Below are 72,089 nucleotides of genomic sequence, written 5' to 3' on the forward strand. Positions count from 1 at the left end.
TGAGTTTCTTCTCCAAAAGACCTCAAGAATTGATGGGGAAATGCCAAACCGACTTTGGAAACACCCTGTTTTCCTTTCCCTTTTCTTTCCTTTCTTTTTCTTTCTTTTCTTTCCTTCATAATTTACAGCCCTTTCTACACTTCCCACTATGGCATAAAACCTAAGTTATACCTATCCTTTATAAGCTAAATGACCACAATACCCTCCCCTTTAATTCTAAATCTTTTAATCCACCTAGGGGTATTTTGGTCATTTCACCCAATTCCCGCTAATTCCTCGAGTGTCTCTATTATTTTCCGCTTACTTCCCGATACCTAATTAATCACCAATTATATTCCTCAATATCAAAATAGACCCCTATATATTCTCTAAATTCCCATTTATACCCCCAGGCTCGCCCCGAGTCGGGTATAAATCCCCGCCGTGACTTTTTCGCTAACCCGCTCACTAGGATCGTCTCGAATCACAGATCATAAATATATAAACAAACATTTTGAACAAGGAATCCCCAAAAGAACAACATTTGAAAGTTAGTTTACAAAATTTCAAGGTATAAACAACCACTAGGCACTCTAAGGGCAAAACCAACATTTACAGTCCTCCTGTTCCTGTCTCCTCCTCAACCGTGGCGGCCGAGCAGCCAGTCATGTACATTTTGCCTTCAGAGCTCTCTGAATCAGGGCTGATCAAGCTTACCCTTGCCCTTACCTGCACCACGCAGCACCCGTGAGCCAAGGCCCAACAAGAAAACATAACATCATAGCACAGACATTGATAATAACCATACAACTCTTAAAGCATGTTCATACACGTAGCAGTCCATATTAATCACATAACTCATAGACACAACCATGAATCCACAAGCAAATACTCAGCTATTTAGCACGTCATATTCAACAGTTAACAATGATAATCAGATCACACAATAGTCAGGGTCGACACCCTTAGGTCGCACCCTCTGTTTACCCCACTGACTCTGGTCCGCTTAAACCGAGCTCAATGCATATTAAGTTGTCCTCAGCTACCAGTGGTTGAGCCTTGCCCTGTGTGCTAATGTAAACTTCGGCACTCTTAGACCGTTGGTTCAATATTCTCATGGTGTAATACCAACTTTCATAATGCATACAAGAATAGGGGAACTCTTAGTCCCATTATAAACTCACAACCGAGTGTAGTTCTCTTACCTTTAAATTTCTAAGTATTCTGATTACACGAGATGCCACTTAAGCACGATCTGTTTCCCGAGCCCTAGCTTATACCAAGTCACAACCAAGATAAGGGATTTCATTAATAATTGTAAGATTTCTGGATAAGGTTCTAACCTCGAATTCCACTAAACACGGTAGTGGGATCGATCCCGAGCACCCTAGGTTAGGTTCCCGTGCTTAAAAACTCCAAAGGGCCAAATATCCCCTTAAGGGTTGCGGCCCTATTGACCCATGCCGCAGCCCGCCTCAAAATCAAAGGCTCGGCCTCCCTGGAAAACCAAACACGCACCGCAGCACTTTCCTGAGGCGCCGCGACCCGCCTCTGCCTCTAAGCCCACTTGGCTCCTCTTTGCTCCATAGGGCTGCGGCACACCAAGAACTGGGTTGCGGCCCAGCCCTTCGAACCCAGAAAAACCACCATTTTTAACACTCAAATCCACCCTAAACCATCCCAATAACACAGTTCAATTATCACAAACTTTCTAACCTGCTTCCAGCAGCAAAACCCAGCAGAAACCTAACTTAAAAGCTCACTAAAATTATACTTTAATTTCTGAAACCCATAAGCTCAAGAACACCAAAACCAGCCCAGAAAACACAGAATTCAAACACTAAACTATCATTGCAAGCTTACCTTTACTGAAGAACCAATCCTCCAAGAAATTTCTGAGCTAATCCCCCAAGTCCTCTGTCTTATTTCAACCTTAAATTCAACACCCAAGAACTCTTAGAATCCAGCCACAACGACATAATTAAATAGTCAAAGATGTAACTCATAACTTACCTCAATCCTTGATTAGATCCTCTTGCTAACCCTGAACTAATCCGCAAAGTCCCAGCTCAAATTTCCTGGGTTCCAGCCAAGCTTTTCCTTTGGTTCCACTAGCTTCTTTGAGAGAATAATAGAAATGATGGGAATAAGCTGAGAGAAAGATAAAGGGTTGTTTTGGGCCTTATTCTACTGTTTTCTTAATTTTACTTAGTCTATCCTTAGTTGACTAAATCAATCCCGAGGCTCGGGGTACCAAAAACGTCCCCGATGGCAAATTGGTAAAATTCCCCAGTATTCCCACCTAGGCTTCCTAACCTTAAATATATCTCCAATTATTTATTTCTATAACCCGATAACCCAGACAATCATCCAATACCCAAAATACCCCTTGACTCGCCCCGAGCCAAGTACTGGGTCCCGCTATGACTTTCCCGCTAACTAGCTCCCTAGGATCGCCTCAAGTCACATGCTGCAAATATACCCACATAATAATGTGGTCCTCACAATTATAACATATAATCACATTTACGCCCTCAACAGGCTAAAATTACAAATATACCCCTTTAAGCTAAACGAGACCTACATGCATACTAATACTCGTAGACATGCTTTTCATATATATTCATACATTCATACAAGCATGCTTATCACAGATTCATGCATTAAACTATTTAATTCACACATAAACCAATCGTGCCCTCCCGACACACTAATCAAGGACATTAAGCCTTATTAGTGATTTTGGGTCGTTACAGGTAATCCATTCCTCGCTTTGGAACCAAACTCCTCTTGCTTAATTGCTCATGTCTCTCTTGAGCTTCTTTACTTAAAAACCTTGACCTATCAAAAGAAGTCTCCCCCCTTGAAGATGACGCACCACTAGATCTCTTAGGTCCCATTGTATTACTAAACACTCAAATTTGACAAAAATTTGGGTAGCACCTCCCCTTGTTTTTTTCTACTTCCCAAAACAGTAAACACACCACAGATTTCTCAAAATCCCCAAGGTAATACACAAAAATCTTTCTTCCAGCTCAAAATCAACAATCAATATCCAAAAATTCAAAATATCCCTTTTTTCTCACAATAAATAGCATCAATCACTACAAACACCAAAATAACAAAAAAATAAAGAGGAATATTGTGTACCCAAATAAATAATCGATGAATGGAACGTCAATCTCTTCAATTCTTCCAATGAGTGTTATGATTCCTCCAAATTTTGAAACTAGGGCATGAAGATGGAGAAAATGGGGTTTAAAGGTAATGTAGGCTAAATTGATGGTGAAAAAGTGTTGAAATATGATATATATAGGAAGATTAATGAGGATTTTTTGGAAGATAAGAAGATTTCGACTAAAAAATGGAGTTTTTAGGTGAAGAGTTTTGGAGAGGGTGAGAGCTTTTACGAGAAAATGAAAAAAAATCTAAGAAAAAGGCTTTTTAGGATGAAATTAGAAGTAGCATCGCGATGCAAAGGGTTTAGCTCCGTGGTCCTTCTCGATTTTTGGGTTCAATCTTGGGGATGCGCGCTTGTAACGTCCCAAAATTCCTAATAAGGCTTAGTGCCTTGATTAGGGGCCCGGGAGGGCAATATCAAAATTGATTGGATATTGATACGATTATGTGAATTGCATGTGTTATATTATTATATAGCCAATTATGCATGTTTAGGTGTATTAAATGTGCAAAATAGGCTCGCTTTTATTTAAAGAGGTGTATTTGTAATTTTGACTCGTTGAGGGTCTAATTGTAATTATATGATAATATATTAAATGTGCGAAACAAGCTCGATTTTATTTAAAGAGGCATATTTGTAATAATTTGACCTGTTGAGGGTCTAATGGTAATTATATGATAACATGTGAGTGAGACCACATTATTATGTGTATATATTTGAGATATTTGGCAGGAGTCGGTTCTTTGGAGCAAGATAGCGATTTAGTCACAACAGGGAATTTATACCCAGTTCGGGGTGAGCCAAGGGGTATTTCGGTGATTCGATGAGTTACCGGAACTCACGACAGTATGAGTCATATTTTGGGAGAGTTAGTAATATTCTGGATGTAGCGAAATTAACTGGGAATTTCAAGTATTATGTGAGACGGGAGTGTAATTGACGTTTTTGCCCTCGAGGGGCATTGAGAGGAGAGAGTTGCCTTGAGGGCATTTTGGTCTTTAGAAAATTAGTTATTTTGAGTTGGTTGAGTGGTATTACTCAGGAAGCAGGGGAAAAACCAGAGTAAAACAAGGCAGAGCATTCTCTCTCTCGTTTCTCACTCTCTCTCTCTCTCTCTAAGCTTGGAGGTTTTGAAGGAGGACTGAGTTTTTAAGAAGGTTAAGGGCAAGTAGGAAGTTGTTTAAGCTTAAGGGAATCATGGCTGGGTCGAATTCAATCAGAGGTAACTCAGTTATTTGAGTTTTGGTTTGGTTTTGTTTTACAGTTTTGAAGTTTATTGAATTTTTGATGTTCACTTGAGTTTTAGAGTTGTTTACTATGTTTCTGAATTGCTGTTATGGTCGAAAAAGGTGAAAACCATGTGTTTGGGGTTTTTTTGGAGGATTAATGATTCTTACAATTGCTAGTTTTATGTGTTCACCATGTCGCGTCGCGACTCTGTTCTTGGGCGCCACGACCCTTGTGAACTCAGAGGGACAAGCAGATATCCCGAACCGCCTTGGAGCCGCGGCGTATCCCCTGTGGTTTTGGGCTCGGGGACTCTCTGGCTTGTTGTGTCGCGGCCCTTAGTGGGGGGTGTCGCGGCTTTAATAGGGGAAATGAGAAAAAATGGGTTTTGGGAGCCGGGAACCCAAACCTAAGGGCTTAGGAATGATTCTACTACCTAGGTTAGTAGAATGCAAGGTCTCGGAGATAAACTTGGTTCGGAAGCCTTTATTAGTTCATTTCTTGATAGTTATTCATTGTTATGGTTGTGAATAGGGTGAACCGTTAGGCTTGGTAGGAAAGGACAGTACTCGAGGGTCGTCAAATACTATTTACTCAGGACCTGAGGTAAGAAAACTGCACCTGATCTGTGTTTAAGGCTTGGCCCAGTTATAGTTCATGATTTTTACTATATTGAGAATGTTTTATTAAACATGTTAATTTCCCTATGTGTACCCTGTGTTAAACAATAGCTACTTATCTGGTTATCTAGTTGGGAAGCTCGGCTTATAAGTTGTGGATTCATCTGTGTAATCTGATGAAAAGCTTGGCTTAATAGTCAAGGAAATACATGTTATAAAAGACTTGACTTATCAGTCAAATTCTAAAAGACTCGACTTATCAGTCAAAGGTTAAAAGACTCGACCTATCAGTCGAAGGCTAAAAGACTCGACTTATTTGTCGAAGGCTAGAAGACTCGAATTATCAGTCGAGAGTGGCGATAACATTCCAGGCACCGACCAATGTGGTTGAATTAACCAGGAAGCAAGATTTACGCTTGAAAAACCCTAAGGTCATCTGGAATGCTAAGCATCAGACCCGCTTTAGTCGACTTTAAGGCTGGTTATGTAAGGAATTGGGCAATAGGCCCTGGTGTGACTCTATAGTCACTTATCTGGATTGATTGCATGCATGAGTAGGGTTATTACTGCTAGGCATGATAATTATGAATCTGTGATATGATAATGTACTGCTTATTTGCATGATTATGTTTTCTTGCTGAGCCTTGGCTCACGGGTACTAAATGGTGCAGGTAAAGGAAAGGAAAAGTTCGACCAGCCATGAGTTGGAGAGCATAAGGGGCAGATTGTACATGTGCGGCATGCTTGTCCGCCATGCCCGAGGTTATTAGTTGGAACTAGGGTTGGACCCTGATTTGGCTGCCTAGGTCAGCTTTTGTGTACATTTTTTTGTTTGTAACTGTTTTAAACTATGTTGGGATCCCATGTATTGAAGTGAAACTCTTTTAATGAAATGGTTGACTTTTGACCAAAATTTTTAGTACCTAGACCTTTGTTTAGTTTTTATTATACGGTTTAAGTCCAAATGACTCATTTAGCGAGTTAAGTACTATTTAAATTACGCAGTGTAACGGTCCTGGATTAGGAGGACAATACAACTTGGTATCATAGCAGTTTAGGTTTAAAGGTTCCTGAAGATTGGTTGGGCATGTACATTCGCTGCTAAAGACAAGCTCGACTCAGGGTTCGGTACCTATTTATGTTAATTTGTGTTTACCTGCCTATTTGATATATGAATGTCTTATTTGCATGCTTGATTAAGAAGCATGAGTTTTACTGATAGGGCCTAGCCCTTGACTATTATTTGTATGATAAGGTATGTGCTTATTAGCACTATTACTGCTATGAATGTTGAAGAATGTGCTTATTAACACCCTGATTGGGATGAATATGAATTGACTTGCTTATTAGCATGCATGTTGTATGTGAAAGTTATTGAACTGCTTATCAGCATTGTTATTGCATGTGTATGCTTAATAGTTTGGTCTTGGACCGTGGGATGGTGCTGGGCACTGTTATCGTCGCTTAATGTGCCAATTGCTGATAGACTTGGAAGTATGATTCCAGGGAAATCAAATGAATATGTCAGCCCTGGAAGTCAGGTCAAAGACAACGACCAGGGTCAGAACCCTTCGCCAGCTCCTAAGAACTGGCAACAGGTGCTTACAGATATGCGAGCTAGGATACAAAGGCAGGAAGAAGTAATCTGCCTATTGAGATAGCAGCAAGTTCCAGCAGAGAATGCTACACAAGTTGTGCCACCTATTGTGGAACCAGTATTACAGCAACAGCCAGGGGCTGAAAATAGGTGGGAGCCTTTCTACGAGCGCTTCAAGAAACAATACCCTCCCACCTTTGAGGGAGGGCTAGATCTGCTGCGATTTAAGTAGTGGATGGGTATGACCACCTTCATCCTGGACTTTATGGAGGTGGCAGGTAATGACAGAGTGGCATGTGCCACCTTTATGTTTCGGGAGGACTCCCGAATCTGGTGGGAAGTGGTATCCCAGACTAGAGATGTAAAAACCCTGAGTTTGGAGGAATTCAAAGAATTATTTAATGAGAAATACTATAACGATGCAGTCAGAGTCGTAAAGGTCGATGAGTTCAATAATCTGGTGCAGGGCACCATGACTGTTACAGAGTACGCCCTAAAATTTGATAGGTTTGCCAAGTTCGTTGTAGACTTGGTACCAGCTGATGTGATAAGAAAAGAGATATTTGTTCGAAGGCTATACGTTATGATAGCCCGGGATGTTAAAATTACTTCAATACCTGGAGTGACGACTTATGCTCATGTAGTGGAGAAGGTCCTTACTGCTGAGGGCACTGAAAACAAGATCTGGCGCGAGAACACGGCCAGAAGGGACACTAGGAGGGTGGTGTTGGGGTTTTATGCTCTAATTAAAACCCAAATTCTTTGTAATCTCATTTTATTATCAATAAAAGAATAGAAATCATTTTTTGACTTGGTTAATCACTTTGCTCACATGTTTTATTTTCATGATTATTTGTTTAATATAAATTTCTATTAAATCCCGAGCATATAACTAATCTTATTTATAGTGACATAATTACAGTGGAATATAAATATGATTATATGTTAAAAATAAGTTAGTCCTAAGATTAGTCAGTGCACAGGATTTACACTGACTTGCCAATCTACGATATCATCTATTTACACATTGTGGTGTTATGTTCTTTCCAGAACATTAGCAAAGTAGATAAGATCAGATTTATTTGTTACATCGGACAAGACCGATATTGACAGTTGATAAGATAAGTAAACATACCGTTATTATCTATTCTATTCATGTCATATAGTTGACCATAGGTCAATTCAATCTCAATTCTGAGTGGTTAGTATTCTAACTGATTGTATTATTTGAGTTCTTGGACTTGTTCGTTACCAGGTTACCCTACGGACTAGCCCATACTTACATCTTGGGAACTCGGTAGTATAATTGAGTGGGAGTGTTAATCATAGATATGAACATCTATAGCTTCTGATGAAGAAGTGAAACGATGGTTTCCTTTTAGTTTGGTTCAACGTGTTAAATGATAGAGATCTCATTTCAGTAATTAAATTAGTTTACTGAAATATCATTTACAAGGACTAAGTGTTTTAAGAATAAAATACAATGTGGAGTAAAACGATATTTTAGTCATATTTCATTGTAGACCGTCTATAGAGGATTTAGTGACAATTATGGTTGTAACAATGGATAATTAATAGCGTATCTATATTTGTTATAGAGCGTTCTTGCCCATCCCAAAAAAAAAATTTAATTAAAGAAAATTAAAATTATGGAAATAAATTATTTATAATCAAAACCAAAAATATCTTTTTTGTTTTATCATTAAAAAAAAAATTTAAATAAGATATTTTTGTTAGTTGAGATTTAAATAATTAGATATTTTCTATAAAGATTCAAATTCAAATTCAAATTTAAAAATAGACTAACAACTTAATTTTAAATCTTTTAATATATTAAAATATTATAATTATGATATAAGATATTTAAGATATTTTCATTTAAATTCTTGATTTTTTTTATGAAATATTTATTTGAAAATATAAATATCTTTTTATTCTATAGTTTTTAATATTTAAATTATTTGAAATTTGAATATTATTAGTTATATATTTTTATGCATATTTGAATTTGATTAACTATTTTAAGATATTTTAGGGTTGTTATAACTATTTATATTTTATTTTTTTTAATGGTTAAAATATTAGCTAATAGTTATAACAACACAAGATATTTTGGAAAATAGTTAAGATATTGATTTTAAAATTTAATATTGGTTAAATTTTGAAAAATATCATTTTTTTTCAGCCAATTAATAAAATATTTTTTAAAAAATGGGATTTAAATTAACTTTGGTTAATTGTTGATAAATCATATTTAAATTAAATTAATATTTTTTTTTCAAATTAACCTAAAACCAAGTTGATTGTTGATAAATGAAATTTAAATTAACTATTGTTAATTGTTGATAAATTTCATTTAAATTGACTTATTTTTTGTAAAAATTTAATTATTTTGAATTTTTTGATAAATTCTAGAAAATTAATTGTGGTATTTTTGCATAAATTCATAGAATTGCTCATATAGTAACATGATTAGGCCCATCCAATTATAACATGTATGTTTGCACTATATGTTGTATTTTTGCAATTGGGCTTAGATGCATATAGTGGCCCATATGTTTGTTAGATATATGGATTTTGCCAAATACAATATTCATAAAATGATAGGTTTTATTTGGGCCCATTAGAAAATGTAAAGTTTAACTTCCTCTTGTTGACCCTCGTTTTGGTCAACTGACACGGAGTCAAATGTTTGGTGTGACAGAAAGTATTGAAATAGATCTAATGGAAGAAAAGTAAACGACACAACAAATTATAGTGGTTCGGCCCCACAAATTGGTAATGACCTACGTCCACTTAAGCTATTATTGATATTGATTCTCAAACGAGTGATCAAAGAACTAGGGTTCTTCGAGTTTCACAAGCCTTAGAGGGATAAGTAATACAATCGAAAGGTAATAGCTCAAATTCTCTTCTAAAGCATAAAACAAAATCAGCCAAAAGTTCCTCCCTTGAGCTATTTCTTCTCTATTTATAGGCTCAAGGAGGATTACATGAATTAGTTACAGATATTCTTTCCTAAATAATCGGATCATCAGGTATCATGGGAGACAATCTCGGATATGATTACAATTGTACAAGATTATCTCAAAATATACGGAGTACACGACCAAGCTGGTCGTATATAAAACCCAAATGCTGTGTCAGGGGAATCTTCTTGGTCAATGGTCGAACAGAACCTCTGCCAGGTGTCAACCACATGTTAAAAATGTTTGCCACGTCATCCACACCTGCTTTTTGGATAACATTTGCCCCCCAAGTTTATTTATTACGACCAGCAATAAATAAACTTTAAGGAAAATGACTCTTCGATTACCCCACCAAATCTGTCAGAGTAGTTCGTGCCTCCTCGGAAAAAGTGACCTACTCACGTCCAATCATACCTTTTTGGTTCCCAAGCAAACCTATGACGGCTATCACTCTTCCCCATGCTTTTAAAAAGGGGAACTTATGATTACCTCTTTTTTCATATCTTAGGCAATATATATAGCTTCCAGAATTTCCTTTTCACTTTTTACAAGCTATTTCTCTGTCAAGAACTCTTCCAAGAACCCCCAAGTCAGAACCCAGAATCTCTTTGAAGACCATCCTTCGTCATTCCAGGAATCGGCTGTTCGCACACCTACACTCGGAATTTCTCCATAACTTCACAATCTTCGTATAGGTAAGCTTCAGAACTTTTGCACCCTTCATTTTGCTATGCATGCCGATTTAAGCTACCTTTTTAGGTTCTGATACTGCTCTGTGTTCTTGGGTAGAGATGCATGAAAATAGGGCATATGTCGAGTGATGCTAGATATGGTAGTGTATATTTTCCTTTTAGGGGTTATGAATCAGTTTGATAGTCGAGATCATAAATTTAGGACATAAAATCGAAGTAAAAATTCGATTTTTAGGCTAGTTGAAAAACTGGGTTTTTCCCGCCCTTACTGAAGTCGAAAAAGCTTTTTCAGAAAAAACTTTTTACTTTCATTTTTTGATCTGTTTTTCAAACTGTTCGTATGAAAATTTTAGTTTTCGTTAGAATGCTGCTGTATAAAAGTTAGACTTTTATACACGAGCAGCGTTATTCTAACCAACTTTTTAGGCTCTCCATCCTCACCTCCCCCTTTTTATGTTCGCAGCTTTTAATGCCAGATTTGTGGGGAGGTGAGAGGCCAATAGACGATGATCTGCTTGCGCAGCTGCTCGAGGGCGAAGAACAGCTAGCTCAGTGCATCCACGAGATTCATTTCTCCAAAATTTCTCCTCCCAGACCTCAACCAACTCCAGTTAGAATGGGTCGTGTTAAGTCCACCGCCCAGAAGAAGAAAAAGCAAGAAAACCCTTCCAATCCTCCAGCCCGGCCTGACTCGCAGGCTGGGGTTCCCTCGACCAGTGGTTGAGAAAACATTATTCCTGACCCTCACATCCAAGTTAGGGCCCGTCCTCGATACTCAGTTCTTCCCGACGTCAAGTGGTATCTTTCCCCACTCAGCCAAGTAACCCCTAGGATGCTAGCCAACTACCTCAGAAAGTACGGCCTTACTGGGGTAACCCTCAAAATCCCTACTGCGGATCAGAGGGCGAATTTGCCCGGAGGCGTTTACAGCGCCTGGTCAAGATATCACATAGAGGTTGGGGCTACCCTTCATCTCCATCCATTCTTCCAGGGGGTGGCGAATTATTTTGGAGTCGCCCCCTTCCAAATTACACCAAATGGATATAGAATGCTTGCTGCACTCTATATCCTTTATAACCACAAAAAATGGCCAGAGCCTACCCCCCATGAGGTCAATTACCTTTTTGACCTTAAGTCCAACCCCCAACAATCTGGTACGGGGTTTTTTTACCTTTGTCACCAGGAGACCAACCGAACCTTCTTGAGTGACATAACCCACATTTCCAACGTGGGGAAATACAGTCAGGAGTATTTCCTCACGCCTGACATGGTCGCAAATAACCTGGCCTTCACTCGAGGAGGTAAAAGTCTTTTTTCACTGGTCGATGTTTTTACTTAGCAATTTTCCTTGCATTTTTCTGAAACTTCTTGTATTTTTCAGGCCCATGGTTACGACCAGACCCAACACCAGACATGGTGTTGAGGTCTGCCATGTTGGCCAGTATGACGGACGTTGAGAAGAGCGTCAAGTCCCTGGTCACCGAGGCCAACTTGAGGCTAGGTGGCCTCCTGGCCCCTCACCAGGATGTGAGGGAACCCATGGCAGGAAGTACCACTGCCGAGGAAAATCCCGAGCAGCAACCACCAGCGTCTCCTCCTCGACAGAGACTGACTGTGGTTACAATCAGGGAACCTGTTGGCACTCCCCCAGCAGAAAGGTCTTCTGCCCCCCAAGGAAAGGGAAAACAAAAGGCATCTGAGCCTGTCATAGACTTAGACGAGTCCTCTGATGAAAACGGTATTGTTATTTCACTCTTAGATAACTTGCCAATTCCCTGTCATTTATTCGATGGGGACGACAATTTCACATATGCTCCAAACCTAGGGCCAGACTTCTTCATGCCAGAGAGTGAGTGTATGACTAGTAGAGTCAATAGTATAGCGACCAGTAGTAATAGCTCGGGTATTTGACTTTGTAATTTTCTTTATTTCTTTTCTGATGCAACATAACTTGTCATCTATTTTTGGCTTGTTGTTCGCATGTTTGCTTCTTTTGCAGAAATGGCTTCTGCAAATGTTTTCGATCTCTACAGCACTCAGGAGGAAGAAGAAGTTCCTTTGGTCCGAAAGAAGAGATTGACCAGAAAACATGATAGGGAGCCCAGTCATATGCCTTCGGCCAAGAAGAACTGAGCCAGTGATCCTTCGAAGGATGGGCCCTCTGGTCAAACATCTGCCCAGCCTCCTGCTCCCCTCGAGAAGGAAATTCCGCCTCCACCTGCTCCTGCTGCCACGACTCCTTCACCTCCGGCCCCAACTGAACAGACTCAACAAGCTGAGGGTGTTCCCCCTGGGGCTAAACTATCGGGCCGCTCCCTAAGGTCAGCCAAGGATCGCCTTACTCACATCCTTAAGCATGACCGCTGCAAAGAGGCCATGGCTGAAGCAGAAACAATGGGGGTCGACCAGATCCTCAATAGAGCACTCAATGAAGTGGCCAGTGTAAGTAATCTTCCTTCTCTTTTGTACTCATGGTCTTGATTTTCCTTTTTGAAGTTACCCTAACTCTTATTCTTTGATTGCAGGCAATGCTGACCATGATGGCTGCTCGCACCCGCGCGGGCGCAAGCGTCGAGCAGTCCCGTGCTAGGGAGGCGAAGCTAATGGAGGAGCTTCAAGCCGCGAAGGAAAGGCATGCGGGAGAGCTTGAAGTGGTGACCCAGCAGAAGGATTCTTTGGCTGCGGACCTGGTGGAGAAACAGGCCTCTTTGGAAAATGCCAAAAAACAGAGAGATGAGTACTAGGAGGCCAGCCGAATCCACTGGCGCGAAGTCAAGAAGCTCCAGGAGGAAAATCTTGCGAAGGACAGAAGCATCGCCATCCTTAAGAGCCAAGTGGAGCAACTCAAGCTCACGAACACCAAGGACCTGAAGAGGTACAAGAATGCAACACTTCAATGTTTCTACGACTTTTGGAAACATAATCAAAGTGCCAATTTCGGCTACCTTCCAGAGGATGCCAGGAAAGCCGAGTTGGCTCGCTATGCTGCTCGATTGGATGCCGAAGAAAGGGCCAGAGTTCCTGCCTCCCCCGAGATTTCACTGGCCACAGGGATGGATGGAGGGGAAGCCGCAGAAGATGCAGTTAACCAAGATGCTCCCCAAGATCCTCCCGCTGCTCCTTAGCTTGTTTTCTTTTTACTTGTTTTATTTTCTTTTTCTTACATGACCCACCGGTCATGATGTTAAGACAATATTTTCTTATTGCTGCATGGGCAGCTTTTCCTTTTAACTTAACATTTACATCCGAGTAGTACTGCTCACGGTGTAAAAGGATTCCTTTGATATTATAATATTTTTGCTTTATTATAACATTTATTCGCATGACCGAACTTAGCATAGTACTTTGGCTTGATTTAACAAAATATAAATTTTGAAAAATACTCTAAGTACCATAGCATGCTTTCACTTATTTTTCTCATGTGTTTACATACCTCTTGGTATGCTTTGCTTTCTATGTACCTTATATGCCCCCCAAGTGATCGAGGAGCTTTAGGTCCTTGGTCACTTGCCTTGACCATAACCTGTACGAACATTACTGCTCGATATAAAATGTAAAACTTATAATACAGCAAAACAACACACGTAATGAACAAATACTTGTAATAAATTACAAAGTTTGGCAAGAATGACTGGCTACGCATAGTCCCTTATAATTCTCGTATTTAAATTGACTAAACATGTCTTTACGAGTGATCTTTGAAAGATCTTACACTTATAAGCGATTAGCCATATAACATGACTAACCCTTTTTCAAAACTTGTAAAAAGTAAAAATTAATACAAGCCCGTCCTTTAAGAAGGACTGTTTACTGATAATACTTGCGTAGGTGTTCTCCATTCCAATAACGCGGAAATTGATCTCCATTTAAACGTGCAAGTTTGTAAGTGCCTGGATGAAGGACTTCTTCAATCTGGTAAGGTCCTTCCCAGTTTGGTCCGAGTACTCCAGCAGCTTGGTCGCGGGTGTTTAAGAAAACTCTTCGAAGTATACGTTGAACTTTCTTTCTTTTACTTTGGAGTTAAAATATCGAGCGACTTTTTGCTGGTACGCAGCTACTCGGAGTTGGGCTTTCTCTCGTTTCTCCTCGATCAGGTCTAGGGACTCCATCATCAGTTGGCTATTTCGGTCTTGGTCATATGTGATTCTGCGATGCGAGGGCGGATCTAACTCGACATGCAACATAGCTTCATACCCATATGCTAAGGAAAATGGGGTATGACCTGTTGCTATTCGGTGAGAGGACTTCAGGCAGCTTCTCTGGCCATGCTCCTTTAGCTTCCTCGAGCCTTTTCTTCAGGGTATCTTTCAATGTCTTATTTATTGCTTCGACTTTCCCATTTGCTTGCGGATGAGCAACTGAAGAAAAGCTCTTGATGATGCCATGCCTTTCGCAGAAGTATATGAACATGTCACTATCAAACTGGGTCCCATTGTCCGAGACAATCTTTCTTGGCAATCCATATCGACAAACAATGTTCTTGATGACAAAATCAAGTACTTTCTTTGGCATTATGGTTGCGAGTGGCTCAGCCTCGACCCATTTGGTGAAGTAGTCGACCGCCACCACTGCGTATTTCACCCCACCTTTTCCTGTCGGCAAGGACCCGATTAAATCTATACCCCATACTGCGAAGGGCCATGGACTTTGCATTTGCTTTAACTCATTAGGAGCTGCCCGTGGGATCTTGGAAAACCTCTGACACTTATCACATTTTCGCACAAACTCCATCGAGTCTTCGTTCATGGTCGGCCAGAAATAATCCTTCCTTAGAATCTTCTTTGATAATCTCTGCCCCCCAGCATGGTCTCCACAGAAGCCTTCATGTACTTCCTTCATCAGCTCTTTAGCCTTTTCTGGTGTAACACACCTGAGCAGTGGCATTGAGTATCCTCTTCGGTATAGAACACCATTGACCAGGATATACCTAACATCTTGTCTCTGAAGGGTCCTGGCTTTGTTTCTATCTGCTGGTAGTATACCGCTCGCAAGATACTCCAAGTATGGTGCCATCCATGTATCTACTAGCCGGACCTCCATATTGGTTTCGTCTGCTTGTATGCTTGGCGCGTGTAGCCGCTCGACTGGCACTATATTCAAAGTGTCAGCATCCTTTGCACTCGCGAGTTTGGCTAAGGCATCTGCGTTTGAATTCTGATCTCGAGGTATTTGCTGGAGGGTATATTTTTCAAATTGTGCCTATAGATCTTTTGTTTTGTTCAGATAAGCCACCATTTTAGGCCTCGTGCTTGATACTCCGCTAAGACCTGATTCACTACCAACTGTGAATCATTGTAAATATCCAGCACTTTTATGTTCATATCTTTGGCTAACCTTAATCCAGCGAGTAGGGCTTCATACTCAGCTTCGTTGTTCGAAGCGGTGAAATCAAACCTAATTGCGCAGTGAAATCGATGCCCTTCTGGCGTTATCAATATCACTCTTGCTCCTGCGTGAGATTCGTTGGATGATCCGTCTATGAATAGTTTCCACGAAGGAGCTTCAACTTGAGGCTCAGGCGCACTAGGCTTTTCACCCTACTCGCTGTCTGGGAGTTTAGTGAATTCAGCAATGAAATCAGCCAAGACTTGTCCTTTTATTACTGCTCGCGGTGAGTATGTTATATCGAACTGCCCATTTCAACAAACGACCAGCAGCCTCTGGCTTTTGCAAAACTTGCAGAAGAGGCTGGTCAGTCAAGACCGTGATTGGATGGGCTTGGAAGTAAGGATGTAACTTCCTTGAGGCCAAAATTAGGCAATAGGCTAATCTTTCCATAGGAGGATATCTTAGTTAGGCTCTGATTAACCTCTTGCTCACATAATACACTGCCTTTTGTACGCCTTCTTCTTCTCTTACTAACACCACACTAGCAGCATATTCGGTGATCGCCAGGTATATGAACAAAGTTTCCCCATCTACAGGCTTTGATAAGACGGGAGGCTGCACCATGTGGGATTTTAAGGCTTGGAAAGCCTGTTCGCAGTCTTCAGTCCACTCAAACTTCTTGTTGCCCCTAAGTAGATTAAAGAAAGGAACGCACTTATCTGTTGATTTTGAAATGAATCTACTGAGTGCGGCAATCCTTCTAGTCAAACTTTGCACATCTTTGATCTTTACTGGCGATTTCAAATCGATCAGGGCCTTGATCTTTTCGAGATTAGCCTCGATTCCTCTCGAATTAACGATGAACCCCAAGAACTTCCCTGATCCTACTCCGAAGGAACATTTGAGAGGATTTAGCTTCATTTGATATTTGTTCAGAATGTTGAAACATTCTTGGAAATCCTTCACATGTCCTTCTGCCTTTTTTGACTTTACCATCATGTCATCAATGTACACCTCCATGTTTACCCCGATCAACTCCTTAAACATGTGGTTAACTAGTCGCTAGTAAGTCGCACCAGCGTTTTTCAATCCGAAGGGCATTACTTTGTAACAGTATAGCCCTGTATCGGTCCGAAAGCTAGTGTGATCCTCGTCAGGGGGATGCATACTAATCTGATTGTACCCTGAGTATGCATCCATGAAGGAGAGGATCTCATGGCCTGCAGTTGCATCGACCAGCTAGTCGATCCTTGGGAGTGGGAAGCAATCTTTAGGGCAGGCTTTATTAAGGTCTGTGAAATCCACACAGGTCTGCCATTTGCCATTCATCTTGGGAACCAGTACTGGATTAGAGACCCATGATGGATAAAACGCCACCCTGATGAACCCATTCTCCTTCAATCTTTCAACTTCTTCCTTTAAGGCTTTTGATCTGTCTTTATCGAGCAGGCGCCTTTTCTGTTGCACGGGTGGAAAGCTTTTGTCAATGTTCAGGACATGGCTGATGACTGCAGGATCTATCCCAACCATGTCCTTATGTGACCAGGCGAAAACTTCCTGGTTCTTCTTCAAGAATTCCACCAGTGCATGTTTAGTTGTTGTTTCTAAATTTTTGCCGACCTTTACAACTCTGGTCGGATGTTCTTCGTCGAGTTGGACCTCCTCAAGGTCCTCGACAGGTCCTATATCTTCTTCAAAATCCCCAAAGCGAGGATCTAAGTCTCTATCCTCACTTTGGGCAACACCCTATTTGGTGACTTCATCACCTAATTGGGCTTGTACATCAATGGCCATCTGCAACTTTTCTGGGGGAGCACTCCTCGACATACCCTTCTTGGCCTTAGTGATTGAGGCATTGTAGCACTCCCTTGCTTCCCTCTGGTGATGAGGACACCAAGACTAAAGATCCAAGTCAAGTTCCAGTTGGTCCGGTGACGAGGGCGCGAGCCAAGAGATTCAAAGAAGAACTTAACAACCTAGTCCACAGAGTCCTAAAACAGGAGGAGACTGTGGTCAACACTGAAGGAGAACAAAGACTTGTACTGCTCATCAAAGTAGACTCAGTTTAGGAGCTTGATCAATATTTAGCTTCTTGTAATGAGTCTTATTGGATTTTGGCATCTTGTATTTTTATTTTAATCAGTCACTTAATCACGTTTTTATTTAGTCTTTGTTTTTGTGAAAGTCAAACATTTGACTTGTGAGAGTCCAAGAGTCTTTCTATTTGTGCTTGTTAGGGTTTTCATTAGGAAGACAAAGGGGCTTGTCTTTGATGTAATTTTCGGCTATATTAGGCCTTGTAAACGTTTGGCATGGAGATTTTTTATGAAATGAAAATTGAGCTTTTTTTTCTTGAGTTCTTGAAGAGATTATTCGAACTTATCAAGGGTATTCCTTGTGGCATTCAATCTGACTTATCAAACGGATTCCCATCACCGTTTGTGGCGTCTTCCTCATACCAAGGTTCGTGCCTGGCTAAGCGCATTGGGTCACGGTTCATCATTCCAGATTCGTGTGTTCTTGGTGGCTGCCATATTTGGTGTCGGGTTTCACCACAATCGTTGGTGTGGTTCGTATCATCTGGTTTCCCAATACGCGTCCTACCCCTACGTCTGTTGGGAATTTCATGGCTAAGTGCCATATAGAGGTGACGGCCCGAAGGTCGACCAGTATGGGCCTTCCAATTACAGCATTGTAGGCCAAAGGACAATCAACTACTATGAAAGTAGTGAGTAATGTCCTGGTGGCGAGCGCAGTACCTGCTGTTACTGGAAGCCTGATTGACCCTGTTGGAGCGAGTCCCTCACCAGAGAAACCATAAATTGTTTGGTTGCAGGGCTCCAAGTCCTTGACGGACAACTTCATCCGTTCCAGCAAAGATTTATACAGGATGTTAACTGAACTTCCTGTATCGACCAGTACTCTTTTCACCATCATGTTGGCAATCTGAACATCCACGACCAGCGGATCGGAATGTGGGAACCGGACATGCTGGGCATCACAATCAGAGAAGGTTATTGCGCCGTCCTCTGTCCGAGCCTTCTTTGATGCCCGATCCTCCACAGTCATCATCTCGATGTCCTGGTCGTGACGTAGGGTCCAAGCGTATCGTTCCCTTGCCTTTCCGCTGTTTCCCGCAAGGTGCGGGCCTCCGCAGATGGTGAGTAAGGTGCCAGCCACGGGGTCAGGCTGTAAAGGTGGCGAGCGTTGGCGTGTAGGCGCTTACTCGTTGCCACCTGGAGCCTCTCGTTGGGAAGCTTCCGCGGCCCGCACGTATCTCCTCAAGTGTCCTTGTCTAATAAGGAACTCGATTTCATCTTTCAGCGAGTTACACTCGTTCGTATCGTGTCCGTAATCATTGTGAAAATGACAGAACTTGGTCGTATCTCTTTTTGAAATATCCTTTCGGATGGCAGCGGGTCTTTTGTAAGGCACACTAGAACTTGTGGCCTGATACACCTCTGCTCGAGACTCGACAAGGGCAGTGTAGTTGGTGAACCTTGGCTCATAACGATTGCCCTTAGCGCGCTTACTCTCGGAGGTAGAGGGTTCGTTATGGGGCCTCTTCCCCCCATTCTTGCCATTGCCATTCCCATTGCCTTTGCCGTTGCCGTTGGGTTTTGACCCATTGGCGGCTTTGGCGGGGTCTTCAGTCCCCTTATCTTTATTTGGGGTCTTTCCTTCGCTGGCAATTGCATCCTCGAGCTTGATGTATCGACCAGCTTGATCAAAAAATTCTTGGGTAGTTTTAACCCCATGCTTCCTGAGGCTACTCTAAAGAGGCGTACGGTGCCTAACTCCCGCAGTTAGGGCCATCATTTTTCCTTCGTCTCCCATTGTTTTGGCCCCAGTCGCTGCTCGCATGAAACGCTAGACATAATCTTTCAGTGGTTCTCCTTCTTGCTGGCGTATCTCGACCAGCTGGTTTTCCTCAGTTGGGTGCACACGACCCGCATAGAATTTTCTGTAAAACTTCTTTACGAACATCTCCCAAGATACAATACTTGCAGGAGGGAACTTAAAGAACCACTTCTGTGCATCATCAGAAAGTGTTGTAGGAAAGATCCTGCACCGAGCGTCTTCGGACACCTTCTGAATGTCCATTTGTATCTCAAATTTGTTGACATGAGATACCGGGTCACCATACCCGTCAAAGTTTGGAAGTGTGGGCATCTTAAACTTACTGGGGGTTTCAGCCATTGCGATCCTTTGTATGAAAGGAGTGCCCCTTCTCCTGTCATACTCGATATGAGACGTTCTTCCCTCGACCAGCTGTTGCACTGCTTGGTTCAGGGCATCTATTTGGGCCTGAACGGCCTCAGGAATTGCCGGGGCTTCCGGTGCCGGGGGAATGTACTCGTCGTGCCGCTCTCGGCGGTTGTTGAGTACATCCCTTATATCGTCATCTCTCTGCCGCTGCTCGCTGGCTCTAAGCCAGCTAAAGTCGTTGTTTTGTCTGGGTTGCCCCCCAGCATTATGTCCTTCATGACGATTTTCTTTAGGTGGGGGGCTTCTGCCTCCACTTCTCTCCTCGTTCCTCCGACCAGCGTTCCCTCTGCCTGAGTCGGCCTCATTGTAGCCGTGGCCATCTCTGAACCTCGATTGGCTATGGTGGGACCGACTGTCTCCTCGGTTGCCTCCTTGGGCTGGTACTTCCCAAGCGTTAGGGGGAGGCCTACGCTAGTCGGTAGGTCCCCGTGCATTATCATGCCGTGGGGGCCCCCTGACCGCAGAGCCAGTCTCTAAGTTCCTTCTGTTGCCATAAGGACGCTGCCCCCTGCTCGGTGGGTGCGGCTCTTCACCCCTCGGGCGTCTAGGGCTGCGGGGCTGCTGCCCAGCCCTATTCTGCCTTGGATGTGGGTGATTGCCTCGACCAGCCTGGGATGGAGGTTGCGTCTCAGGGTCCCTAGGTGGGACATCATCCTGAGGCATTGGTGGCTGCTCCGGCCTTTGAGGGCTTGTTGGCTGGAGCGGAGGGCTAGGATTGGGACCTCTTTGAGGTGGCCCATTTGGGGGTTGGTCAGACTTCGAGGCAGGTGCAGCTTGACTCCTAGCCAATTGGAGGGCTGCATTGAGGGCTGCCATGGCCTCCCTCTGACGACGGTCCATCTCCGCTTGTCTTTCACTCAGCTCTTGTCGCTAACGCTATATTTCTTGCTGCTGTCGCGCCATGGTCTCCGCAACACTTTCTTGACTGGCCGTCAGATTGGCCAATTCATCTTGCAATACTCCCAGAGTAGTTCTCAGCGTTTCGGAGTCCAGTTCCTCCTCATCAAACTCCAAGTGTGGCTCATTCTCAGCCATGTTTGGAGGAGGAGGTTGAGATGGTGCAGTGTCAACAGCCTGCCCAGTCTTCCTGGTTGTCTTTGCCATTAGTACTTCAACCACCTTGTCTCAAGCTCTCAATGAAAGCACCAGAATGTTGACCCTCGTTTTGGTCAACTGACACGGAGTCAAATTCTTGGTGTGACAGAAAGTATTGAAATAGATCTAATGGAAAGAAAAGTAAACGACACAACAAATTATAGTGGTTCGGCCCCACGAATTGGTAATGACCTACGTCCACATAAGCTATTATTGATATTGATTCTCAAACGAGTGATCAAAGAACTAGGGTTCTTCTAGTTTCACAAGCCTTAGAGGGATAAGTAATACAATTGAAAGGTAATAGCTCAAATTCTCTTCTAAAGCATAAAACAAAATCAGCCAAAAGTCCCTCCCTTGAGCTATTTCTTCTCTATTTATAGGCTCAAGGAGGATTACATGAATTAGTTACAGATATTCTTTCCTAAATAATCGGATCATCAGGTATCATGGGAGACAATCTCGGATATGATTACAATTGTACAAGATTATCTCAAAATATACGGAGTACACGACCAAGCTGGTCGTATATAAAACCCAAATGCTGTGTCAGGAGAATCTTCCTGGTCGATGGTCGAACAGAACCTCTGTCAGGTGTCAGCCACGTGTTAAAAATGTTTGCCACGTCATCCACACCTGCTTTTTGGATAACACCTCTCTTGTGGGTGATTCCACTTGTGAAGGCCCATTTGCTTTGCATGACTATAGTGGGCCTTAATAGCGATTTTGGGTCGTTACACATATGGTAAACAAAAAATCAAGAAATAAAAAACATATAAGAAAAGACAATAATCAACATATAAGAAACAGTTTAAGAGAAGACAAAATAAAAAAACAAACAAAAATGAGAAATTATCAAAATTATGTAATTTTATATGACTGTTTAATGAGTTTTTCAAAATCTAGAAATATAATGAGAAATAAGAGCTAGAAAGAAAGGATCAAAGATAAACAAACATAATTTTTACGTGGTTGGGGCGTTAATGAGCCTTAGCCCACGAGTCTCTTGTATTAGATTTTAGAGAGCTTTTGACATTGAAGTTTTCTGCAAGTTTGAGCAAAGTAATTGCTTACTAGCAAAAATCTGGGATCCCCGCTATAGTGCACAACTAGCCCTATTTAAGTGCAGTGGGCTTGGGCCGGACTAATCCATGCCCAATAGGGATGTAATCACGGTTTACTAACTAATGGAGTCATAATACAAAGAATGTTATATAACAAAATGTAGTAATCTGGGCCCATTGGGCCGACTTGGGCATGGCCAAGCCTTACAATTGCCAATAGTACGTAATTTCAGACTGGTCCGCGTGGGCTTCTAAGGGAATCTTAGGGACAAGATTTGTTAGAGTAGTGGTCGTATTGTTTCCTAGGAACAGCGTACGTTCCGTGCATAACCTCTTCTACATGTTAGTTGAGGAGACCAACTTCTGTGTTTCTTGGGGACATGTCAGCGTCAAGGAAGATCAAACTTGCCCTATCCGGACGTCTAGGCCGGGTTCCTTTGCTAATGTCCCGGTTCACTTATTGGAGTCCTAGTTCGTTCACTAGGACTCGGGTTCATTCCTGACAAGGTCTATTCCCAGACTAGTGAGCCTGCCACCTCTATTGGCATCCCAGAGGATACAGGTAGGTTGGGATCGGGAAGATGAGTTGGGCTTGCATCTTGGTCCCCGTTCCCCTGTTATGGTTGTGCCCACCAAATATTGTTGGGCTCTTTGATGATTGAGCTATCAGGACTTTCTTCTTCCCTATTCATTGGGCTTAGGATGGGCCCGGATCTCTTTAAGAGGGCTCCCGAACCCACTGAGTCATGCCATGTGTTACGGGTGGAAAACAGGATTAACAATGACTAATACAAGTACATGATGAAACCAAATTAATTTTTTTTATGCAGTTAAAAGGTGTCAAAGGGTTAAATAGGACCTATGTAATATTAGGTTAAGAGTAATGGTACATACACACTAAAATTGTACATACCTTTAACACACTATGATGTGTATTTAATTTTAGCCATAGATATTTTTAAGTGAGGACTACATCACTTTTAATTGTCTGGTTGAGATTAAATACACATTAAAAATTGTGTGCAATTTGAGTCTGTTCCAATCATTACTCTTATGGTGCGTTTACTTGCACGTAATCGAAATGATGTACAATTGTAATCACTAGTAATCAGATTGACCTTCAATTGGATTACTGAATCGGAGTCAGAATAAGTTGTTTACTTAATTTACAGGATTCAGAATCGGAATCATCAGTATTCTCATTGATGCGTTTACTTTATTTTGGAACCGGAATAAATTATTTGTAAGTTACAAAATGTCATTGATTAAAGTAGGACTTTTATAGACTATTTTTATATAAATATTATAATTAAATATATTTTTAACTTATGATATTAATTTATTTTACTATTAATTTTTAAATATAAATATAATAAAAAATATATTATAAATAAAGTAAATTAGTAATTTTAAATAAAACACGAATGAAAATTTTAGCATTATTTTTTATTAAATCAAATAAAAAAATAAAAAATATTTAAATTATTAATTTATTAGATTATATATGGTTTTGATTAAAAAAAATTATATATTATCTTAAAATGTGTATTATAAATATTTTTAAAAAATTATATGTATATATATTTTATTTTTTAAAAATTTTATTCAATTTAATTTTTTTTAATTAAATAAGGGAAAAAATGATATTTTATAATTTTAGGAGGAATGAGAATGAAAACCCCCAATCTCATGGGAAGGGAATGTCAATCATATGCCTCAATCCCAAATTAGTGTGGGTCCCACATATTTCCCCATTCCTAATTCTCCATTCCCATTCCTTAATCTCATAAGTAAACACACCACTAAGAGCATCTTCAATAAAGTAACAAAAATTGGTACAATGCTATATTTAGCACATCTTAAAAAAAGTATAACTCCAATGGTGTTCCAAAAAGTGTACCAAATTTGGCACATGCTAAAAGTTGTGCCAAATTTGGCACAAAAATATAGCATGAGTCAAATTTGGCACATCAATAAATGCTACTTTTTTATTTACCATATTGACACTAACTATTATAATTGAGTAGTTGACAATTGCTTATCGAGTTTTTCGGAAACTATAAATATATTGAGAAATAAGAACTAGAAAGAAAGGTTAAGAAATGAACAAGATCATAGTTTTTACGTGGTTGGGGCGTTAATGAGCCTTAGTCCACGAGTCACTAGTATTAGGCTTAGAGAGTTTGACAATGGAGGTTTTCTGCAAGTTCGGTAGCGTTTTTGCATACAAGAGAAAATTGGGATCCTTACTACAATGCAAGAATGACCCTATATATAGGCATTCATGTGACTTGGGCCAGACTAATTCAGGCCCAATAGGATATAATTATAAGTGCTCGCTAACGGAGCCATAATACAAGGGTGTAACATGATTATAAGTTGTTAATCTAGGCCCATTGGATCGACTTAAGGGTAGTAGAGTCTTACAGCTGCCCTTTGTACGTTGGAACGTGCTGATTCGCGTGGGCTACCAGGGGGATCCTGGGGACAAGATCTGTTAGAGTAATGCTAGCACCGTTTCCTAGGAACATTGTACGTTTCGTGCATACCCTATTCTACAAGTTAGTAAAGGAGACCAGCTGCCAGATTTCTTGGGGACACGTCAGTTGTAGGAAGGACTGGGCTTGTTCTACCCGAATACCTAATCCGAGTTCAATTACCAATGCCCAGGTTCATTTACCAGGACCTGGGTTCATTTACCAAGACCTAGGTTCATTTAACAGGGTAGACATCACAATACGATAATAGATCGGACATCTTGATGGCGGGCGGGAGTATTGGCGATGGACCTGGAGACTTCACCTGGATCCCACTCGATGGGATCCGTCTCCTAGAATGGATTGTCTGTTGGGAAAATTTATACAGGATTTTAATTATTTTCATGTAAATCATATATTAAACAAATTAATATAAGAAAACCTAGAACATGTTTCTATAATTGAATTTAAACAGAGATAATGATAATAACGCTTACATTATGTGCAGCGGAATGAATAAGTCCTTCCTTCAGTTTCTCTAACCCTTGAATCCTTTCTGTCGCAGGGTATCACCAAGAAACTGAATCGATCTTCACATTTCTTCACAATCTTCCAAAGTATCCTTAGAATCACCTAGACTAGAGTGGACAATTATCAACACATGAGATAGATCCAGAGATAAGAAAAGAAGAAGAAAATATAGAGGCTTAGAAAAGGACTTTGCTGTAGAGAGAGTCTAAAACCCTAAAGCATCAAGAATAGATCTTCTAATCATCTGCTAGATACTTTGATTTCAACTCTCACTTAGCATTCATTTTATAGGCTCAATTAAGTCATTTATTTAATTAAAAAATAAATAAAATAATAAATAATATCAGCCATTAGGTCGATATTATCATGGGCTTTAGACCTATGAAATTTATCATTTAATTTGGACTTAAAATCAATGTCTGTATTATTTTCTATTGATTTAATTGATTAAATAATTATTTAAATCATTTATCAAATTAATTATTTATAATTTGAACCTTGATTTAAATTTATTTATTAATTTAAACACCAATTTGTCTTAATTAATGAATCTGCCCTAAAATCTCTTTTTTTTTCTCTAGATTGTATAGCTCTGTGAAACTATCTTAAACTTGATCAACTTTGATAATTCTAATTGATAGTTAAATCAATTAATTAAGACTATCTAGATGATTTTATCCAAGGTACAGTGGGGACTACGGGCCTATGAAATCAAACTTCAATAAGTTATCATAAATTTAACAAATAAATTTACTAACTTATTAATTCCTTGTGGCTCCACTAAAGACTCAGAATTGCACTCTTGAATTCATAGAGCGCTCTATAAGCAATATAGATACGCTATTAGTTATCCATTGTTACAACCATAATTACCACTCAATCCTCTATAGACAGTCTACAATGAGATGAGACTAAAATATCGTTTTGCCCCTCATTGTATTTTATCCTAAAACACTTAGTTCATTGTAAATGATATTTCAGTAAACTAATAACAATTACTGAAATGAGATCTCTACATTTAGCACCTTGAACTAAACTAAAATGAAACTATTGTTTTCTTCATCAGAAGCAATATATGTTCATATCTATGATTAACACTCCCACTCAATTATACTACCAAGTTCCCATGATGTAAGTATGGGCTAGTCCATAGGGTAAGCTGGTCATGAACAAGTCAAAGAACTCAAATAATACAATCAGTTAGAATACTAACCACTGAGAATTGAGATTGAAATGGCCCATGGTTAATTATATGATATAACTAGAATAGATGATAACAGTATGTTAACTTATCTTGTCTACTGTCAATATCGGTCCAGTTCGATATAACAAATACATCCAATCTTATCTACTTTGCTAATATTCTGGAAAGAACATAACACTACAATGTGTAAGTAGATTATATCGTAGATTGGCAAGTCAATGTAAATCATGTGCACTGACTAATCTTAGGACTAACTTATTTTGAACATATAATCATATTTATATTCCACTGTGATTACGTCACTATAAATATGATTAGTTACATGCTTGAGATTTAATAGAAGTTTATATTAAATAAATTATCATGAAAATAAAACACGTGAGCAAAGTGATTGACCAAGTCAAAAATAATTTATATTCTTTTATTGATAATAGAATGAGATTACAAAGAAATTATGTTTTAATTAGGGCATAAAACCCCAATATTGTCCGCCACCATAATCTAAATCCCGGAGGATAGGGATTGGGTGTGCCCGGGAAGGCAGTTCGGGCCTGCATCCCAGCTTTGGCCCCCTTACTATGCTCGTGCTACTCGCTAGTTATTGGGCTCGGCATGGTCCTGACCGATAGAGTTTGGTTGCTCATTGTTTGCTGGGCCCTAATTGGGCCTTGGCCTCTCCCGAGAGCCCGTGTAACCCTTCTAGCCATGCCATGTATCCAATGTGGAAAATATAGACAACAACAATTAATGACCAACCATATATTATTTTTTGAATGACAAATTTTGTAGAGTACATAATTTGGATAATAAAAAATTATGTTTTTCAATAAATATTAAAAAAATTATTGACTTTTTTATGTTAATTGAAGCGTATTGAGCCAAATATATAATTAATTCAACCTTTTTTGTTGGGTGCTAATTTTGTCATGGTCTAAGTTATTCTAATGATACGGTGCACATATTATTTGTTGCTCAAATATTATTATTAGCTTTGGTCGTATATATCTCAATCTCACGTGTAAAATATGAAACCTAATTTTTATACACCCAAAACCCTAACACCCTTTCCTTTTTCTCACGTCACCGTCGCCGCAGCTTTGAAGATTTTCACGTTAGCTGTTGAGAGCTCTGCCGTCGAGGTCGCAGTCAACCAGGGTTTCTGAATTTGGATTTTGGTTTCATCAATGGGGGGAAAGAAGAAAGAGAGGATCCAGAATCCCCAGCCCTTCCTTGCCGAAGACAATAATGAGTCACTGTCTTCGAAGAAGCGTGCCAAATCTAGTGAGGGCCGGAAGCAGCATCAGATGGAAGAGAAGCTTGTTCCTTTCGGCATGAGCTCCAAGATACTCAAAGCGGCTCTGGCTCAGCAGAGAGAGGTTGAGGATGAAGAGGTCCTTGCTCAAAATCCTAACAATTCTCTATTGACTATAACCGAAGAGCCGCCTAAGGATGAAGATGAAGTGGACGAAGACATTGATAAATTTACTGGATTCGATGAAACTCAGAGCCGCTATGGCGATTACGAAGTGAGTTTTTTTTACCCTCTCTTTCGGCCCCATGTTTGAGTAGGGTTTCTTTTTATTCATTTTTCAATTTGAGGACCCAGAAAAGAAAGTTTTTTGCAGTGGTTGTGTTATTGTTTCTATGAAATTTTTCAGAATGTTTTTTTTTTGGTTTGTATTGTTGCAGGAAATTGATGAAGAGGATGAGAAACTACTCGAGTCATTCATGTCAAAAGATTCTGCTCCTCAACGTACCCTTGCTGACATTATTATTGCAAAGATTAAAGAGAAGGATGCTAATGTGTCTTCAGGTTGGACCATCACATATGATCAGTACTCACCTTTTTTTTAACCCAATGAATCTAATATGTTTCAAATGGTTTACCTTAATCTACATTTCCTAGAAATTCATTAAGTCATCTGCATTTTTTTTTAATTTCCAAATTGCAGAAGTACGGCCTATGCCTCAGCTGGATACCTCTATAATTGATTTGTACAAGGGGTATGCTTAGTAATTACCTTTTTTTAAAAAAGAAAAAAAGTTAAGAGTTATTTAAGCTTAGCGGCTAATTTCATATATGGAGCTGCAATTGATCTTGTACGTAGTTATGCAATATTGCTATTAAAGGTGGGTCTGAACTTGTTTTATGCAGACTTGGCAAGTTTCTTAGCAACTATACAGCTGGTAAGATACCTAAGGCGTTTAAACACATACCTTCAACGATAAACTGGGAGGATATTCTGTATTTGACTGAGCCCGAGAAGTGGTCTCCTAATGCAATGTATCAAGCTACAAGAATTTTTGCATCCAATTTGGGTGTCATGAGGGCAGAACGCTTTTACAAGCTCGTCTTGTTGCCACGGGTTAGAGAAGATATCCGAAAGAATAAGCGTTTGCATTTTGCTCTGTATCAGTCTCTGAAAAAGTGTGTTTACAAACCTGGTGCCTTCTTTAAAGGAATACTATTTCCTCTATGTGAGGTAAACTATTCTTAACTTACCAGGTTCCTTTTTTGTTTTTTACTTTTAGTACCCTTATGCAATTTCTTTTTTAACTAAATTATTTTCTTCTTATTGACAGTCAAGAACGTGCAATCTAAGGGAAGCTGTTATAATTGGGAGCATCATACAAAAAGTTTCAATTCCACTTCTTCATTCAAGGTTTGCATATATTCTTATGTTATCAAGATGTATAGAAGCACGTAATGCTTTTGAAGTAAATTTTTAAGCACATTATTGATGTTCTAAAACAATGGCGAGCTCTTACATTAGTCTTGGGCAACCATACTTTTGTAATTTGTATGAAGTTATATCAACTTGTGATTCGTGATACTGTTATGTTGTATGGCCCCTTTACATGGAAAATTACTACTGATTTATTTACATTCAATCATTGAAATATTTTAAACAAGCTTTTATATGCTTTTGCAGTGTAGCATTGTTGAAGCTTGCTGATATGGAATATTGTGGTACGACAAGGTACTCCAATATTTTTTTTATATATATTTTAGAACAGAAGCATTGTATATTCTATAGAATGTAATCACCATCAAAGATTGTTGATCTGAAATGTCTTCCATACCCCCTCCCCAATTAATATTGTAAGGAAACCCCATTTGATGTTTCAAATTGTTTTAAATTCATCTTGACATTGTTGGGTTAAAATACTTGCAGTTACTTTATAAAGCTTCTTTTGGAGAAAAAGTATGCTCTTCCATATCGGGCACTTGATGCTCTTGTTGCACATTTTGTGAGATTTTCAGATGACACAAGAATTATGCCTGTAATATGGCACCAATCGCTGCTTGCTTTTGTGCAAAGGTATGCATTCTAGGAGTTTCTGTTATTTCCAAGTGAGTGATGCGGACATTGTTGTGGTCATTGTGCACCAATGATAACTGCATATATTGGGTTAACCCAAGAGGGCATTACTTGTCTCACGTGTTCCAACTCAGAGTTTAAGATTGATAAATTTATTGCTTCTTATGCAATTGGGTGCTGTTCTTACAGGTACAAGAATGAACTGCAGAAGGAAGATAAAGATAATCTGAGAGCTCTTCTTGAAAAGCAAAAGCATAAACTAGTGAGAACATTTATCTGAAGGAGTTTCATTTATTTTTTAATTCTTTCAAAACATAACTAAGACAATATGTAATCTTTATTCTCTGGTTGAATGCAGGTTACTCCTGAGATTAGCAGGGAGCTAAATAATAGCCACAATCGGGGTGAGAAGGAAGATGATCTTATGCTAATTGATATCCTTTGTCTTATTACAAGTACTGTTTTTTTCTCCTGGTGTGTGAATTATCTAGCTCTTAACTGTATTGTTTTTTCACCCACCATGGTTAAATAATTTAGCTGTCCCTATAGATTCAATATATTGTTTCCTTGACCTTAAATTACCTTCCCCTATTTCTGTGATCAATAAGACCATTGAAGAGGATAGATTTGATATTCCAGAGGTTCCTATGGAGGAAGATTGATCAATTACTCGGCAAAGGTATTTTCTTATGATCCGTTCCTATGTTTTTGGCCTCAAATCATTTTTTTCTTAAAATCTTACTTTTTTCTGGTTTGCATGGCTCATAGTGTTGTTGCAGCAAGAAAATTCTGTCAAAATTATATGGAGTTTGGACCTCTTATCAGATTGATGTAGTGAGTGGTGATGACTGGTAACAGAAGTTGGCAAGGGAAGTATAAAAGTTTTCCTTTTCCTGGGAGAAGACATAATTCTGGTCGTTTAGATGTGAAACATTTGTGGGGCCGAGTCCTGAGTGGATTTAGTTGATAGTTTATTTTTTAATTTTTTTCACCAATTACTAAGGCTTTGTTTTGGAGTGTGGATTTTTACAGGAAAAGAAAATGTAAAGGAAAAAAAGACATTTTCTTATGTTTTGGCAAGGGAAAATTAAAGTGTGGAATGAAAATGAAAGATTATCAAACCCATAGATAAAAACTAGGGAAATTTACACTACTTGTTACAATTTTTTTTATCACACTATTATGGTAATTTTTTTATATTTATAGTTTTTAGTACATTTATATATTATATTTACTTGGTTACAAATTTAATTTTTTTTAATAGTTATACCTTATTTTATTTTAATGGTCATTTAAATTGAAATGGAAAGTCATATATTATATTTGGAGTGTGTTATTCTCTCTTTGCCTTTAATAACTTCAATTTCTAACATTTACCTACGTCAATAAACCAATTCGTTTATAGTTTGAATGAATAAACCTTTTAATTTATTATTAATGTTTTGTTTTATTACTGTCTAGTTTATTTCTAGATTGAATGGGGCAATTGTGTTCAGTTTTTAACTAATTAGTTTATTTTGTTTTTGTTTTTGTTGTAGACAATATAAAAATCGTTACTGTTTAGTTTATAAATTTGATTAAATAATATGTTTTAGGTGAAAAAAGAAAAGTTTAGTTATTAAGGAAAAATTACACAACATTGTAAATTTAAAAAAATTTACAAAAATATTATAATATATGATTACAAACTTATAAACTTTGGTTCTAAAAAAATTACATTGTAAATTTGTTTTATAAAAAACTCAGTATTTACGATTGTGTTATTTCGTATTTTTGTGAATTTTTCTTTATTTTCGTGGTTATTTTATCATGAACCATATAATTTACAAAAATAATTTATCAATAGTTAGTCGTTTAGTACAATATTAACATTGACACGAAAATACAGTTAGTTTCTCATTTAAAAAATATGTAATTTGTTTTGAATCATCAACAAACTAGTTTGTTTATAGGCTATTAATAATAGTGGTGATATATCGAAATAATCATAATCTTGTTTTTTTTTTTCTAGAAATAAACTGATATGATTTTGTTTTAAATACATATTACCAATACTTTCACATTTTGGTAATTTGTAATTGGCTATTTAGGATTTTTGCCCTTCAAAACTATGACCTATACGTTATCGTACTCCCTAATTTTTTCGGGCCTTAAAAAATTCCATCCGAATGATTCACAATGTTGTAAAGTGGGGCTTCCATCTAAATTTGTCCAATATAGCTAACGATATGCTGACGTGACTCTTTGCTTGTTGATGTGGCATTGTCATGTAACGCCCTGGATAGCCAAGACCGTTACACTGTGTACTTATAAAGGTGCAGGACTTCCTAATCAAGTCATTAATTTGAAAACGTGTCACTAAACATGTAAAAGCTAAAGTTAAAAAGGTTTTGGTCTCAAAAGACTCATTTCATATATTTATACTGTAGTAAACATGAGATCCCATACAAAACAAAGTTAACATAAGTTTACAGACTCCCAAAAGTACATGAGAAACCACTAGCCATACTAAGGCAAAACAGTCAGTCTTCAGGTTCCATGTCCTTGCTTAGATCTCAACCGTGGCGGTCGAGCACCTGGCTATGTACATTCTGCTCGCTGAGCTCTCCAGTCAGGGCTGATCTAACTTGCACTTGCCTTTACCTGCACCACGTAGCACCCGTGAGCCAAGGCCCAGCAAGAAAACATCATAGATAACTCAAACAATAACAACAGACAAATAGCTCAGTAAGCACGTATACCCATCAGATAATCCACAACAGATATTCAGCATATACAATCCAATACAAGATACATTCTATCACATATAATATTCACATCACATAATATCCAGGGCCGACGACTTAGACCGCACTCTCTGTTTAACCCACTGACTCTGGCCCGCTTAAACCAAGCTCAATGCATATTAAGCTGTCCTCGGCAACCAGTGGCCGAGCCGCACCCTGTGCGCTAGTGAGACCCTTGGCACCCTTAGGCCGTTGGTTCACTAAATTGCTTGCATGGCACAATACCATCTTTTCAAGCTTCTACAATAGGGAGCCCTTAGTCCCGTCACATATACTCAACCAGGTGCAGTTTTCTTACCTTTAGTCTGTACGGTTATCGAATTACGAGCAACGCCCCTCAAGCACGATTCGTCCCCGAGCCTAAGCTTTTATCACCTAGCCACAACCAAAGTATAGGGTTTTATAAATACTCAAATATAGGTTTCCAGTTACAAAACTAACTCCCAGGACTCCTAATTCCACCAAGCACGGTGGTGAAACCAAACCCGAGCACACTAGACCACTTTCCCATGCTTAAAACCCTCAAGAATTCATGTGTGCAACCAAGGGCTGCGGCCCCCAAAGCCTAGCCGCGGCCCTTCCCCAAAACAGAACCTCCTCCTTCACTGAACCACACACGCGTCGCGACCCTTGCCTTGGGCGCCGCGGCGCGCCCCCTTGGCCGAGCCCCCTTGGCTTCTTTGCAAGCTAGGGCCGCAGCGTTCTAGAACAGAGCCGCGGCCCTCCCCTTCGAACCCAGATTTTACACCATTTCAAAGCTCAAAACCTCACCTTAATCCATCCCAAAGCTTCCCGACTCTTAATGTAGAGTCCAAGAACTTTACTTAACTAATTGTTTAGTAGTATTATAGTATGTTTAGTGTTATCATTGTTACTTTGGATTTTTGTTTCAGACCGGGAGTTATTTGGACACTCATAGTAGTACTTATAGATTTTCTAAGTTTAACCTATAGTTTAAGAATATTAAGTATAACCTAAGGTTTGATTAATGTGACTGATATTAAGGATTATATTAGTATATTATAAGGTTTAGACATCAACCAATAGGATTTTAAGCACATGTTTTGAATGGTAATTAAGGATTAAGTATTTTTGAGGATTAAATTAAATAAGGGTAAAAGTTTGAATGTATAGGGTCAGTCAGCAGCTTTGAGCACGTTGAGGGCTTAGTCAAGGCTGTTTAGTCCATTCAAACTTAGCTAAAAATGTGTAAACTCGTGTTTAAATATTCTGCGTATGCCGATATATCGCAGCTATAGGGGGCGATATGTCGCAGCACGTAGATACGGAAAACACGAACCGATGCACGGTCGCCTCGGGAACAAAGGTCCAGGCGATATATCGCCTATAGGGGGCGATATATCGCCTCCACCAGCATGTTTTCAAATTCATTTGAATTCTTTTCCCTTCAGCCATTCAAACTCCTTCAACAGTCCAGCATCTTCTGAACGAGTCTTCAGCCTCTGCTGAACGATTATTCAAATGATTTTCACCTAAAAAGCCATTATTTTTATTCAAGTAAAATCAAGATATTTTCATTCCCAAACTCTATAAATAGGACCTAGTACCCAGCCATTATTCACCATTTGCTCTAAGTTCAGAGGCTGCTAGTGTTAAGTGAGTGAGAGAGTGTAAACACTTGGTTTGGGGAAAAACTATAAGCTTAAACATCATAAGCTTATCAAACACTTGGGAAGTGAGTGAGTGCTATAGTATTTCGGTGGATGTTAGATTGATCTTGCAATCTTTGAGGTAAACCCAAAACTCTAGTCCTTTCTGTATTCTATGTTATTTCTTTTCTCAAAACCTTCTACTCAGTCCCCTAACCTTATTCTTATTTTTGGTTAGGGAATCCAAGTTCTTAAGCACTTAAGTGGTGGTAAGCATATTTTCGTTTAATGGTTTAGTCTTCCTATACTCTTTCATTTCATCTCCTTTCTTTAGACTCACCCTTGTTCATTGTGGTTTTAGGAGTGTTCCAAAAGTCCTAACTCAGTCCATTTTATCCCGGTAACTTTGGTAAGGAAAATAGGCTAGAATTAATATGTTATGTGCTTATGTTATCTATATGTTTATGTTATTAAAAGTGTTATGATATGTATATGTGTATGTTTGTAGGCTTGGGCATATGACCCATATGACTAACAAGACCCCAAATGGGTTATGGGCATATGACCTACTTAGCTAGTAGGACCCCACTAATCCCATGGGCATATGCTTGTTTAGTCTATGGGACCCCAAGTATAATGGCCATTATAATAAGTGTATTATGTGTTATGATATGTCTTTACGTTATTATGACATTATGTTTATGTTTATGACTATGTGTTAGATTTTCCTTGCTGGGCATTAGGCTCATTCCTTTCTGTTTATGTGCAGGAAATAAGCTTTAGAGGCGGAAAGATTCGTGACGCTTAGAGGATGTGTATCGATGGTGAATGGAGTCAAGGGGCCGAGCGTTATTCGATTCGAGGATGTAGTCTTGTTTATGTTTTTTTATGGTTTTAAATGTACTTTCCGCATTTTCTATGTAACTCTTTTTAGTTTTTAAGTTATTTTTGTTTTAAAGACAATGGGTACCCATATCCTACTTATTTTATGAAAGTAACCTTTGTTTCCATAAGTTTTCAATAAAAGTATGGTATTTCCGCAAAAATGTAAGTTTTATGTATAGATTCGTTAATGGTCCAAATAGTCTAGATTAGTGGGTCGTTACACTTAACCAATTAATTCCCAACTTCTTTAGCATGATCTAAACAACATAATTCCCAAGAAAACACAGCCTAACACACTCTAATCTCTTCCTTTCAATTTCTGAAACCCAAGTGCTACAAACACACAAACCAGCCACTCAAACTCAATTTAAAATCTCTAGACTTGGAGTTGAAACTTACCTTTGCTGTAGAATCACTTCACCAAGCTATGGCCAAGCCAAGCTCCCAAGTTTTCCCTCCTAATTTTGCCTTAGAACATCAAAATCATACTTGTTTCAGCACTTAACTAAAACCCAGCTAGAACTCAGAATTCAACCACATAAAAGATGTTTAGATGCTTACCTTAATCCCTGTTTAAGTGCTTGATAAATCCCTGAGCTAGACCTTCAATTCATCGCTACAAATCCCAGAATTTTCCAGCTAGTTCCCCTTAGTTCTATGTGTTTCCTTTCCCTTTGTTTCCCTTGAGCGTGAGAGAGAGAGCTGAAGCTAAGTTAAAGTTGGTTTATGTTTTCTTCTAAAAGCTTCCTAAGGTCTATCTCACATATTAAATCAATCCCGAGGCTCGGGGTGCCGGAACCGTCCCCGAGGCCAAAATGGTAAAATCCCCCAATATTCCCGCCTAGACATTCTAACCTCAAATATATCTCCATATATTTATTTTCATGTCCTGATAACCCAAATCACTATCCGCTATCTAAAAGTACCCCCGACTTGTCCAAAGTCATATCTTAAGCCCCGTTGTGACTTTTTCCCGCTATCTGACCCTAGAACCGTCTTGAGTCGTGCTCAGCGAACCTGTCCACATAATAATGTGGTTCTCACATATATCACATATCATATTACCACATAATATAATCAATTATCATATAAACATTATTAGACATATAATTACTCATTAAGTCACAATTATTCCATTAATGCCCTCCTGGCACACTAATCAAGGCCCTTAAGCCTTATTAGCGAATTTGGGTCGTTACAACTATCCCCTCCTAATGAGAATTTCGTCCTCGAAATTTACCTGAAAAGCTCGGGATGCTGATCCCGCATCGCCGTCTCTAACTCCTAGGTCGCTTCCTCGACCTTGCTATTCCTCCATAATACTTTCACCAACGGAATCGTCTTATTCCGCAGAACCTTCTCCTTCCGATCCAAAATCTGAACTGGTCTCTCCTCATAGGACAAGTCTGCCTGCAGCTCCAAGTCCTCATGCCTCAACACATGTGTTGTATCAGAAACATACTTCCGCAACATAGAGACGCGAAATACGTTATGAACTCCTGATAAGGACGGTGGCAAGGCCAGCCTATAAGCCACCTGCCCAACCCTCTCTAGAATCTCAAAGGGTCCAACGAACCGAGGGCTCAGCTTGCCCTTCACTCCAAACCTCCTCACACCCCTCAACGGTGAAACTCGCAGAAACACGTGGTCCTCGACTTGGAACTCCACGTTCCTACGCTTAGGATCAGCGTAGCTTTTCTGTCTACTCTACGAGGCAAGCATTCTAGCTCGAATCTTTTCAATGGCCTCATTAGTCTTTTGAACCATATCTGGCCCCAAATATCTTCTCTCATCCATCTCATCCCAATGAATAGGCGATCTGCACCTCCTTCCATATAACATCTCATAAGGAGCCACTCTAATCGTGGATTGGTAACTGTTGTTATATGAAAACTCAATCAATGGAAGATATTTACTCCACGAACCCTCAAAGTCAATCACACATGCCCTAAGCATGTCCTCCAGTACCTGAATCGTCCTCTCAGACTGTCCATCAGTCTAAGGATGAAAAGCTGTGCTAAACTTCAACTGAGTCCCCATGGCTCTTTGCAGAGCTCCCCAAAACTTAGAGGTAAAGATAGGGTCTCGATCAGATACAATAGACTTTGGAACCCCATGGAGACGAACTATCTCCCTCACATACAGTTCTGCATACTATTCCACAGTATAAGTTGACCTAACTGGTAGGAAATGAGCTGACTTGGTGTATCTATCCATTATCACCCACACCGAGTCATGAAATCCAACTGTCCTGGGTAATCCTCCCACGAAATCCATCGTAATATCCTCCCACTTCCACTCCGGGATACCCAAAGGCTGAAGCAACCCCGCTGGTCGTTGATGCTCAGCCTTAACCTGCTGACAGGTTAAACATCTAGATACATACTCAACTACATCCTTCTTCATCCCGAGCCACCAATATAACATCCGTAGATCCCGATACATCTTCGTGGTACCTGGATGAAGTGAGTATGGCGTAGTGTGGGACTCATCCAATATCTCACGCCTAATCCCCTCATCTGCCGGAACACATATCTGTCCCTGATACCGGAGCAAACCTGTCTCTAAAACTGAATAATCCTTAGCTGTCCCCGCTAAGGCATGCCGCCTACTATCCTGCAATTGCACATCCACCAACTGACCCTCCTTGACCCGCTCTAGCAGGGTCGGCTGCAAAGTGATATTGGCTAACTGGCCCACCACCAGTTCTATCTTTGCCCTGACCATCTCATCAGCCAATTCTCTCGAGATCTGAGTAGAACTATACAATTGTCCTGGGCCCCTCCGGCTCAACGGATCTGCCACCACGTTGGCTTTCCCAGGATGGTAAAGGATATCACAGTCATAATCCTTAACCAACTCCAACCAACGTCTCTGTCTCATGTTCAGATCCTTCTGAGTGAAGAAATACTTCAGACTCTTATGATCAGTGTAGATCTCGCACTTCTCTCCATACAGATAATGACGCCACACCTTCAGTGCAAACACCACCGCCGCTAACTCCAAATCATGAGTCGGATACCTCTGCTCATACTCCTTCAGCTGTCGAGATGCATAGGCTATAACTTTCTCATTCTGCATCAGCACACAGCCTAAACCCAACCTCGATACGTCACAGTAGACCACGAACTTCCCTTCCTCCGAAGGAAGACTCAACATAGGCGCAGAGATAAGTCGTCGCTTCAATTCTTGAAAGCTGTTCTCACACTTCTCTGACCAGACGAACTTCTGATTCTTTCTTGTCAACTCTGTCATCGGCGAGGAAATCTTCGAGAACCCCTCTACAAATCGCCTGTAGTAACCAGCCAACCCAAGGAAACTCCGCACCTCCGAGGCATTCCTCGGCCTCGGCCAATCTCTAACTGCTTCTACCTTGGACGGATCCACCTTAATCCCTTCTGCCCCAACTATATGTCCAAGAAAGGTCACCTCTGGTAGCCAGAACTCACACTTCTTAAACTTGGCGTACAACTGATGCTCCCTTAACCTCTGTAAAACCTGTCGGAGATGCTGCTCATGCTCCGTCTCTGAACTGGAGTATACCAAGATGTCGTCGATGAAGACAATGACGAACTGGTCCAAAAAGTCCTTGAACACCCTGTTCATCAGATCCATAAAAGCTGCTGGGGCATTGGTCAGACCAAAAGACATGACCAAGAACTCATAATGCCCATAACGCGTCTGGAAAGCCGTCTTTGGTATATCCTCATCCTTGATCCTCAGCTGATGATAACCAGATCAAAGATCAATATTTGAGAACACCGTCTTACCTTGCAACTGATCGAACAAGTCATCAATCCTTTGCAGAGGATACTTATTCTTAATAGTCAACTTGTTCAATTCTCTGTAATCGATGCACATCCTCAGAGTCCCGTCCTTCTTCTCAACAAACAGTACCGGTGCGCCCCATGGAGAGTAGCTAGGCCTGATAAACCCTAAATCCATTCAGTTCTGCTGGTGCCATCCTGTATGGTGTCCTGGATACTGGTTCTGTCCCCGGTGCCAACTCAATCTCAAACTGTATCTCCCTACACCGCGACAACCCTGGCAAATCCTCAGGGAAGACATCCAAAAACTCGCACACCAATCTGGTCTCTCCCGGCCCTGCCGGCATAACCCTGGTGGTATCCACCACACTAGCCAGAAAACCTATGCATCCCCCCTGCAACAAGTCCCTGGCTCTCAATGCTGAAATCATAGGTATGCGAGGTCCAGACACCGCACCCACAAAGACGAAAGGTCCTCGCCCTCCGTCTCAAAAGTAACCATCTTCTTCCTACAATCAATCGTAGCCCCATACCTAGCCAGCCAATCCATTCCTAGAATCATATCAAAGTCTCCCAAATATAATTCAATCAAATCCACCGAAAGTTCCCTACCATCAACCATCACTGGCAGTGCCCTAATCCACCTCCTAGAGACTACCAGCTCCCCTGTAGGCAATAAAGTCCCAAACCCCGCAGTCCGATACTCACTAGGTCTACACAGTCTATCAATCACTCTACTAGAAACAAAAGAATGTGTAGCACCAGAATCAATCAATACTGTAAAAGGAAAGCCAGCACTAGAAAGCTGACCTGTCACTACTGAGGGACTAGCCTCAGCCTCCGCCTAAGTCAAGGTGAATACTCGAGCTGGAGTCAAGCTATCCACCTTTCCCGCTTCACCTTTCTTCACCGTTGGGCAGTCTTTCCTAAGATGCCCCACTGCTCCACAAACAAAACATGCCTTGGCTCGGCACTCGCCCAGATGGCGTCTTCTACACCTCGGGCACTCTGGATAGGTCCTCCATGCCTCACCGCCACCCTGATGGCAACCCTGACCACCCCGACCCCTCCTATCAGGACCAAGAACAGCCGAAGTTTCAGGAGTCTTCCTCTTAAAATCACTGGGGCCTCCGCCCCTACCTGTCCCTGAATAAGGAGGCACCGCCCTGCGACCCTCACGCCTTACCGTGCTCTCCTTCCATATCTTATTCTCCGCTTCCTCAGCAGTAAGAGCCCTCTCAACGGCGTGGGCATAAGTTGTTCCTCCAGGTACCGTGGTAATCCTAACATCCCGGGCTATCATGGCATTAAGCCCCCTTATAAAACGATCTTGCCTAGCAACATCAGTAGGCATAAGATCTGGTAAAAACTTCGCAAGCCTATAAAATTTCAGGGCATACTCAGTAACAGTCATACTGCCCTGTACCAAACTCACAAACTCATTGACCTTTGCTGCCCTAACAGCAATGTTGTAATACTTCTGGCCAAACAAATCCTTGAAACCTTCCCAAGTCAGTGTGGCAACATCCCTGGTCTGCGATGCCACTTCCCACCAAATACAGGCATCCTCCCTCAACATATAAGTGGCACATGCCACTCTATCCTGTCCTTCAATTCTCATAAAATCCAGAATCACTGTAATCATGGTTAGCCATTGCTCAGCTTTCAAAGGATCCGGTCCTCCCTCAAAGAATGGGGGTTGCTGCTTCCTGAATCGCTCATATAACGGTTCCCACTTGTTAACAACCTCCCCAGGCTGCACAGCTGGTACCACTGCAGGTGGTAAAGAAGGGGCAGCACTCCCTGATGGAGCATGCTGCTGCAGAATACGAATCAGCTCATCTTGGCTCTGTAATCGAGCCTGCATCTCAGCCATTAACTGCTGCCAGTTCTCAGGGACTGGCGGAGGTGTCTGGCCCTGGTCATTGCCCTTGGTCCTGGACCCAGTGCCGGCTAGTCGTGAAGATTTCCTTGGACGCATTACTATCCAAGTCAATCTGCAAATATCGACTCAGTAGTCAGACCACAATGACAGGGTAAAAGCTTCTCCAAAACTCAACAATAGAACATAATCAATCACGGATAACCAACACATATAAGCATCCATGCACTATAAATAATTAATCATCCATATACTCAGTTACATGCACGGCAATGTTGATAAACATGCCTCAATATTTTCACACAGCAGTCAAGGGCCAGGCCCTATCAGTATCTCATGCTTCCTAGCAATTCAATTAATAACAACATGCATAACTCATCTCAGGCACATAAGCACATAAGCACACATATACACATTACCAAACCCTGACTTGAGCTTGTCTCCCGTAGCGAATGTACATATCCAGGCTGTCTTCAGGAACCCTTAAACCTAGGACGCTCTGATACCAAGTTGTAACGCCCTGGATAGCCAAGATCGTTACACTGTGTACTTATAAAGGTACAGGACTTGCTAATCAAGTCATTAATTTGAAAACGTGTCACTAAACATGTAAAAGCTAAGGTTAAAAAGGTTTTGGTCTAAAAGACTCATTTCATATATTTATATTGTAGTAAACATGGGATCCCATACAAAACAAAGTTAACATAAGTTAACAGACTCCCAAAAGTACATGAGAAACCACTAGCCATACTAAGGCAAAACAGTCAGTCTTCAGGTTCCATGTCCTTGCTTAGATCTCAACCGTGGCGGTCGAGCACCTGGCTATGTACATTCTGCTCGCTGAGCTCTCCAGTCAGGGCTGATCTAACTTGCCCTTGCCTTTACCTGCACCACGTAGCACCCGTGAGCCAAGGCCCAGCAAGAAAACATCATAGATAACTCAAACAATAACAACAGACAAATAGCTCAGTAAGCACGTATACCCATCAGATAATCCACAACAGATATTTAGCATATACAATCCAATACAAGATACATTCTTTCACATATAATATTCACATCACATAATATTCAGGGCCGACGACTTAGGCCGCACCCTCTGTTTAACCCACTGACTCTGGCCCGCTTAAACCAAGCTCAGTGCATATTAAGCTGTCCTCGGCTACCAGTGGCCGAGCCGCGCCCTGTGCGCTAGTGATACCCTTGGCACCCTTAGGCCGTTGGTTCACTAAATGGCTTGCATGACATAATACCATCTTTTCAAGCTTCTACAATAGGGAGCCCTTAGTCCCATCACATATACTCAACCAGGTGCAGTTTTCTTACCTTTAGTCTGTACGGTTATCGAATTACGAGCAACGCCCCTCAAGCACGATCCATCCCCGAGCCTAAGCTTTTATCACCTAGCCACAACCAAAGTATAGGGTTTCATAAATACTCAAATATAGGTTTCCAGTTACAAAACTAACTCCCAGGACTCCTAATTCCACAAAGCACGGTGGTGAAACCAAACCCGAGCACACTAGACCACTTTCCCATGCTTAAAACCCTCAAGAATTCATGTGTGCAACCAAGGGCTGCGGCCCCCAAAGCCTAGCCGCGGCCCTTCCCCAAAATAGAACCTCCTCCTTCACTGAACCACACACGCGTCGCGGCCCTTGCCTTGGGCGCCGTGGCACGCCCCCTTGGCCGAGCCCCCTTGGCTTCTTTGCATGCTAGGGCCGCAATGCTCTAGAACAGAGCCGCTGCCCTCCCCTTCGAACCCAGATTTTACACCATTTCAAAGCTCAAAACCTCACCTTAATCCATCCCAAAGCTTCCCGACTCTTAACCAATTAATTCCCAACTTCTTTAGCATGATCTAAACAACATAATTCCCAAGAAAACACAGCCTAACACACTCTAATCTCTTCCGTTCAATTTCTGAAACCCAAGTGCTACAAACACACAAACCAGCCACTCAAACTCAATTTAAAATCTCTAGACTTGGAGTTGAAACTTACCTTTGCTGTAGAATCACTTCACCAAGCTATGGCCATGCCAAGCTCCCAAGTTTTCCCTCCTAATTTTGCCTTAGAACATCAAAATCATACTTGTTTCAGCACTTAACTAAAAACCCAGCTAGAACTCAGAATTCAACCACAGAAAAGATGTTTAGATGCTTACCTTAATCCCTGTTTAAGTGCTTGATAAATCCCTGAGCTAGACCTTCAATTCCTCGCTACAAATCCCAGAATTTTCCAGCTAGTTCCCCTTAGTTCTATGTGTTTCCTTTCCCTTTGTTTCCCTTGAGCGTGAGAGAGAGAGCTGAAGCTAAGTTAAAGTTGGTTTATGTTTTCTTCTAAAAGCTTCCTAAGGTCTATCTCACATATTAAATCAATCCCGAGGCTCGGGGTGCCGGAACCGTCCCCGAGGCCAAAATGGTAAAATCCCCCAATATTCCCGCCTAGACATTCTAACCTCAAATATATCTCCATATATTTATTTTCATGTCCCGATAACCCAAATCACTATCCGCTATCTAAAAGTACCCCCAACTTGTCCAAAGTTATATCTGAAGCCCCGTTGTGACTTTTGCCCGCTATCTAACCCTAGAACCGTCTTGAGTTGTGCTCAGCGAACCTGTCCACATAATAATGTGGTTCTCATATATATCACATATCATATTACCACATAATATAATCAATTATCATATAAACATTATTCGACATATAATTACTCATTAAATCACAATTATTCCATTATTGCCCTCCTGGCACACTAATCAAGGCCCTTAAGCCTTATTAGCGAATTTAGGTCGTTACATGTCACGTATAGGATTTTACTTCCAAAATATTACCACTACCAAATCATGCCTCTCGAATTCAAAATTTTAAATTTTCAACAATATTTTGAATATTAAAAAGAAAATATAGAAATATTAAACTAAAATCCATTTAAATTAAATTAAATCATACAAAATTAAAAAAATCAAATAGATAAAAAACAAAACTATATTAAAATTTTCTCTTATTTTCTTTTACTTTTTCTTACTTTCTTTCACTTTCCACTAACCAAACAATCTCTACCACACTCATTAATATATCACAATAAAAACTCAACCAAAAAAAAAATGATCACAACATATACCAATCAAAATTTCAATATCTCAAATTCGTACATATTTTAATATGATATTAACAACATAATGAAAAATCTAAATTTTCTATTCTTTTTCTCACACTTTTGGACCATTCAAATCTCCTAGGATACTCAACAACGAGAGAGAGAAGAGATATGAGATGGGCAGAGAAATGGAGAGATGCAGAAGGAAAGCATAGGTGACAACAAAACTAAATGTCGCCGGGAGCCTATATGAGCCCAACTTGTTAATGATGTCGCTACCCAGCTAACTTCAAGCCACTCAGACGCTTGCATGTTTTGTCTATCAACTAACATGCAAATACAATTTGATAATACAAAACGGAGATACAAACATTTGTCCATCAATTTATTTTTTAATTTCAATTGATTTTAGTTTAAAGGTTTTTTTTTTCTTTTTTCTTTTTTTTTTTGAGGAGAAAGTCTCAACCACCAAACACCAAGAGCAACAAGCACTCAACAAAGGTGGGGGTGAGGGTTTATTCAAGGATAGCATCCGCTATCAGCATGTTCTGAATACAATTGGGATTCCCTGGCCACCAAATAATACTTCTACTTGTCGACAAAGCAAGTTTGGCCAAAGTGTGAGCAACACCATTACAAGGTCTATGACAATGAACAATCCTAACAACATGGATCCTATTACAAAGCTTAACGATATCATCTAATACAAGACCCAAAGAAGTAATGATAGAAACATTGTTTTTAATTTTAAGCACAACATTCAGACAGTCAGACTCAACAATGATGTTGTCATACCCAAAGGAAAGACATTGAGAGAGAGAGCATTTCGGATAGCCAAAGCTTCAGCAACTTCTGGATCAAAACAACCTTCCAAGTGCCAAATAGCCGAAGCTTTAGCCACACCCAAATCGTCACGAATCACCATGCCCAACCCACTGCAATGATTTGTCGAATTAAGTGCAGCGTCTGTATTCACTTTCAAAAAACCACGAGGGGGAGGAACCCATTTGGATATCGGAAAAGCGGAACACAACCTTGCTACTGAAGCACCATCCTGAGAACCAGTCACTCTCGGCCGTGACGGGGGGTCAGCCACCACCTGCTGTTTGTTGTGGAAATTCCCAAGGTAGTCTCTAGCCCAGATAACAGTAAGCTCAGGAGTCAACTCAACATTGTTATGGACTTTCCTGTTACGCCGAAACCAAATACGCCACAAAATTACCAAAACCAATTCAATCCTCTCTTTGGGAAGGGGATCAACAAATCGATGAACAAAGTCAAGAAAATCTACGCAATGGCTCCTCGGGTCACCCAACACAAACTTACAAATCTTCCTGCAGTGTATCAAAGAAAGACAGCCCCAAAGAGCATGATGAGTAGTTTCCTCTTCTACCCCACATAAAGGACATAAACCATCAGATAATAGACCATGGCGAGCCAGATTAACTTTAGTAGGAATCCAATTATGGGATATTTGCCACGCAAAAAGTCTTACCTTAGGAGGAAGGTTGAGGGACCAAATCTTCTTCCACCATCCAGAAAAACCATTAGACGGGGAGGCACGAGTCAAAGCCAAGTTACGACGAGCCAACCAATAGCCACTCTTGACGGTAAACCATCCAGAGTTCTCAAAATTCCAAATAAGTTTGTCGGAAACATCGTTGGTGGACCAAGGAATAGAGAGAATAGCCTCAGCTTCATTATCCAGAAAACTAGACCGAATAAGCTCTTTATTCCAACCTCCCGAAATGTGACGAAGCAAAGAGACCTTAGCCAACCCATCAAGTCGGTGAGGAGTTGACACAAGACCCGGCGGAACTGAAGGAATCCAGTTGTCGGAGTAGATTCCGATGTCCAAACCATTCCCAACACGCCAAACCGCCCCAGAATCAAAGAGTTCCTTTCCCCAGAGAATATTTTTCCAAACAAAAGAACCTCGCTTGGACTTAGTGATTTCAGCAAACGACCTCTTCCTGAAGTACAAACCTTTTAGAACACGGCCAGCCAAAGAGTTTGGGACATTGTAAATGCGAGATGCTTGTTTTGCCAAGAGAGCTTGATTAAACAAATGAAGATCTCGGAAACCCATACCCCCCTCTTCCTTATGCAAACAAAGATTCTCCCAGGTACACCAGTGCATCTTTTTAGTCACATCATTTCCTCCCCACCAAAAACGAGCACACATAAGATGAACATTTTTGACGAAAGCTTTTGGAAGCTTAAAAAGGTTCATCGTATAAGTAGGGATAGATTGGATAACTGCTTTGATAAGGATCTCGCGACCGGCCATAGAAAACAGTTTTGATTTCCACCCATTAAGCTTTTTCCAAATTTTGTCCCTGATGGCATTAAACAAACCAGACTTTCTATGCCCCGCAAAACAAGGAAGACCCAGATAGTTCTCATGGCACTCAACCCCCTTAACCCCCAACAAATTCACCAAGTAATCTTTCTCAGAGTTCAGAACATTAGGGCTAAAGCAAACTGCAGATTTGTCAAAGTTAACCATTTGTCCTGATGCCGCCCCATACCAGTTCAAAAGCTGCTTGAATCTCACGCAATTCCCTTCAGAAGCTTTGAAAAAGAACAAACTATCGTTAGCAAAAAGCAGATGAGAAATGACAGGACCGCCGCGACCACAAGGGAAGCCATACAATAATTTATTATCACAATCCCTCTTAACCAAACTAGAAAGGCCCTCGTCACAAAGAAGAAACAGATAAGGGGACATGGGGTCACCTTGTCTAAGACACTGTTGAGGAGTAATAGACCCCAGAACTTCACCATTCAACAGCACAAAGTACTCAGCAGAAGATATACAGTCAAGGATTTTCCTAATCCACTCACCATGAAAACCGAGTTTCAACATAATTTGCTCCAAGAAACACCACTCAACCCGATCATAAGCTTTGGACATATCCAATTTAAGAGCACAGAAACCATCTCCTCTCTTCTTTTTCTTTAAAGCATTGACACATTCAAACCCGATAAGAGCATTATCAGTAATAAGGCGACCAGGAAGGAAAGCACTTTGCTCATCTGAGATGATATGACCCAGGACCTCACGCATGCGGTTAGTCATATCCTTTGTAATAATCTTGTAGAAAACATTACAAAGACTAATGGGTCGAAAGTCAACAGCACTAATGGGATTATCAACTTTCGGGATTAAACAGATAAGAGTTTTGTTAATACCTTTCAAGCTAGATGCCCCATTGAGAAAAGACAAAGCAGCCGAAACAATGTCAGGTCCCACTGTATTCCAATTTTTCTGATAAAACCCAGCTGTGAACCCATCCACACCCGGACTCTTAGAAGGATCCATTTGAAACAAAGCTTCACGAATGTTCTCCTCACAAAAATTCTTAATAAGCCTATCGTTCAAATCCTCGGAAATCTTCCTTGGGACTGAATTGATGACTTTAGCAAAGGCCACCTCTGAAGGCCGATCTGACGTAAAAAGGGTAGCAAAATAATCTTCAAAAACAGCTCCTATTTCAGCTTGCCCCGACACCTCAACACCACCCCTATTCCGAATCTTCATAATCTTATTATTGGCATGTCTTCCGAAAGCACATTTATGGAAAAAAGCCGAATTCTTATCTCCCAATTTTAGCCAATCATTCTTTGCCCGAGATGCCCAATATTTCTCTTCTTTTTCCTGAAGAACATCAAGTTCTTTCTCAATTTTCCGAAGCTCCTCACAGCTGACATTATCAAGATTAGCATCCACAATAGAAAATTCCTTAAGCTTTTTGGTGACAGCACTGCGGTGTCTCTTATTAACTTTTTTATTCCAAACATTCAATTTACCACCCACATCAAGAACATTAAGTTGGACATTACAGATAGGATCATCATCTTTGAGCTTCCAATTTTGACCAATGATATCCAGACAATCATCTTCATCCGCCCACGCATTCTCATAATGGAAACGAGAATACGGAATGAGTACATCTTTACCCCTCGGAGCAACCATAGAAGAGAACACAATAGGTCTATGGTTCGACCCTTTAAGAGACAGATGGGAGACATGGGTATTAGGGAACAAAGCAAGCCAAGAGTTATTACACACAAACCTATCAAGGCGTTCTTGAACAAAAGTAGAATCAAGACGTTTATTACACCAAGTGAACTTAGGACCTTCAAAACCAACATCCGTCAGAAAACAATCTTCAAGAGCCTTACGAAAATTATTCATCAAAAAATTAGGCCTACTAGAGCCCCCATATTCGAAAGATTGTTTGATTTAAAATTTTTTAAATTCCAGAGGGGCAAGATTGTTTAAATAAGGTAGGTTTATTATGATTGTATTTTTTTTTCCAAAATTAAATTAATATTATTTGTTTTGAATAGTTAAGTTTTGAAATGAAATTTGGTACTAAGTTTTGAAAAGGTAAGTCTTTAAATGAAATTAATTCAATAAAATATAAGTTCAATAATGAAATTAATATTATTTTTTCGGATTGGTTTTGATGTTAGGGTTAGTTGGTTTTGATTTGTTGTTTTGTTAATAAGTGTTTTGATTTAGTGTTCGGTAAGATGATTTTTGGGGATTTTCTTAGTTATTGTTAAGGTTTTTTTTTTTGTTTATTTCATTAATAAATTATTTTGTTTATTTTTCGGAATTGTTTTGATGTTAGGGTTAGTTGATCGGTATAATGATTTGGTTTTTAGTATGGTTTATTTTTCGGCTAGTTGATTTTTGGGTATTTCGTTAGGTATAGTTAATGTTGCTATCTGTATTTTTGGAATAAATTGTTTGGTTTATTTTTTGGAATATTTTTGAAGTTATGGTTATTTGATGAGTATTTAGTAGGGTTCATTATTTGAAATCACATGTTGTTGTTTATTTTGTATAATGCCAAAACTATTTAGGATTTGTTTTTATTATGTGTATATATATTTTTTATTTGGTTTGCATAGATTTTATATATTGTTTATGTTTATTTTTGTATCTCCCTTTTGTATTATCAAATTGTATTTGCATGTTAGTTGTTTTAGTGTTCATTCATCAAAATTACAACGTTTGGTTTATTTTGCTTAATTTTTATAGTGCCGAAACTCTATATTGTTTATAGAGGGTATATTATTTAGTTGGTATATATAGATTGTGTCTATTGCTTATATTTGTTTTTTTTTTGTTTGTAAATTTGGTTTCATTTGTTTATTCGGTTTGTGTTTGAATGTTATTTGATTAATTTTTGAGTTTTTTTTAGTAGTTTGATTAGGCCTATATTTAATCTTATGATATTAAATACTTTTGTTTATTTTTTTTTATGCTTTTTTGGCACAACTAAACTATTTGTGTTTTTTAGTTTGATTGTATTTTGTTGAGAAACTTTTATGTTTATTTTGTTATTTTTATATTTTATGCTTATATTTTACCGTGTTCATTTGTTATTATGCTTTATGGTTTGTTATATTTTTTATTGTCTAAAATATATCATTTTAGTTTATTTTGCATTTTTTTTTACCTATTTGCTTGTTTATGATTAATATATTTGTTATAAATGTTTTTTTTATTTTACTTTAAATGATTGGTTTTGGTTTAATTTTTGAAAAATATTTGTGCTAGTTCATTGTATTTGTGTTAATTTTAAACCTTTTTGTTTATTTAAGTCAGACTTTTATTGTGTGTTCTAGAAAATACACTTCTTTTACAGATTAAACTAATTAGTTTATTTTTTTTAAATGTTTATAAAATATTGTACTTAACCGAATTTGCTGTTATGTTTTATGTATAATTGCTAGGTCATATTTTTATTTTTTTAGAATTGATAACTATTCTTGTTGTTTTTGAATTTTTTTATTTTATTTGTTTAATGAATGTATTTTTGTAACTATAAACAAGTTTGAGATTTATATTTCAAACTGAATGATAGGCTTGGTGGGAATTTTGTGTACACATCAGATATTGATCCTGTAAAAGTGATTAAGGAGAATTTTTCGGGTGAACAACTCGCTATGTTGAGAGAGGTTAAAAAACCTAATAATGATGAGTTTTGGTATTATGTTGGTGACATGAGGATTAGGTGATAGATACTTTCCTTACCAAACACTCAAGTATGGAGATATCAAGGATATACTTTCTTTTTTAAAATATATTTTAAAGTATTTTTTTATATACCTCATATTGAGTATGTATAAAAAAATCTATTTGAATACGTATAATTTATCACCACAATATACTAAGATTAGTAGTTTCATCTAAGTATGTTTATCTCGAACCCAATACATTAAAACTAATTAGTTATTTTTATTGATTATTTAATAATAATGAGTTATACCTTGTAAAATAAGTTTATTTATCATGCATAATTTAATGTAATAAACCAAATCTATTAATTTCTCATTTTGTTTAAATTTTGTTATGTATACTGTCTTGGTTAAATTATCATTTTTTTAATTGTGTATATAATAAAATATACAAGCAAGTTTAATTTAGGCCTCAAATTCAACCAATTAGTTTTTTTATATTGTTATATGTGCATTAAAGTAATTGGTTATATATTAAACGAAACTAATTTGTTTATTATATGATTTTAATGATTAATCAAACAAGTGAACAAACAATATTTTTTTAATGTAAGTTGAATTGTCACTAATATAAACTTTTTTGTTTACTTGATGTTTTCACGTTTTATTTTGTTTTTTTAACAACCTAAATGGCCATTTTTATTTTATTATGTTTAACCTAACTAAATCGTTTATTTTATTATGTTAATTTTTAATAATTGTTCATAATTTTTTTTAAAAGGTTTCGGTTTCATGTTGCATTCAAAAATTATAAATGAATATGTACATCACCATACTAGGGTTTATAAATAAACACTTTTGTTTATTTTAAAATTATATTACCTTCAACGTTTTTATTTTTGAACATTAAAATTTAGATTTCTATTTGAGAAGATTTGTACATGCTTACAACCATTACAATTATATATAGATTTTAACAAAATTATAAAACATGATGAACATAATTAAGAAATAGACAAACAACAAAAACTGAAAAAAATAGACATTAGTATTATAGAAATCATACCTTGTCGTGAAAATGGTAAAACATAGTTTATTTACTAGTATGCACGATCAGTTACGCAATTTTTATGATTTTGAACGTATTGCAAACATTTTTGAATCAAAATATACATTTTTGTTTAGTTTTGTCTGATCGGAAAACTTAAACTTATAACTCCGACAGCCTTAGTTTAATCAGGTTTTCTGAAAAAAAAAAAAAGTTCAAAATTTGAATTTGGGTAGATTCCTTTGGTTGATATTAGTTGTAATTGTTTATTTTCTTTTGTGTTTTATTATTATATATTTTGTATTAATATTATTATTATATTAAGGATAAGTAGTATTATTTATGTATATCATTTTATAATCTATCAAATGGCTACGGTTTAACACTAATTTTTAAAATCTGATATGACGGTGGTAAATGTTTCACAAGTAATTTAGTTCTATTGTAAAATATTGTCTTAAAATGGTATTTAACCAAATATAGAGTGTTATACTAATTAACTTTATTAATTTTTTTAATAAACTTTATTGAATTTTTAACATAAGCATAATGAGAACTTTTATAGGTAATATAATAATAATAATAATTTATTATTATTATTATTATTATTATTATTATTACGTTAAGATTCTAAATTAAATAAATAACGTATTTCTTTGCTTGTATAGATATATTTTTACTAATAATTTGTAGATTTTCAAAATTTCATGTGTAATTTTTAATTTTTTTAATAATGTTTTAGATTAATTAAAGTTAAAATATAGCTATAATTGTGTGCTAAAATCACACTTACAGTTACAACACGTGACATAATTGATATTGGGGATATGACACCATACACAAACTTTGAATATTATTACAATTCAAATGAATAAACAAAAAATAATTTAATCTACAATGGAGGAATAACACAAATAAGATCAAGTAATAATAGAATAGACCTTTAGAGATGTATAACCTTAGTTACATAAAATTATAAGTCTATGATTTCAAGTGAATCATTGGTGGTAACAAAGGCTTGACACAAATGAGATTTGTTGTCCAAAAATCTCTATTTTTAGCCTTCCCTTAGAGATTGCTTGAAGTGGAATGAGATTGAGGTTTACAAGCCTTGAATCTTCATGCAAGCCACGTTTTCTTGATGAAGATGAGAGCTAGAGAGAGAGAGAGAGAGAGAGAGAGAGAGAGAGAGAGAGAGAGAGGGTTTTAGAGAGAGACATAGGTGAGTGATCAATTCACATAAAGTTAAATGTCCCTTTTAAGTAGTATAGGAACCCTCATTAGTCTCAACCAATGAGATTAAAACATTTTAAATTAAGTTTTGGAGCCAAACAAGTCATTGTACGGTTCTGTACGGACCGCCCAGATGATGTGTCACCTGTATAGGGTTTCCAGTCCCAAGCGATGCATCACCTCCTAGAGCTGACATGTAACGACCCAAATTCACTAATATGGCTTAAGAGCCTTGATTAGTGTGTCAGGATGGCATAATTGGTTTGTGTGTGAATTTATTAAGTTTAATGCATGATTTTATGATAAGCATGCTTGAATGGTTATATGAATATAAATGTGATTATATGCTATAATTGTGAGAACCACATTATTATGTGGGTAAATCTACAGCATGCGACTTGAGGCGATCCTAGGGAGCTAGTTAGCGGGAAAGTCACAACGGAACTTAATGCTTGACTTGGAGCAAGTCAAGGGGTGTTTCGGGTATTGGATGGTTATTTGGGTTGTCGGGTTATAGAAATAAATAATTTGAGATATATTTGAGGTTAGGAAGCTTAGGTGGGAATACTGGGGAACTTTACCATTTTGCCCTCGGGGATGTTTCCGGTACCCCGAGCTTCGGGATTGACTTTATTACCTAAGGATAGACTAAGTAAACTTTAGAAGACAGTAGAACAAAAGTTAAACCGACCCTTCCCTCTCTCTCCCATTCTCTCTCAAGGAAAACCACAGAAAATTTAGAAGAACTTGGCTGGAATTCAGAGAATTGGAGTTGAGATTTAGGAGATTAGCTCAAGGATTAGCTAAGGATTCAATCAATAATTAAGGTAAGTCATAAGCTTTGTTCATGGTGGTTAAATTCTAAGTTTATGGCTGAGTTTTGAGGTGTTTATGGGTTTTGACATTGAAGGACTGAATTGAAGCTTGGAACTTGGAAGTTAGCTCAGAAATCTCTTAGAGAGTTGGTTCATCAGAGAAGGTAAGCTCCAATTCATGATTTAGTGTTTGAATTATGAGTTTTTATGACTAGTTTTAGTGTTCTTGAGTGTGTGAGTTTTAGAAATTGAAAAGGTGTTTTGATGAGTTTTTAGATTAGGTTTCTGCTGGCTTGTACTTCTGAAATCATGCAGGAATGTTTGTGATAATTGTGGTATATTATTGGGATGACTTTGGGTGGTTTTGAGTGAGGTATGAGACTTAAAAATTGAGGTTTTTCTGGGTTCGAAGGGGTTGGGCCGCGGCATAGTTCTTGGTGAGCCGCGGCCTTCTGAAGCTGATGAGTGCTGAAGAGGGAGGGCGGGCCGTGGCATGGGCTATGTAGGGCCGCGGCCTGTGTCTGGTTCTGGGCGTGGGTGAGCCTCTGTTTGGGGCCATGCCGTGGCATAGGAAGCTTGAGCCGCGACCCTTAAGGGAATTTGGGTTTTTAAGCATGGGAATTTAACCTAGGGTGCTCGGGATCGAATCTACTACCGTGTTTGGTGGAATTCGATGTTCTGGAGACTAGAACCTTATCTAGAAGCCCTTTTACAATTATTAATGGTATCCCTTATCTTGGTTGTGACTAGGTATAAGCTAGGGGCTTGGGAAACGGATCGTGCTCAAGAGGCATCTCGCGTAACCAGTATACTTGGAAACTAAAGGTAAGAAAACTGTACCCGGTTGTGAATTTATAATGGGACTAAGGGTTCCCTGTCTTGTATGCTTTATAAAGGGTGGTATTATGCCATGTGAATAGTAGACAAACGACTTATGAGTGCCGGAGTTTACATTGGCGCACAGGGCGCGGCTCAGCCATTGGTAGCTGAGGACAACTTATTATTCACTAAGCTCGGTTTAAGCGGACCGGTGTCAGTGGGATAAAACAGAGGGTGCGGCCTAAGGGCGTTGACCCTAATTATCATTTGATTTGATGAATTTGTTATGATAAGATGAGTGTTGGTTTGTTGATTCTTTGGTTATGTCTGTGGACTATGTGATCAATATGGTATGCTAAGTATATGAACATGCTTTAAGAATTATTCAATTATTGTTATTGTCTGTATTATAATGTTATGTTTTCTTGCTGGGCCTTGGCTCACAGGTGCTACGTGGTGCAGGTAAAGGCAAGGGCAAACTTGATCAGCCCTGAATCGGAGAGCTCTGAGGGCAGAATGTACATGATCAACTGATCAACCGCCACAGTTGAGGAGAAGACAGGAACAGGAGGACCATAAATGCATGTTTTTCCCTTAGAGTGGCTAGTGGTTGTTCGTACACTGGAAATTTTGTATACTGACTTTTAAATGCTGTTCTTTTGGGACCCCATGTGTAAAATGCTTACTTGTATGAAAGATATATATTTTGACCAAAACCTTTTAACCCTAGTTCATTAAAGATGTCAGTGACACGTTGTTGGACCCAAAACGGGTATGTTTTAAAAATTTAAACTCGCAAGTGCACGAATCGTTTCGGAATATAATGTTCATGTAAGTACGAGGTCGAACCCATGGGAGTTGACTAACATCAAAAGAAACTATTTCAAACAAAGCAAGAATATTCTAACCTAGTTCCAAATATTTGATGAGATTTTGTTTTAGAAAAATAAAAGACAAGTAATAAAAAGATTTAAGATTAAATAGAAAAATGGTTTTCAAATGATATATGTAAAATAAGATTATTAAGATGTTAGAATCCACAAAATGCAAGTTCAATAGTATTTATAAGTATATTGATTCCCAAGTTTTGATATAGTTGAAATAAATCACACTATATATTTTTTCAAAATATATTTTCTATTCAAGCACAAGTTACTCTTTCAAAAATGTAGGATTTTTCGTCACTTATATAAGATATAATTTCTAAGCATTAGTTGTGTTACAACCTAATGAAACTACAAAAAATCAAAGAAATTATGTTTAGGAAAAATATGATACTTATGCTCTAAGAATTAGATGTGAACAATTTAATGAAAAACATTTAATCAAAGAATATCATATTTTTGCATAATGAAGAACTAAGTGTAATATGCTTTAACAATCAACACTAGATGAAAAATGCATATCTTTGATAGAAAAATCCATAAACAATGTTGTACAAATGGGAAATCAACATACAACAAAAAATACTATCTAGTTACATTTTGCTTCATCATCATCTTAATAACCTTTGAAAATGATTAGAAGCTCATAACTAGATAAAAATTACAAAATAACATACTTGACATGCTCTTCAAAAGATGAAAATGGTAGGTAGAAAATAGTGAAAAGAAGAGAGAAATATTGAGTGTAGAAGAGGTTGAAAAAAAAATGAAGAAGAAGAGCTCCCCAAATGGTCTTACAAGACTCTATTTATAGGCAAAATATGAAGATTAAATTAATCAAATTAAAATGAATAAATTGATTAATTTAATTGTGTTGGGAAGTGGTAGGATAAATAGAGTAAGTGTAAGAGTATTGGAAAGATGAAATGTTTGGTTGGGTAAAATATTAGTGAAAAGTTAGGGTAAAAAAATAAATTAGGAGTGTTTATTTAGGTAAGAAAAATAGGGAATAGTGAATTGATATTTGAGTGAAAAATATTGGGAATGAAAATGTGATTTTTGGGTCTTTTTGTGGCTATTGGCAGCTTGGTCTAGGCTGGCATGGGGTGCAAACTGGGCCAGGGAGATTGGGGACTTGCTGGTTGAAGAGGCCCGAGTGGCTGGCAGGCCCACGGTGGGCTTGGTGCGAAATGGGGCAGGAGGCCCGTGGTATGTTGCTGAGGAAGGAAAGCCCACGGTTTGGGCTGGGTGATTGGCATATGAAGGAGATGCTTTGGGGCTTGGTGGCATCAGCTTTATTGATGCTATGAGGATTGCAGCTTGGCGTGGACAGCTTGCTGAAGGGAGGGACAGCTGGCATGGAGCATCAGGCAGGGAAGAGGCGTTGGTGCATATGTGATGGCTGGGTGCTGGTGGAGTTGGGAGGCAACCGGGCCTTGGTGTTGGGCCTGCTGGATTGGGCCGAAGGAGGCAAGGCAGCTGGGCTTGAAGGGGATGCTTTTGGGCCTTTGAAAAATGCTACTTTCCTTGCTTTCCCTTTACAGAAATGCCATTTTTTTCACCATTCTTCTTGTTTTTCAAGAGCAAATAACATGCAAAAAATTCCCTATAAAACAAACATAAATTAAATTAAAACTAAATATTTTCAATAATGAAATATACAATAAAAGTTCAATGAAAATATTAATTAAAATTTAATTTACTTAAACATTTAAGCTCAAAATTGCATCTTTTTACTCCTAACTTAACAATATTAATTTTAAATAATTAAGCCATAACATTTTACAATAATATAACAATAAAAATACACAAAAATCTATAAAATTAAAATAAACATAATAAATTCAAAATTACTTAAAAACTTAATAAATCAATTAAAAACTCAAGAACTAAGCAACAATTAACACATAAAAAGTGGTAAAATAACTCTATTTTGTAGAGTTATCACACGTTTTAAACTAAATGACTTGATTAGCAAGTCCTGCACTTTTATAAATACACAGTGTAACGGTCTTGGCTACCCAAGGCGTTACAACTTGGTATCAGAGCGTCCTAGTTAAGGGTTCCTGAAGACTGGCTGGACATGTACATTCGCTGCAAGAGACAAGCTCGATTCAGGGTTGGTAAGGTGTATATGTGCTTATATGCTTGTATGCTTGGAATGAGTTATGAATGTTGTTATCTGTTGGATTAATAGGAAGCATGAGATACTGATAGGGCCTGACCCTTGACTACTGTGTGATAATATTGAGGCATGCTTATTAGCATTGCTGTGCATGTGAATGAATATTCGAATGATTAATTGCATATTGTGTATGGATGGATGTCTATATCTTAACTGTTGTGTAGTGATGTTGGGGCATGCTTATTAGCAATGCTGGTGCATGTGGATAAATGCCTATATCTTGGTTGTTTGTGATTAGTTTTGTTCCTTTGGGGATTTTGGAGAAGCTTTTACCCTGTCATCATGGTCTGATTGCCGAGTCGTTGATTGCAGATTGACTTAGATAGCTATGCGTCCAAGAAAATCTACGCGACTATCCGGCACTAGGTCTGGGACCGGAGGTGATGACTAGGGCCAGATTCCTCCGCCAGCTCCTGAGAACTGGCAACAGATCATGGTAGAGATGCAAGCGCGATTACAGAGCCAAGATGAACAGATTCGTCTTCTTCGACAGCAGGCTCCAGCAGGGAGTGTTGCACCTATTGTGCCACCTGTAGTGGCTCCTGTAATTCAGCTAGTAGAGGTTGGGAATAGATGGGAGCCATTGTATGAGCGGTTCCGAAAGCAGCATCCCCCAACTTTTGAGGGAGGACCTGATCCACTGAAGGCCGAGCAAGGGATGACTATGATTACTACTATCCTGGACTTCATGAGGATAGAGGGATATGACAGAGTGGCCTGTGCCACATATATGTTGAGAGAGAATGCCCACATCTGGTGGGAAGTGGCATCATAGACTAGGGACATCACTGCTTTGAGTTGGGAAGGATTTAAAGACTTGTTCAGTCAGAAATACTACAATGTTGCCATCAGGGCAGCAAAAGTTAATGAGTTTGTGGGATTGGTGCAGGGCAACATGATAGTTACTGAGTATGCCCTAAAATTTGATAGACTTGCGAAATTTGCACCAGACCTTGTGCCTACAGATGCAGCCAGGCAAGACAGGTTTATCGAGGGCTTAATGCTATGATAGCCCGGGATGTTAGGATCACAACAGTACCTGGGGGAACAACTTATGCCCAGGCCGTTGAGAAGGCTCTTACCACTGAGGAAGCGGAGAACAAGATTTGGAAGGAAAGTGCAGCGAGGCACGAGGGTCACAGAGTGGTGCCTCCTTATTCTGGGTCAGGTAGGGGCGGAGGCCCCAGTGATGTGAAGAGGAAGACTCCTGACACTTCGACTGCTGCTGGTCCTGATAAGAGGGGTCGAGGTAGTCAGGGTGGCCGTCAAGGCGACGGTGAGGCGTGGCGGAGTTATCCAGAGTGCCCGAGGTGTAGAAGACACCATCAAGGCGAATGTCGGGCCAAGGCTTGCTATGTGTGTGGAACAGTGGGGCATCTCAAGAGAAACTGCCCAATAGTGAAGAAAGGGGAAGCGGGAAAGGTGGACAGCTTGACTCCAGCTCGAGTGTTCACCTTGACACAGGCAGAGGCCGAGGCTAGTCCCTCGGTAGTGACATGTCAGCTTTCTAGCGCTGGCTCTCCTTTTACTGTATTGATTGACTCTGGTGCTACACATTCCTTTGTTTCTAGTAAAGTGATTGATAGATTCTGTAGACCTAGTGAATATCAGACTGCACGGTTTGAGACTTTATTGCCTACTGGGGAACTGGTAGTTTCTAGGAGGTGGATCAGGGCACTGCTAGTGATGGTTGATAGTAGGGAGCTTTCAGTAGATTTGATTGAGTTAGATATGGAGGATTTTGACATGATCTTAGGGATGGATTGGCTGGCCAGGTATGGGGCTACTATTGACTGCAGGAAGAAGATGGTGACTTTTGAGCTTGAGGGCGAGGATCCTTTTGTCTTCGTGGGTGCGGTATGTGGACCCCGCGTACCCATGATATCAGCATTGAGAGCCAGAGACTTGTTTCGGGATGGATGTATAGGTTTTCTAGCTAGTGTGGTGGATACTACCAGGGTTTTGCTAGTGGGGCCGGGAGAGACTGTAGTGGTTTGTGAGTTTTTGGATGTGTTTCCTGAGGAGCTACCAGGGTTGCCGCTGCGTAGGGAGATTCAATTTGTTATTGAGTTAGCACCGGGGACAGAACAACATCAAGGGCACCATATAGGATGGCACCAGCAGAGTTGAAGGAACTGAAGATACAGCTACAGGAACTTCTGGATTTAGGATTCATCAGGCCCAGCTACTCTCCATAGGGCACTCCAGTTTTGTTTGTTAAGAAGAAGGACGGGACCCTGAGGATGTGTATAGACTACAGGGAATTGAACAAGTTGACTATCAAGAATAAGTACTCTCTACCAAGGATCAATGACTTGTTCGATCAGCTGCAGGGAAATACAGTGTTCTCAAAGATTGATCTTCGATCTGGTTATCACCAGCTGAGGATCAAGGATGAGGACATACCGAAGACGACCTTCCAAATGCGGTACAGGCACTATGAGTTCTTGGTCATGTCCTTTGGTTTGACCAATGCCCCGGCAGCTTTCATGGATCTGATGAACAGGGTGTTCAAGGACTTCTTGGATCAGTTCATCACTGTCTTCATCGACGACATCTTAGTGTACTCTAGTTCAGAGGCAAAGCACGAGCGACATCTTCGACAGGTCTTACAGAGGTTAAGGGAGCATCAGTTATGTGCCAAGTTTAAGAAGTGTGAGTTCTGGTTGCCAAAGGTGACTTTTCTTGGGCATATTGTTGGCGCAGAGGGGATTAAGGTGGATTCGTCTAAGGTGGAGGCGGTGAGAGATTGGCCGAGGCCAAGGAACGCCTCAAAGGTGCAGAGTTTCCTCGGGTTGGCAGGTTATTACAGGTGGTTTGTAGAAGGATTCTCGAAGATTGCCTCACCAATGACAGAGTTGACATGAAAGAATAAGAAGTTTGTTTGGTCGGAGAAGTGTGAGCACAATTTCCAAGAATTGAAGCAACGACTTATTACTGCACCTGTACTGAGTCTTCCTTCGGAAGAAGGAAAGTTTGTGGTATACTGTGATGCATCGAGGATGGGTTTAGGCTGTGTGTTGATGCAGAATGAGAAAGTTATAGCTTATGCATCGCGACAGCTAAAGGAGTATGACCAGCGGTATCATACCCATGATCTGGAACTAGTAGCAGTTGTAACGACCCAAATTAGCTAATAAGGCTTAAGGGCCTTGATTAGCGTGCCAGGAGGGCATGATGGGATTTATGTGTGATTTTATGAGTTAAATGCATGGTTATGATTTAAAGCATGTTATTTGGCCATTTATTTATCTGAGATGCATGGCTATGTATATTAGTATGCATGTAGGCCCGGATCGTGTTAGAAGGGCGTAATTGTAATTTTGGCCATGTTGGGCATAACTGTATGGATATGTGATAATTGTATTATGTGAATTGTACCACGTGGGTGTGGTGTTATTATTGTGATGCACGTGCCGAGACGGTCCTAGAGAGCAAATTTAACTTAAGAGTCACAACAGGATTTCTATACCCGGCTCGGGAGGAGCCTAGGGGTACCTCGGGAATTTTATGGTTAAGTTGAGATTTAGCGGGTAATGGTTATTGGAGATTTAGTAACCTGGGTAACCATTAGTTACTGCTGAGAGTAACAAGTTTTAGAAAGAAAATGGTAGAAATGAAATAGAAATGAAAGGACTTAAGTGCCCTTGAGGTTTAGGTAGGAAAGGATAGGCAAGGAGGGGCAAAATGGTCATTTGGTTGGGAATTAGATAAATGGCAGCTGGGTTATATGGGGTACACGGTTTGGGGCTTAGTCATTTTGGTCTTGATAGAGTTTGAAGAGAAGAGAAAAGAGAGGGAAAAGCTAGGGCATGAAGAAGAAGAAGATGAGTGGAGGAGCTGAATTGGAGACCTAGGAGATGAAGGAAGCTTAGGGATGGATTCTCCATATGAGGTAAGGAATTTTATACACATTTAAGGCTTGATTATGTTATGGGTTAAGAAATTTGAGCATGGTTTAAGTTTGAACTTTGAGTTTTTTTATTTTTCTGAAATTGAAATCAAGGATGTGGATTTTGGGGATTTGATTGTGTGTTTGGATGTCTTTGATGATGTTTATGGGTTGTTAGATGGTCTATTTGTTGTTTGAAATTGATTTTGGGGTTTGGGTATTGGTTTGGTTTGATTTGGGAAGGTTTTAGCTCGGTGGAAACGCAAGAGAAAACCCAATTTTCTGGGTTCGCGAAGGAGCGCCGCGGCCCTATTCTTGGGCGCCGCGGCGTGAGGCTGTGTCCAGGCGAGGGTGGCTTTCTGTCTTGCTGGGCGCCGCGGGGCTATAGGGCAGCGCCGCGGCGCTAGGCCATTTTCAGGGGTTGGAAATTTGCATTTTTGAGCTTTTGCTCCGGGGGTTCGGGGGGTGTTTCCGATGAATTGTTTTAGGGATTTGGGAGTCCCGAGAGTGTGGGATTGGTCCCGGGAAGCGGTTTTTGGATTTGATTAGTGTTGAGGGTGTTTCTTGTGTGTTGTGACTAGGTTTTGGAGAGGCTCGTGCTAGAGGACCGTGCTCGCGGCGTGAGTGCATCAGGAGGCTCGGAATGCAGGTAAGAAAACTATATCACCCGTAGGATAGGGCGTGGGCCCATAGTGTGATTGCGGGGCACGGCCCTATATTGCATGATGAGATGATTTCCGGGCATGGCCCTATATTGCATTACATGTTAGGGTGTAGACTTAAATGAATTAATATTTGTTGGAATGTTGTTGTGTTATACTATATGTGTGATTATAGTAAATTGAACGGCAAGGGCTGAGAACGGCGTAGGCCGGGTACGGCAGCGGGGCCGAAAGTAACACCTAGCACATGGGATGCTATAGTCAGGGCAGGGCCCGGTGGATACATGAGTTATCCTTACGGTGAGAACCGATACCCCAGGGCTTTGGTAAGGTTTCTGGGGCGGCATGGCCGTGTTTGCTTAGTCTAATGGTTGACTTGTTTATTTGTGGATCATCTGTTATGATAAACTGTATACATTGCATATGTTATGTTCTGCATGAGTTTTCTTGCTGGGCTTCGGCTCACGGGTGCTCTGTGTTGCAGGTAAGGGCAATGTCTGAGTCAACCAACCATGAGTACGGAGAGCGTGAAGCGACGCGTACATGTTTGGCCTGCCCGACTGCTTTGGTTGGGGGTTTATTCGAAAATGGCTGTAATAATCTATGATTTTTATAACTGATCAATTGTAAACTTATTTTAAGATGTAAATAGTTTTCAAACCTTATTTTGGGATCCCAAATGTTTAATACTAGAAGTTTTATTGAAACAACGCATTTTTCTAAGATTACAGCCTTAACTTTTAATTAGTCACACTTTTGTTTCAAAACCTCGGTTAGCGAGTTCTTTGCACACTGTTTTGTCTTAAAACTCACTTAGTAACGGCTCTAAGGAAGTAGGGCGTTGCAGCAGTGGTATTCGCACTGAAGGTGTGGCAACATTATCTGTATGGGGAGAAGTGCGAGATATACACTAATTATAAGAGTTTGAAGTATTTCTTCACCCAGAAGGATCTGAACATAAGACAGAGGCGTTGGTTGGAGTTGGTTAAGGATTATGATTGTGACATTCTTTACCACCCAGGGAAAGCCAATGTTGTGGTAGATGCATTGAGTCGAAGGGGCTCGGGACAGTTATATAGTTCCTGTTCAGATCTCTAGAGAGTTAGCAGATGAGATGACCCGGGCAAGGATAGAGCTGGTGGTGGGCCGGTTGGCCAATGTTACCTTGCAGTCGACCCTGCTAGAGCGGATCAAGGAGGGTCAATTGGTAGATGCGCAGTTGCAGGAGGTTAGATAGCATGCCTTAGCAGGGATAACTAAGGATTATTCTGTTTCTGAGACAGGTATGCTTTGATATTAGGGACAGATTTGTGTTCCGGCTGATGAAGGGATCAGACTAGAGATACTAAATAAGTCTCACACTACGCCATACTCGCTTCATCCGGGTACCACGAAGATGTATAAAAGTGTAACGCCCTACTACCTTAGAATCGTTACTAAGTGAGTTTAAAATGTGCATTTAACTTGCTAACCAAGCATTTAGCTCAAAAGTGTAACTAAACTGTACTAAAATCACATAATTTGAAAATGTAATCATTCATTGAAAATTATAAGTGTTTTACATTAGGGGTCCCAAAATACCGTTTATAAATATTTACAACTCAAAATGTGCTTTAGGTCGACTAAACGACAAAATAAGATTCCAGTACAAAACATCTCCCAAAAATACCCCTGGCCGTGGCAGCCAGGCAGACCAGACATGTACGCGTCGCCTCATGCTCTCCGTACTCATGGTTGGCCGATCTTCCCTTTGCCCTTACCTGCACCACAGAGCACCCGTGAGCCGAAGCCCAGCAAGAAAACCCACACAAATAGATAACATATGCATATCATTCACTCAACATATACACAAACCCGCCAACATGCTAAACATATACGGCCGAGCCGTCCCAGGCGACTTACCAGGCCCTGGGTTCCCAGTCTATACAGTAAGGATATCCCAGGTATCCTTTAGGGTCCTACCCTAGCAACTCGCACTCTGCGTGCTAAACGTTGCTCCCGGCCCCTTGCCGCTCTCGGCCTTCGCTGTTCTCGGCCCTTACCGTTCTCGACCTTCACCGATCCCGACTCTTGCCGATCATACACATATTTGCATACATAGCACAATTAATGAAAAATTTAAACATGTGTTAACATAATCAATGGGCTATACCCTGCACATAATCATATAGGGTCGTGCCCTGCAACACAGCTATGGGGCCTCGCCCTACTCTATGGGTACAACAGTTTTCTTACCTATGTCCTGAGCTTCTAAATCACTGAAACCTCGAGCACGGTCCTCTAACCCGAGCCTTGTTGAACACCTAGTCACAACACAAACATAGCACCCTCATTACTAACCAATTTATAATCATCTCTTGGAACCAATCTCGAGCTCTCGGGACCTCCCGTTTCTCCCCACAAGGTAGCGGAAGCATCCCCAGAGCCCCCTGAACCAAAACCCCAAAATCACATTTTCCCCTGCCTAGAAATGGCCTAGCGTCGCGGCACCCCCCTATAGGGGCCGCGGCGCCCAGAATGGTGCCCTTCCCCTGATGCATCCTATCGCCGTGGCACAGAAGAACATGGCTGCGACGCCCATATATGCGAACCCAAAAATCTGGGTTTTTCCCCAACGTTTTCCCGAGCCAAAACTCTTCCAAATCAACCCTCAAGACATTTCTAAGTCCCAAATTCATTCAAAAACCCCAAATAGACCATAAGGCAACCCAAAAACATCAATAACAATCCTATACACACATTCAAACCCATGATTCTCAAATTGGTTAAAAACTTCATAAAACTTAAACCACCCTTCAAAAATCTTAAACCACACCAGCAATTAACTTCAAAGATGCACAAAATTCTTACCTCAAACTGAAATTCGACCTTGGGCCACCTCCCAAACCCAATTCCAAGCTTGACTCCCTTGATTTCCAATCTGAATCTCACAATCACTAAGCCACAAACTCAACTTTCAGCACACAACCCAAATTCTCAAAACATGCAAGGAAACCTAAAAATCATATATGAAACCTTACCTCTGAATTAACCTTGGCCTATGCTTGATTCTAATTGCTTCAATTCAGCCTTGAATTCCTTCCTTAGCCTCAAATATTTTCAGCTCTCTTCCACCTTTCTCTCCTAGCTTCTTGGTTCCTTTAGACTTCCAACATAAAGCATTCAGTTTATGAATAAGTGAAATAACGTATATGACTTTCCTCGGCCAAGATTATCTTCTCCTAAGGCCAAATGACCCGATTGCCATCCTTTCCAACTTAATTTCTAGCTAACCCTCAAGGGCATTCTAGACTTTTCCGTAATCTCTTGCAAGAATACCACTTTCCACTTAAAACAACTATCCTCAAGAGTTACCTATAGTTACCCAAGTTACCAAAGTGCCACTAACCATTTCTCAATAACTCCCACACTCAAGTTATAATATACCCAAAATACCCCTAGGCTCCTCCCGAGCCGGGTATTTGACCCTGTTGTGACTTTTAGCAGAACAACTCCCTAGGACCGTCTCAGAACGTGCATCATAGTTATGTCACCACCCACACCTGTTATCAATCACAATACACAAAAATATAACATTCATGCCCCCAACGGGCTAAAACGCAATTATGCCCCTAACAACCAAATGGGGCCCACATGCATATTTAATCACCTAAACATGCACTTCTAATCACATATTCATTAAATTCACATATTAATACAATATAACAATTATTGCCTTCCAGGCACGCTAATCAAGGTCCCAAGCCTTATTAGCAAATTTGGATCGCTACAACTATCCCTCCTTAAATTTTGTCCTCGAAATTACCTGAAAAGCTCAGGATACCGCTCCCACATATCTGATTCAAGTTCCCATGTCGCCTCCTCAACTTTGCTGTTTCTCCACAGCACTTTAACTAAGGTGATGGTCTTGCTTCGCAAAACCTTATCCTTCCAATCGAGAATCTGAACCGGCTTCTCCTCATATGACAAATCCTAGTCCAGCTCCAAATTCTCATAACTTAGTACATGCATCGAATCTGACACAAACTTTTGGAGTATGGACACGTGAAGCACATCATGAACCCCTGATAAGGCTGGAGGCATTGCCAATCTGTAAGCTACCTCCTCGTCCCGTTCCAGAACCTCGAAGGGGCCAACAAACCTAGGGCTCAACTTGCCCCGAACACCAAACCGTTTCACCCCTCTCAAAGGTGAAACCCTAAGGAACACATGGCCACCAACCCAAAATTCTACGCTCCTCTGTTTCAGGTCTGAGTAACTCTTCTGGCGACTCTGGGAGGCGAACATTCGAGCTCTACTCTTTTCGATTGCCTCATTGGTCCTCTGAACCATCTCAAGACCCAAATAACTCCTCTCTCCCGTCTCATCCCAATGGATAGGTGACCTGCACTTCCTCCCATAAAGCATCTCATATGGAGCCACTCCGATAGTCGCTTGATAACTATTGTTATACGATAATTCAATCAAAGGGAGATACTTGCTCCAAGATCCCCCAAAATCTAGCACACAGGCTCGTAGCATGTCCTCCAGTATCTGAATCGTCCTCTCAGACTGTCCATCTGTCTGGGGATGATAAGTGGTACTAAACTGTAACTGCGTGCCCATAGCCTTCTGCAGACTCTCCCAAAACTTGGAGGTGAAGGTGGGGTCTCTGTCAGGTACTATCGACCTCGGAGCCCCATGAAGTCGAACAATTTCCTTCACATATAACTCAGCATACTGCTCCACAGTATAAGTCGTCCTAACCGGTAGAAAGTGGGCGTACTTGGTATACCTATCCACAATCATCCACACCGAGTCATGCTGTCCCACGGTCTTCGGCAAGCCAACCACGAAGTCCATGGTAATATCCTCCCACTTCCACTTTGGAATTCCTAGAGGCTAGAGCAGCCCAGCTGGCCTCTGATGTTCAGCCTTAACCTGCTGACACGTTAAGCACTTGGCCACATAATCCACCACATCCCTCTTCATGCCCGACCACCAATACAAAGCTCTCAGATCTTGGTACATCTTCGTCGTACCTGGATGTAAAGAGTAGGGAGTGGTATGCGATTCATCTAAGATCTCCCGCTGGATATTATAATCCATCGGAACACAGATCCGACCCTTGTACTTCAGTAACCCCATATCTGAGATAGAAAAGTCCTTAGCCGTTCCGACTAAGACGTTCTCCCTGTGACCTCTCAACTGGGAATCCTTCCCCTGTGCCTCCTTGATCCTTTTAAGGAGTGTAGACTAAAGAGTGATGTTGGCTAACCGACCAACCACCAACTCTATACCCGCTCTAGTCATCTCCTCAGCTAGCTTATCAAATATCTGTCTCGAACTGAACAACTGTCCTGGGCCTTTCTGGCTCAATGCATCAGCAACCACATTAGCCTTCCCAGGATGGAATAGGATGTCACAATCATAATCCTCAACCAACTCCAGCCACCATCTCTGGCGCATATTCAGATCCATCTGAGTAAATAAGTACTTCAAACTTTTATGGTCGGTGTATATCTCACACTTCTCACCATATAAATAATGTCTCCAAATCTTAAGTGCGAATACCACCGCTGCCAACTCCAGATCATGCGTGGGATATCTCTGTTCATACTCCTTTAACTACCTCGATGCGTAGGCTATCACCTTACCAGCTTGCATCAGCACACACCCTAAACCCTGTCTGGAAGCATCACAGTAAACCACAAATTTCTCATTATCTGTCGGCAAACTTAACACTGGCGCGGTGATCAGTCGTTGCTTCAACTCTTTAAAATTGTTCTCACATCTGTCCGTCCAAACATACTTTGTCTTCTTCTTCATCAATTCTGTCAATGGTGTAGCTATCCTGGAGAACCCCTCAACAAACCGCCGATAATATCCTGCCAATCCCAGAAAACTTCTAACTTCCAGAACGTTGCTCCGTCTAGGCCAATCTCTCACTGCCTCAATCTTATTTGGATCAACTAGAATTCCCTCCTTACTGACAATATGTCCCAGAAACGTAACTTGTGGTAACCAGAACTCACACTTGCTGAACTTAACATATAACCTATGCTCCCTTAACCGCTGCAATACCAGACGTAGATGTTGCTCATGCTCTGCCTCTGACTGAGAATATACCAGAATGTCTTCGATGAACACAATCAAAAACTTGTCCAAATAGTCCTTGAAAACCCTATTCATCATATCCATAAAAGCTGCTGGGGCATTGGTTAATCCAAAGGACATGACCAGGAATTCATAGTATCCATACCTCGTGCGGAAAGCGGTCTTTGATATGTCCTCTTCTTTGATCCTTAACTGATGGTAACCTGACCGGAGATCAATCTTAGAAAACACTGTACTTCCCTGTAACTGGTCAAATAAATTGTCGATCCTAGGCAGTGGATACTTATTCTTAATGGTCAACTTGTTCAGCTCCCTGTAATCAATACACATCCTAAGAGATCCCATCCTTCTTCTTGACGAACAACATTGGAGCACCCCACGGCGAGAAACTCGGTCTGATAAGCCCCAAATCGAGTAACTCCTGTAACTGAATCTTCAACTCTTTCAACTCTGCCGGAGCCATTCTATAAGGTGTCCTGGATACTGGCTCTGCCCCTGGTGCCAACTCTATAACGAACTCAATCTCCCGCTGCGGCGGCAGTCCTGGAAGATCTGCTAGGAATAAATCTAGAAACTCACATACCAATCTGGTCTCTCCTGGTCCAACCGACACAACCTTGGAAGTATCCATAACATTCGCTAGGAATCCTATGCAACCTTCCTGCATCAGGTCTCTAGCCTTCAGTGCTGAAATCATAGGTACCCGTGGTCCACTAACCGTTCCCACAAATACAAAGGTACCTCCCCTTCTAGTTCAAAAGTCACCATCCTGCGCTTGCAATCAATCGTTGCCCCATATTTTGATAGCCAATCCATCCCTAAAATCATATCGAAGTCATCCATCGCAAGCTCAATCAGATCAACAGACAATTCCCTACCATCTACCTCTACTGGTAAAGCTCTAACCCATCTCCTAGAGTCTACTAGCTCCCCAGTTGGCAACAAAGTCTGAAAACCCCTAGCGTACAAAGCACTAGGTCTACACAGCTAATCTATCACTCTAGCAGACACAAATGAATGGGTAGCTCTCGAATTAATCAATGCAGTATACAAAGAACCAGCACTAGAAATCTGACCTGTCACAACTAAGGAGCTAGCCTCCACCTCAGTTTGAGTCAAAGTAAACACTCTGGCAGGAGCGAGACTGTCACCCTGCTTCGGCTCCTCCTTCCTGGATTGTGGGCAGTCCTTCTTCAGATGATTGGCACTCCCATAGACAAAACAGGCCTAATCCTGCACTCACCCTGGTGTCTTCGTTTGCACCAAGGACACACTAGAAAGCTCCTCCAGTTGTCACTTCCGCCCTGACGGCCACTAAAAGCACCCCGTGCCCTCCTATCCAAACTGGGAGGAATAAAGGAATCCGGGGCTTTCCTCTTTTGCTCACTGGGGCCACTACCCTGACTGGATCCAATAAAAGGAGGCACTGTCCTCCTAGCATCGCGCCTAACAGCGCTCTCTCTCCAGATCTGGTCCTCAGCCCCCTCAGCTGTAAGGGCCTTGTCTACAACCTGAGCATAGGTAGTAGTCTCTGGATCCAAAGTGATCTTTACATCATGGGCGATCATAACATTCAATCCCCGTACAAACCTGTCTCTTCTTGCCGCATCTGTCGTCACTAAATTTGGCGCAAACTTCGCCAATAGATCAAATTTCAGGGCATACTCTGTCACAATCAATCGCTTTTGAGTTAGGTTGATAAACTCGTCAACCTTCGCAGCTCGTACTTCAACACTGTAATACTTCTCATTGAAGATGTTCCTGAATTCTTCCCAAGTCATAACTGCCACATTCCTTCTCTGAACCACTACATCCCACCAGATGTGGGCATCTTCTCTAAACATGTAGCTGGCACAAGCTACCCTCTCATTCCCCTCAACCCTCATGAAATCTAGGATAGAGGAAACCATATTCATCCACTGCTTTTCCCGCAGTGGGTCTGGTCCACCCTCGAAGGTGGGAGGATGCTGCTTCCTTAACCTTTCATACAAAGGTTCCCACATGTTCTCCATCACAGGCTGAATCGGTACTGGCGCCACAACCTGCTGAACTGGCAACCCAGTGACCTGTGGAGGGGCCTGCTGCCTCAAATGTCAGAGTTCTTCTTCTCTTTGTTGCAATATTGCTTCCATTTCAGCAAACATCTGTTGCCAATTCTGTGGGGTAGGTGGATGGTCCTGACCCTGGTTGTCATCCTCGGCCCGATTGCCGTGGATTCTAGATGATTGTCGAGGCATCTCAACAGATATGCCTGCAATCAACGACGCCGCTCATCAGGCATGATAACAACATCCAAAGCCACCTCCCAATTACATCAATCGGTCAAACAACAATTCACATAACATACCAATAGCATATAACACTCAACGGGCCATGCCCTGACATCATGCATATGTTAACTCATTCAACATGCTCTATATGAAATAAGCAGGAAAATAGGCATATAAACACATACTCAACATATAAGTCAATCATTACCAACCAACCCTCAGTCGAGCTTGTCACTGACAGCGAGCGTACACTTGGCTCACTCAATCTCCAGAAACCATAAACCTTGGCTCGCTCTGATACCAAGTTGTAACGCCCTGCTACCTTAGAGTCGTTACTAAGTGAGTTTAAAATGTGCATTTAACTTGCTAACCAAGCATTTAGCTCAAAAGTGTAACTAAACTGTACTAAAATATCATAATTTGAAAATGTAATCATTCATTTAAAATTAGAAGTGTTTTACATTAGGGATCCCAAAATACTATTTATAAATATTTACAACTCAAAATGTGCTTTAGGTTGACTAAACGACAAAATAAGATTCCAGTACAAAACATCTCCCAAAAATACCCCTGGTCGTGGCAGCCAGGCAGACCAGACATGTACGCGTTGCCTCATGCTCTCCGTACTCATGGTTGGCCAATCTTCCCCTTGCCCTTACCTGCACCACAGAGCACCCGTGAGCCGAAGCCCAGCAAGAAAACCCACACAAATAGATAACATATGCATATTAGGGGCATAATTGCGATTTTAGTTCATGATGTATTCCATGCCTCAATGTTGCGAAATTATGTCTTAGATACGATGCATGTGCTGAAGTATGAGTACTTAGAGTTACAGACAGATTTTTCCTATGAGGAGCGACCGGTTCAGATTTTGGATCAGAAGGACAAAGTTCTACGGAATAAGACAATTCCGTTAGTTAAAGTATTGTGGAGAAATAGCAAGTTCAAGGAAGCAACCTGGGAGCTAGAGACAGCGGGATCAGTATCCCGAGCTATTCAGGTAAATTTCGATGACGAAATTCTCAGTAGGAGGGGATAGTTGTAACGACCCAAATTCACTAATATGGCTTAAGGGCCTTAATTAATGTGCCAGGAGGGCATAATTGGTTTGTGTGTGAATTTATTAAGTTTAATGCATGATTTTATGATAAGCATGCTTGAATGGTTATATGAATGTAAATGTGATTATATGCTATAATTGTGAGAACCACATTATTATGTGGGTAAATCTGCAGCATGCGACTTAAGGCGCGATCCTAGGGAGCTAGTTAGCAGGAAAGTCACAACGGGACTTAATGCTTGACTTGGAGCAAGTCAAGGGGCATTTCGGGTATTGGATGGTTATTTGGGTTGTTGGGTTATAGAAATAAATAATTGGAGATATATTTGAGGTTAGGAAGCTTAGGTTGGAATACTGGGGAATTTTACCATTTGCCCTCGGGGACGTTTCCGGTACCCCGGGCTTCGGGATTGACTTTATTACCTAAGGATAAACTAAGTAAACTTTAGAAGACAGTAGAACAAAAGTTAAACCGACCCTTCCCTCTCTCTCCCATTCTCTCTCAAGGAAAACCACAGAAAATTTAGAAGAACAACAATATTATTGGTGTTGTCCTTGCTATCGATACATAGGTATAAAAATAATCTATGCCTTCATTTTTTCTAAATTCTTTGGCCACCAACCTTGCCTTAAAAGCTTGAGTGGTCCACTTAGTGTGATATTTTCTTCGAAATACTCACTTACAACCTATTGGCTTTGATTCTTGTGGTAGATCAACAATCTCCCAAGTGTGGTTAGACATAATTGAATCCATCTCATCATTTATTGCCTCCTTCCAAAAGGTGGAGCCCCTTGAGGACATAACTTCTTGGAAAGATTTAGGATCATTGTAACACCCCAATTTTATAATAAGGTTTAGGACCTTGATTAGCGTGCCTAGAGGGCAATAAGTGAATTAACATGTTAATATACGAATTTGAATGAATATGTGATTAGAATGCATGTGTAGGTGGTATAAATATGCATGTGGGCCCCGTTTGTATGTTAGGGGTAAAATGGTAATTTTAGCCCGCTGAGGGCATAAATGTAATAATTGTGTTATGTGTTTAATACTACGTGTGGGTGGTGATATTATTGTGATGCACGTGCCGAGACGGTCCTAGGGAGCTAATTAGTTTAAAAGTCACAATGGGATTAAATACCCGGCTCGGGAGGAGCCTAAGGGTATTTTGGGAATTTTATACTTTGAGTTAGTGAGCTAATGGTTAATGGTAATTGAGTAACTTGAGTGACCATTAGTAACCATTAAGAGTAATAGAATTTAGATAAGGAAAATGGTAGAATTGTAGAAAAGGTGAAATGGCAAAAATGCCCTTAAGGTTTAGTTAGGAAAGGATTTTGAGAGAGGGGTAAAAGGGTCTTTTGGCAAAGGTTAGATAGCTTCAGCTGAGGGAAAGGATTTTACACTTAGTCATATTTGGTTTATGCTGGAATTTGAAAGAGAAAACTAGAAGGAAAGGGAAACAAGAAGGAAGCTGAAATTTGGAACCTAGGAGGAGAATCAAGAAGCTTGAGGCAACTAGTCAAGTATAGGCTAAGATTGTTCAGAGGT

The 72,089-nt window shown here is 40.2% G+C and overlaps 1 protein-coding gene across 1 annotated transcript; it reads left to right on the plus strand.

The window, feature by feature from the left end:
* The first annotated feature begins 27,251 nt into the window (after positions 1–27,251).
* On the plus strand, positions 27,252–30,802 carry LOC133823240 (bystin). Its single transcript, XM_062255901.1, has 11 exons — positions 27,252–27,759; positions 27,923–28,046; positions 28,186–28,237; positions 28,389–28,716; positions 28,817–28,896; positions 29,167–29,214; positions 29,410–29,556; positions 29,746–29,818; positions 29,915–29,990; positions 30,139–30,235; positions 30,325–30,802. Exons 1-10 carry the CDS (start codon positions 27,418–27,420, stop codon positions 30,216–30,218), a joined length of 1,350 nt encoding a protein of 449 aa, XP_062111885.1. The 5' UTR covers positions 27,252–27,417; the 3' UTR covers positions 30,219–30,235; positions 30,325–30,802.
* The last annotated feature ends 41,287 nt before the right edge of the window (positions 30,803–72,089 follow it).

Source organism: Humulus lupulus, chromosome 3 (assembly GCF_963169125.1).
Source record: "Humulus lupulus chromosome 3, drHumLupu1.1, whole genome shotgun sequence".
Lineage (NCBI taxonomy): Eukaryota > Viridiplantae > Streptophyta > Magnoliopsida > Rosales > Cannabaceae > Humulus > Humulus lupulus.

What these genes read in the sequence shown, in the direction of transcription:
- LOC133823240 (XM_062255901.1), top strand. Translation starts at nt 27,418, where the DNA reads ATGGGGGGAAAGAAGAAAGAGAGGATCCAGAATCCCCAGCCCTTCCTT. An exon ending in GAATATTGTGGTACGACAAG is followed by an intron (nt 29,215 to 29,409) that starts GTACTCCAATAT and finishes AAATACTTGCAG; the next exon opens with TTACTTTATAAAGCTTCTTT. An exon ending in AAAAGCAAAAGCATAAACTA is followed by an intron (nt 29,819 to 29,914) that starts GTGAGAACATTT and finishes GGTTGAATGCAG; the next exon opens with GTTACTCCTGAGATTAGCAG.